This window comes from Lepidochelys olivacea (genome assembly GCF_965140295.1).
Source record: "Lepidochelys olivacea isolate rLepOli2 genome assembly, chromosome: 3".
Taxonomy (NCBI): domain Eukaryota; kingdom Metazoa; phylum Chordata; order Testudines; family Cheloniidae; genus Lepidochelys; species Lepidochelys olivacea.
The window spans coordinates 26212920-26285008 of NC_140413.1; positions in this window are offsets into that span (position 1 = coordinate 26212920).

Here is a 72089-nt window from a genome sequence, read left to right on the forward strand (position 1 = left end):
ATGTCATTAAAGACTGTATCATCATGCATACACCCAAGAAGACTGAATTAAGATTGCACAGATAATGTTACTTCTGAACTTTCCTAATTTTTGAAGTGTTTGACTTTGCAACCTTAATGTTCTTTTAATGTAACATTTTGTGTGTAATTTCCCAGATTTTTAAAAAAAGGAAACAGAAAAAACAGAAATTCCATCATGTTACAACCTATTGACACCCATGGGTCAGCAACAGGATTTGAACCTTTAGATCCACCATACAAACCTCTGCCACTTAAGTTAAAAGAGTCATTTATAATGACAGTAGTTGTAATTCTTTGCCAACGGTCCTAGAAGGGGATGGGACACTTCACCAGCAGGTTCCACAAATGTTTGCTGATAGCAGAGGAATAGTGAGACTCAGGAATCTTAAATTCCAATCCAGATTCTGGAAGGGAATATGATCTAGTGGGTACAAAGTCTTCTGTCCATGCATTCCAAGCTTGACTGCTTCTGCCCCTTTCCCTCCAACCTGTTGTTGTCCCAGTCCTTTCTCTCTCCAATCCTTGGCTCCCGATCTCATCCCATTCTCCTCACTTAATGAGATCCAGTCTCCCTCCACAGGCTTCTCACTCCAATCTCAGACTTCTTGACCAGCAAATCCTAGTCACACTCCAGACTCACTGTCCCAGTCTTACCTTCACTTCCAGTTTTATTCTTCTTGCCCTGCCATTCCTAATTCCCTTCTCCTGGTTCCTTAGCCAATCTATATCTCACCTCAACCCTGTCTTCCAGTAACTCCCACCCTCTCCTCATTCCCTGTCCCCACTTTCTACCAGTCCCACCATCCCCAAGTTCCTCATGCAATCTTAGTGATTCACCCACAGCTCCTTATCCCAGTGTCTTTACCCAGCCATTCCCACTTCTACCCATTGAAACTGGCTCCTGTCTTTTCTCCTTCTGACCCCAATGATTCTCAGTCCCAGTCTCCATGCCCAGGCATCACAGTCTCCCCTCCACCCTAATTGCTGGTGCTCCTCTCTCCCCACCAGCCTCCAGCCCTAGATTCTGCATCATCCCCCCAGACTCCCTGTCCCTATCTGCTTGCCACACCCCAAGTGGAGTTCTAGCTCTTGTCCCCTTTACATTTGAATAAGGCAGATTCCTCCTCCACACTACCTGAGCCCAGCTAAGAGAGCATCAAGAGCACAAAAAGAGACAGGCACCCTGCTCTGAGTTCTGGTGCCCAGCCCCTTCTCCAGCCCACAGAAGTCCAGCACAACAATTGCAGAGAGGGTCCTGCTCAGACCCCATTTGAGGCATGCTCCGTGCACATGGAATCACTGCTAAAATCTCTACTGAGCATGTGTGAATTGCAATTTGACAAAGGCTTATAAGTTGCCAAAATTTGGACAGATTTTCATAGGGAGGGCACAAGGCATATAAATGACAAAAAGGCCTCCCCCATCACCCTGCTGCCAAATTTTGAACATCCTGCTCCACAGTATAGGGATGCTAGCGCTGTTCAAAGAAAAGTCACCAGAATTTTTGAATGTGGGCTAAACAATGTAATTTTGCACAGCCTCAGTCTCAGAAAGTGCTGAACCATTTTGGCTGAAAATTTTCCCCAAAAAATCATCCTGAGGCAGACACCAAGCATGGAAAATGTCAATGCAAATGATTGAAGTTTGGCAAAGTTATAAACACCTGAAAAAAGGGTCTAATATTGAAAAGTGTTGTGTAGCCTTAATGATTGGCAGTCCTTCCTATAACAAACAGTTGAAATAATATATTTATGGCACAATGCAGCTAAAGTCCTCCAGGTCTGCAAATAATCCATTTAGGGCCGGATGGTGAGTCTCTTACTCATGCTGGTGAACATTCATATGAGTGGCACCATTTAATTCAATAGGCTCCTTGTGTAAGTAACTGCTCACCTCTGTGAGTAGGAGGCTCTTAGTCTGGTCTATGATGAGCAACTCTGAAGTAACTGAGTGGAGAATTTGGACACCAGTGTGTCAGTGTGTGTATCCCTCTTAATTTGACTTGTATATTGATTTCTATTTAGATTGTAAACTGTTAAGATCAAGGACGGTCTTTCTGTGTGTTTGTACAGTGCCTGGCACTTGGTTAGGCAGCTGGTTCCCTGAGACCACTGTCTCTCACAATGACCAATATTGTCTCATTGATTCCTTGTACTGCCCCATCTATCTGTATCCATCTGTTGTCTTATGCTTAGATTGTAAACTGTTTGGGACAGAGGCTGTAATTTAGTTCTGTGTTTGTTTTGGTCCTGGTCTATGACTAGAGTTCCTAGGTGCTATGCTAATTCAAATAATAAAAAATTAGAAGAATGGGTGGGGAGATCTAATTTCTACAGCTGCCTCATTTCTAAAGGGACAGGTCATCTTCAATCCTTTGTCAAATACTCCACCTCTCCAACTCACCCTTTTCTCCCAGGCTTTCACAACCAGATGTAAGAACTGTGCTATGGCAGCCTAAGGATTGCCCTAATCTTCTTGATGTAATCACTTGCTCATCCGCCTTCTCCCCATTTCTTCTTCCCTTCCAGATGTCATTGAGACACTTTAGAAAAATGCTGCTTACTAAAGTACTAGGAGGGTACATTTGCTTAGCATTATTTATTTTACTACTTACAGTGTAGCAGATAACTATACCCTGTCCTAGCAAACTGCAAATTAGAGCAGCTCAGAAGCTTTATTTTTCTGATCAACATTTCTAATTTTGGGGTGAAAAAACTGAAAACATGAAAAATGAAGAATTTTGGTTTTCAGCCAAAAATTGCTCCAAACTGAAAAATGTGGGTCCAAATCTGAACATTTTTTTTGAAATCACACTTTCCCCAAAATAAAAATGTCCATCAAAGAAAAGTTTTGATAGAATATGTTTGACCACCCCTACTTTATAGTTACTTTGTATAGGTTCAGAGCAGCAGGAGGCATCTCTTTGTGGTAGATCATGGGATGCTAACTCTCCTCTCCTGGTACTTACGAAGTTTTATTTTCAGCTTTTTAGTCAGGTCTGCTTTTCATCCCTTGACTTTCCATGTGCTGTAACTTAGTTTGTTTGTTCAGCCTATTGACTGACTGCAAAGCCTGCACTGTCTAGATTTCAATCCCAGACCATATTATATAATGAATGTAATGGATGTTATCCTAACTTGGCTTTACATTCAAAGTTTCAACTTAATTTAGTAGCCAATTGCTTGTATGCCTTGTGCCCTCAGTAAACCTGGAATGCAGATAGTACCTCCTGGGGGATTATTATTACAATTTAGCATGAAAAATTATAAAGAATGAGCTCCAAAGAACCAATGCTTAAGGTTGTAGTATTGCATGATCATGGAAATTGCTGGTCTGGTGCTTTGCACTTAGAAGACCTGAAAGAAATAGTTTGGTTTCTGGGGTTTTTGTGCCTCAAAGGTAGATTGTGAAGTACCTGATGAGGAAATTATGGTTCAAAGAAAGGTTACAAAAATAACAGTAACCATCCTAAAATTATCTAAAAGATTTATAAGAAGTCAGCTACAATGTGTGGGTTTTGACCTCCAGGAACTGTAAATTTTATTCACATTGTGCTGTGGAACAAAACACTCTTGGAGCATTAAATCAATTTCATTTCGGTGCTCCAAGGATTTGAAGCTGAGGTTTAGATTATAAGGAAACAGATGTCAAGCGTAAAGCATAATTAAGACAGTTCTGGTGCCAGAACCAGGATTTTATTTTTTTCTGTGGACCAAGGAATTTAGTTTTTCTCAGCTCTTAATAGGAGGGGGTTTAGTCTCTCTCTCTCTCTCTCTCTCTCTCTCTCTCTCTCTCTCATTTTCTTTTCTTTTCTTTTCTTTTCTTTTGTACACTCAAAATTGCAGCAGACCTGAATATGGTATGTGTGTTATATAAGCTGATAGCTTTACTTTAGTCACAGCCTGCCATGGATGTACCTGCTTTTAAGACTTGATCCATTGCCCATTGAAGTATCTGCAACAACCCCCATAGAAATAATTAAAAATTGAGCCAGTGGTGGTGCAGAGTGGTATAGTAAATAAGAACATAAGAATGTCCATACTGGGTCAGACCAAAGGTCCATCTAGCCCAGTATCCTGTCTTCCGACAGAGTCCAATGCCAGGTGCCCCAGAGGGAATGAACAGAATGGGTAATCATCAAGTGATCCATCCCGTCACTCATTCCCGGCTTCTGGCAAACAGTGGCTAGGGACACCATTCCTGCCCATCCTGGCTAACAGCCATTGGTGGACCTATCCTCCATGAATTTATCTAGCTCTTTTCAGAACCCAGTTATGGTCTTGGCCTTCACAACAGCCTCTGGCAAGAAGTTCCACAGGTTGACTGTGTGTTGTATGAAAAAATACTTCCTTTTATTTGTTTTAAACCTGCTGCCTATTAATTTTATTTGGTGACCCCCTAGTTCTTGTGTTAAGAGAAGGAGTAAACAACACTTCCTTATCTACTTTCTCTACACCAGTCATGATTTTATAGATCTCAATCATATCCCCCCTTAGTCATCTCTTCTCCAAACTGAAAAGTCCCAGTCTTATTAATCTCTCCTCATACAGCAGCCATTCCATACCCCTAATCATTTTTGTTGCCCTTTTCTGAACCTTTTCCAAATCCAATATATCTTTTTTGAGATGGAGCTACCACATGTGCACACAGTATTCAAGATGTGGGCGTACCATGGATTTATATAGAGGTAACATGATATTTTCTGTCCTATTTTCTATCCCCTTCTTCCCAACATTCCCAACATTCTGTTCGCTTTTTTGACTGCCGCTGCACATTGACTGGATATTTTCAGAGAACTATCCACAGTGACTCCAAGATCTCTTTCATGAGTGGTAACAGCTAATTTAGAACTTATCATTTTATATGTATAGTTGGGATTAGGCTTTCCAATGTGCATTACTTTGCATTTATCAACATTAAATTTCATCTGCCATTTTATTGCCCAGTAACCCAGTTTTGAGAGATCCTTTTGTAGCTCTTCAAAGTCTGCCTGGGTCTTAACTATCTTTAGTAATTTTGTATTATCTGCAAATTTTGCCACCTCACTGTTTACCCCTTTTTCCAGATCATTTATGAATATGTTGAATAGGACTGGGCCCAGATCAGACTTCTGAGGAACACCACTATTTACCTCTCTCCATTCTGAAAATTGACCATTTATACCTACCCTTTGTTTCCTATGTTTAACCAGTTACCAATCTATGAGAGCACCTTCCCCCTTATCCCATGGCAGTTTACTTTATGTAAGAGCCTTTGGTGAGGGACCTTGTCAAAGGCTTTCTGAAAATCTAAGTACACTATATCCATTGGATCCCCTTGGTCCACATGTTTGTTGACCCCCTCAGAGAATTCTAGTAGATTGGTGAGGCATGATTTCCCCTTACTAAAACCATGTTGACTCTTCCTCAACAAATTATGTTTATCTAGATGTCTGACAATATTGTTCTTTATTATATTTTCAACCAGTTTGTCCGGTACTGAAGGCAGGCTTACAGGCCTGTAATTGCCAGAATCACCTCTGAAGATCTTTTTAAAAATTGGAGTCACATTAGGTATCCTCCAGTCATCTGGTACAGAAGCTGATTTAAATGATAGGTTACAGATGACAGTTAGTAGTGCTGCAATTTCACATTTGAGTTCCTTCAGAACTCTTGAGTGAATACCATCTGGTCCTGGTGACTTATTGCTGTTTAACTTATCAATTTGTTCCAAAACCTCCTCTAATGATACCCAATGCATATTCACTTTCCCCAGGTTTCACAAAAGGGGGAAGGTTTGGGCTTGTCTACACTTCAAATGCTACAGCAGCAAAGGCTACAGCCAGCCGAGATGAAGGTGGTCTAGCCTCGTGGTTGGAGGCAGTTCAGGCCTAGAGGTCAAAGTGGGCAACAGGCCTCGTGGCTAGGGTCTGAACCATAGTCAATAGTCAGGAACCAAAGCCAAGGGTCAAGCCAAGACCAACTGTACTTATAAGACTCCATGGAAACTAGCTCCGCTGCAGGCCCTGATTACTGACAAAAGTAGATACTGAATCCCTCCCATCTGCTTAGGTAATGCACCCCCCAGGAGGCGGTATCTAGGTCGATGGGAGAATTCTTCCTTCAGCTTAGTGCTGTGTACATGGAGACGTAGGTCAGCTTAACTACACTACTCAGGGGTGTGGATATTTTATACCACTGACCAACATAGTTAAACCAACCTAATTTTCTAGTGTAGACCAGGCCTTATTTACATTTTACTACTGTCAGTTTTAAAAATAATTTTAACATAAACAAAACCTCTTGTTCACTTTTGCACAAGCCAAAATTAAGATGATGGTTATTTATTATTTGTCTTAGGGCAGTGGCTAAGAGTACCACTAACAGACCAAGACACCATTGTGCTAGGCAACATACAAATACACAACTAAATAATGGTCCCAACCTCAAAGAGTTCACAATCTAAGTATAAGAAAAGAAACAACAGATGGTTACAGACAGATGGGGAAGTACAAGGAATCAATGAGACAATACTGGTCACCATGATAGGTGGTGGTCACAGCACACCAGCTGCCTAACCAAGTGTGAATCACTATGCAAACACACACAAAGACACAGTCTTTGCCCTTTACAATCTAAATAGATAAGATAAACAACAATAGACAAGTAAAATGTAGGGTAATTATGAGCACACAGCCATCGGCTCCTTTTCTCTTCTCCCCACCAGCCATCCCTACTCTTCTTCCTTTCCTATCCTCCAGGTGCTCCATCAAACCTTCTCTGCCTCTATTGCTTCACTGTGCTCTTACCTTCTTCCTGCCCCATGCCATAGATTCAGGTACTTTCCCCCATCCACATTCATGCAAGAGAATGCAGAAATCTAGCTCTGTACTGTGCAAACCCATATTTAATTGCCTAACCGTGCAGCTTGATAATACATGACCCCGATCACTACATGAATGTCAGCTAGACTGTCACTGAAAGGAAGGATGGTCCAGTGGCTAGGATGCTAGCTTGAACCTGGGTTCAAGTCCCTTCTTCACCACAGACTTTCTATGAGTACTGGGACAAGTTATTTACTCTGTGCCTCCGTTTTCCATCTATTAAAATATGGATAATAGTTTCCTACTTCATATGGTGGGGAAACTACATTAAAGACGGAAAGGTGCTAAAATTCTATAGTAATGAGCTCTGTGTAAGTACCAGAGGTGATCTTGCAGTCCTCAGAGGAACCCACAGACAAGGAGGTATCTAGCATTGGTATCAGAAGAGTGTAGTCTACTGTAATAAATGGAAGCCTGGAGGTTATTCTTTATTTTTGATTTCTTCTAGTTAGTTTGTCTAATGTTATAATTCAGCTTCTGTTTTTTGGTGGGACAGAAGGAGTGTGGGTGACTGTGGGAGGAACTTTGTTTCCTGTAGGAACTGCAGTAGGTATGGAAAGAGACATGTAAGACAAGGAAGAACAAGTTAGAAGAGGTAATTAAAAATACATCTGTGACCCTGTCATGAATGATCTAAAATGTTTCTCTTCAAGGAGGAGATGATACGGAAAATAAAACTCAGTATATGTCACAAAAAAGAAATGTAAAATATTACCCACTCAGCTGGTTGAGATGATAGATAAGATAGTTACTATGTAAAGGTTTGATCCTGCTTCACAAAATTGCTAGTTTTGCCACTGACTTCAGAAGGAGAATGAACAGGCTTTAAGGACTTGGGAGTAGATTTACAAAGGTAATCGGTACCTAAGGATGCAGATAGGCACCTAGTGGGGATTTACAAAAGAGCCTGACTTTCAATGGGAGTTAGGTACCTAACTTGTTAAGGCATTTTTGTAAATTCCACTAGGCATCTGAATATACAGGTAAATCTGGTCCTTTATCCCACACTGTGCTGACAATCTCAGTTTGGCATGCTCAGCTGCCTGTGATATCTTTGTAGGATTGAACCTTCAGACCCCAAGTCAGCAAACTTCTAAACATATGCTTAACTGTAAGCATGTATCCAAATATAGGATCCCATCAAAACATCTAACCTTTTATGCACTGACGTACATCTACAACAAAACAATAACATCAAACTATATTTGTGATAAATTAATGAGTATTAAAACACATGCCATGAAAAATGTCTAGTATTTCGTAGACTGACAAATACAATAGAACATGACTCTGAACTGAATGGGTGGCAAGGAATTTATTTGGATAAATGGGGATTAAATGCACATCAGCATACAGAATGTAAGACTGTGTAAGGCTGCTATTGTAAATTTACTGAAAAATGTGTGTATTGGAACATGCTTTGAACCAGAAAATAAATGGATTTTCACATGGAAGTGTGAGACTTAAAAGCAGAAGTGGTATCATCTGTATATTTTTTCTGCTTTTTAAATGAACCATGTAAGGGTCTATTCCCCTTTCAATATGAACATGGGAATGCTTGTAGATTGGGTTCCTGTGTTCAGTGAGGGAAATACATATGATTTGAGTAGCTAAAGCAAGATGTGATAAAAACACAACATCCTGGTTTGAAGAAGGCCTGTAATCTGTGCCTCATTGTACTATGATCCTCACATTTCTCTAAGCAGAGAAAGATTAGGTCAGTACTTGGATGAGAGGCTTCTATAATGTGCTGAGATACCACAGTGATGAATACAGTATAAAATAGAAAAGGACAGAGGACAAAACTTTCAAGAAAGCCCGTGTGATTTAGAAGCCTAAATATCATTTTCAAAAGTGTCTGCCATTTAGTTGCCTAAGTCTCATGGACTTTGACATTACTTCCAGGACATGACTTCCAATGGGAATTAGGCACTTTTGAAAATGTTTCCCAGAATAAATTCAAGCTAGCAACTACAAGAAAGGGCATTGGTACTTTGTTGTAGCTCTTCCCTCTGAATCAGCACTGAACCTGCACAATCAACATCATGATAACTAAAGATCCCGTAGCTTTTTTTTTTTTTTTTTTTTTGGCAAGAACCTGAGTGCTATTCAATTCCATCACAAGTAATTACATTCTGCGGCCTGCAGTTTCAACTGGATGCAGTACTCTTCTTCACTTCTTTTCCTAAAATGGTTTTGTGGCGTTGCTGTGAGCTGTTAAACAATTCCCATGTTAAACCTCAGAGTTGGAGTGTTCAGTTGTGGGGTAAGTGAGCCCTCTGAAGAGTTTGTATTTCAATTTAAGTTTGTAATGTGTTTTGAAATCTTTCAGAATAAGAAGTGCTATGTAAATAATAAGGCCAAGATTTTCCAAAATGGATGGCTAGTTAGCCCATATTTAGACACTTGTGTAATGCCCATGCATAGTGTGTCCGCTCCTGAAAGTCTGGACTGAGCCTCTAGGGCAGTGATTCTCAACCTGTTTATCATTGTGGGCCGCAGGTTCAGAACCACAGTGCCTCCTTCCCCCCCAAAATCCCCACAGGCCTCTATGACCTCCCCACCCAGAAACACCCCCACACACACACACCGTGCAGGTCCAGGCAGCCGGACCTGGACCCTGGGACCCCACCGCATGGGGGTGGGTAGCCAGCAGTGGACCCAGAGCCCTGGACCATGAATCCCGCCATGCCGGGCCATGCAGCTGGCAGCAGACCCGGACCCTGGCACCCCAGACCCGAGTCCTGCTGCACTGGGCAGCTAGGACCTCCAGCGCCAGGCCAGGAGTGGAGCACCAGGCATGGGCTGGCAGCCCAGATCCAAGTCACTGGGCCAGGAGGAGAGCCCCACCTAAAACCTGGGGGTGCTGTAGCACCCCCACAAACCGCTAGTTCCCAGCACCCCACCCCCTCACTGCCCAGAACCCCCGCCCCGAACCTGCTCAGAGACCCACTCTCCTGTCACCTGCAGCACTCACTAGCCCCTTGCTGGCGGGAGCTCTCCTACAGGCTGCCTTATGCTCTTTCCCCCTCAGCCAGCCCTCACTTGCTCATTTTCACCGGATTGGGGCAGGGGCTTGGAGTGTGGAATGGGGTAAGGGCTCCAGAGAGGGGCCAGAAATGAGATATTCAGGATGTGGGAGGGAGCTCTGGCTGGGGGAGCAGGCTGTGGGGTTGGACCAGGGATGAGGGGGTTGGGATGCAGGTAGGGCTGCAAAGAATCATAGAATCATAGAATATCAGGGTTGGAAGGGACCTCAGGAGGTCATCTAGTCCAACTCCCTGCTCAAAGCAGGACCGATCCCCAATGAAATCATCCCAGCCAGGGCTTTGTCAAGCCTGATCTTAAAAACTTCTAAGGAAGGAGATTCCACCACTTCCCTAAGTAATGCATTCCAGTGTTTCACCACCCTCCTAGTGAAAAAGTTTTTCCTAATATCCATCCTAAATCTCCCCCACTGCAACTTGAGACTGTTACTCCTTGTCCTGTCATCCGCTACCACTGAGAATAGTCTAGATCCATTCTCTTTGGAACCACCTTTCAGGTAGTTGAAAGCAGCTATCAAATCTCCCCTCTTTCTTCTCTTCTGTAGACTAAACAATCCCAGTTCCCTCAGCCTCTCCTCATAAGTCATGTGTTCCAATCCCCTAATCATTTTTGTTGCCCTCCGCTGGACTCTCTCCAATTTATCCACATCCTTCTTGTAGTGTGGGGCCCAAAACTGGACACAGTACTACAGATGAGGCCTCACCAATGTCGAATAGAGGGGAACGATCATGTCCCTCGATCTGCTGGCAATGCCCCTACTTATACATCCCAAAATGCCATTGGCCTTCTTGGCTACAAGGGCACACTGTTGACTCATATCCAGCTTCTTGTCCACTGTAACCCCTAGGTCCTTTTCTGCAGAAGTGCTGCCTAGCCATTCGGTCCCTCGTCTGTAGCGGTGCATGGGATTCTTCCATCCTAAGTGCAGGACTCTGCACTTGTCCTTCTTGAACCTCATCAGATTTCTTTTGGTCCAATCCTCCAGTTTGTCTAGGTCCCTCTGTATCCTATCCCTACCCTCCAGCGTATCTACCACTCCTCCCAGTTTAGTGTCGTCTGCAAACTTGCTGAGGGTGCAATCCACACCATCCTCCAGATCATTAATGAAGATATTGAACAAAACCGGCCCCAAGACCGACCCTTGGGGCACTCCGCTTGATACTGGCTCCCAACTAGACAAGGAGCCATTGATCACTACCTGTTGAGCCTGACAATCTAGCCAATTTTCTACCCACCTTATAGTGCATTCATCCAGCCCATACTTCTTTAACTTGCTGGCAAGAATACTGTGGGAGACAGTGTCAAAAGCTTTGCTAAAGTCAAGGAACACCACGTCCACTGCTTTCCCTTCATCCACAGAACCAATTATCTCGTCATAGAAGGCAATTAGATTAGTCAGGCATGACTTGCCCTTGGTGAATCCATGCTGACTGTTCCTGATCACTTTCCTCTCCTCTAAGTGCTTCAGAATTGATTCCTTGAGGACCTGCTCCATGATTTTTCCGGGGAGTGAGGTGAGGCTGACTGGCCTGTAGTTCCCAGGATCCTTCTTCTTCCCTTTTTTAAAGATGGGCACTACATTAGCCTTTTTCCAGTCGTCCGGGACTTCCCCAGATCGCCATGAGTTTTCAAAGATAATGGCCAATGGCTCTACAATCTCATCCACCAACTCCTTTAGCACTCTCAGATGCAACGCATCCGGCCCCATGGACTTGTGCACGTCCAGCTTTTCTAAATAGTCCCGAACCACTTCTTTCTCCACAGAGGGCTGGTCACCTCCTCCCCATGCTGTGCTGCCCAGTGCAGTAGTCTGGGAGCTGACCTTGTTCATGAAGACAGAGGCAAAAAAAAGCATTGAGTATATTAGCTTTTTCCACATCCTCTGTCACTAGGTTGCCTCCCTCATTCAGTAAGGGGCCCACACTTTCCTTGACTTTCTTCTTGTTGCCAACATACCTGAAGAAACCCTTCTTGTTACTCTTAACATCTCTTGCTAACTGCAACTCCAGGTGTGATTTGGCCTTCCTGATTTCACTCCTGCATGCCCGAGCAATATTTTTATACTCATCCCTGGTCATTTGTCCAGTCTTCCACTTCTTGTAAGCTTCTTTTTTGTGTTTAAGATCAGCAAGGATTTCACTGTTAAGCCAAGCTGGCTGCCTGCCATATTTACTATTTTCTTTCTACATATCGGTATGGTTTGCCCCTGTAACATCCATAAGGATTCTTTAAAATACAGCCAGCTCTCCTGGACTCCTTTCCCCCTCATGTTATTCTCCCAGGGGATCTTGCCCATCAGTTCCCTGAGGGAGTCAAAGTCTGCTTTTCTGAAGTCCAGGGTCCGTATTCTGCGGCTTTCCTTTCCTCCTTGTGTCAGGATCCTGAACTCGACCATCTCATGGTCACTGCCTCCCAGGTTCCCATCCATTTTTGCTTCCCCTACTAATTCTTCCCGGTTTGTGAGCAGCAGGTCTAGAAGAGCTCTGCCCCTAGTTGGTTCCTCCAGCACTTGCACCAAAAAATTGTCCTCTACATTTTCCAAAAACTTCCTGGATTGTCTGTGCACTGCTGTATTGCTCTCACAGCAGATATCAGGGTGATTGAAGTCTCCCATGAGAACCAGGGCGTGCGATCTAGTAGCTTCTGCAGGTAGGAATGTCCTGGAGTCTCCAGGAATTAAAGGTTAATTTTAAGATTATGTCATTTGGTGAAACCTCCAGGAGTAAATCCAACCAAAATTGGCAACCCTAGGTACAGGAGAGGGCTCCAGATGGGGGCTGAGGGTTGGGGTGCAGGAGTTGATAAGGGATGTGGGCTCCAGGTGGCGCTCAGCTCAGGCAGCTCCCAGGAGCAGCAACATATCCCTCTGGCTCCTAGGCAGAGGAGCAGCCAGGCAGCTCTGTGCGTTTCCCCTGCTTGCAGGTGCCGCCCCCACAGCTCCCATTGGCTCTGGTTCCCGCTTGGTGCGGGGATAGTGTGCGGAGCTCCCCTCGCCTCCTCTCTGCCTAGCAACAAGATGCTGACAGCTTCCCGGGAGCCACGTGGAGCCAGGCAGGCACCCTGCCTGCCCTGCTGTGGGCAGCTAACCAGACTTCTAATGGCCCGGTCAGTGGTGCTGACCAGAGCCACCAGAGTCCCTTTTTTACCGGCCCTTCTGGTCAAAAATGGGACGCCTGGCAACCCTGTTAAGACCCTTTCCCAGCACAGAATAGAAACTGCTGCTGGGGCTAATAGGAAGTCTTCTGCTTGGGGTGATAGGGACAAGCATTTTGCTGAGCCGATGATGCACCAGTGCTTCTCAGTCTCTCAGTGGAAGAAGACAGCCTGACTCAGAGATAGAGAACAACCCCAGTTTCAGTTTTGAGCTCTGAGTTCGGGAATCCAGAGCTGAGAGAGAATCACAGCAGTTCAGAGAATCTCTGGTTAACTCCCAATCGCCAGAAAGGGAGTCCTTGAGCTGCTGTGGTTCTAGTGTATGGGTCAGGCAGTTTCAGCCCTGCAGAGACCAGAGTCCTGAGTAGCAGAGATCTGACACAACACAAGCTGCCAAGATCTCCACAGGACTCCACACCAGAGAGTCAGGCGAGGACCCTTTTTGTTCACAGCACTGCAACAGTCATCTCTGAACTCATCCCCGGTATACCATCTGCCTGGGAAGGTGCCAGTGAAGGGAACTGTGGGTCGAGAAATGCTATTAGTGTTGGGAGGTGGGAAATGTGTTGTTTTATTAATGTTTAGTATTTATTAGTTAACCCTAACCTTCGCTTTCTTCAGATATTATTTTCCTGCTCCCAGTAAAGTCCCCCTTTGTTATATAGGGGGATTTTTTTTGGAGGGAGGGTGTTGTTTCTGTGCCAAGTTTTGTGTTTATGTACTTTATTGTTTCTCATGTACTGGGTTTTATACTCCTTACTAGCAGTGGTGGCGTTGTTCATTTTCCCAAGGGACAGAACCCTTGTGTCTCGGACATAGCGAGGATTCACCCTGAGTAGAAGCACCAAGTATCACTCAGCACAGTAGGACCATACAAAAAGCTGAAGAGAGAGCTTTTGAGTCTGGTATTGGCTAAAGAGGCTTGAGGGCTGTAAGCTAAGAAAGTCTTCCTTTTGCTCTTGGTTCCTTCTGCATTCAGACACAGGACTATTTACATTCCTTGTAAATAAACAAAATTTCACCAAAGAAAATACCATATTCCATCAATTTCTACTTCAGCCGGAACAACCCCAGGTTCCCAAATGCTGTATAGCTGCTCAGGTCAAAAAGGAGCTGCAATGCCTTCAAATCAAATCACATTGTGAAAACTTCAACTCTTAATAGTGCAGGAGATGTTCAAGTCTGAGGGACAAATTCCATTCTGTTGCACAAGGAAGGTGCAGCTGAAGTCAAATGTATTACATTACATTATTATAATTTAGCACCAACTGTTCACCTATTCAGAATGCCATGCTATCTATCTGTCACCTATAGAGAGCTGATATCCATGTAACAAATTATGGAACTGGGGGGTAAATTGCAGCCATGTAAATAAATAAATTGCACCTTTGACCACATCTCTTGATACTTGCTCATTTATCTCTGTAGAACCAAAACCTTCAGGGTGGTAAAGAGAATTTTGCACCATTGCAAATGGAAGATTCCCAGCTTTCCATCAGGATACTGTACATGCTTCTAGTCCTAGGAAAACCTGTTATAATGGACTTTAAAGTTATGACATTTTATGTCTAAAAAAACAAATTTAGGTCAATTGAGGTTTTATGGCTCCTTCTGAGCCCTGCACAGAGGGATTGTTTGGAAACAAAGATACCTGGCTTTACAGGTGGAAGGATTTAAAAACAATAGTTCCCATCAAGGTTTTTTTAAAACTGTCTGAAACATTTTAACATAGTTTTTCTTAACATATGTGATATAGACCATGTATATAGTTTTGGTATAAAGGTTCACTGGGAATGAGTCTGCAATGATCTGCAAAAGGCCCTCATCCAGCAAAGTACCAAAGCACTTGCATGGTCCCTCTGAAATGGGTGTCTTTATTTATTTAATTCATAGAAAACATTGTCTGTCTCACATATGGTTGGTTCCATATTCAGTAACACAATGAAGCAATAGTCTTGGAGAAGCAGGGAGAACTTTTTATTTTCTGCTGTATCCTTATCTCCTTCGTGACAGTCTCTCCCACTCTAAACTCAGCCTTCTCTTTGCCCCACTTGGAATCACTTTTTTTCTCTGTTTAAAAATGCTGTGTGATAGTAGGGATAAGCTGCTGGGCATGACTCACCCTCATAAAAACAGTGCTGTTTCTGGTACTAGCTTTCTTCACTGCTTCTGGTCCTTCTCTGCTGACTAGTGAAATGCACTGTTTAGTCTATATGCACCATCCCTCTTCCACAGTATATTCCCTTTCCTTAACAGTTAAAGGCCAGAATCTTAGTAGTTTGGTATGCACAAATACTAGAACATTCCCAACTTTGTACATTTCTCCAAAACCAGGCATATCAATGGGCACAGTGGCCAGCTAGGCATATAAGGCATGATCCAAAGGCCATTGAGGGCAATGGAAAGGCTCCCACTGCTTTTTAATTGGCTTTAGACCAGTCCCATGATACCTGATTTGTTCATTAAAGTCTGGTGTTTGCACATATAAATTTGGCTTTCACCAGTACATGAGCAACTTGGAAAATGGGGCTCCCAAATCCTATTGCTGCTGATTATTTGAAATCCTTTCTTTTGTTTTAAAATGCCCAAATATTTTACATGTATTTTCACCCAGTGTAAGAACCCCATCCACAACAGCTAAAACATTTCTTTTTGATCTTTCTTTATCAGTTTAATTCAAAATAACCCAAAGAGGAAAATCAAAAAGCAGCAGTTTGTTTCTACCACATGCATCGTCTCCTGCAGCAGTGGAAATCTCCTGAGGTAAAATTCACGCCTGTGCAGTGGGCCATCCAAAAGCCAGCACTCCACTTAACTCCGATTTCATTCAGTTACATCTATAGTGAATCTAACATATGTGAGAAAGGACTTTGACACTGAAGTCATGTAACTGTAAAAGAGATACATCCTAGACAGTGAATCCATGTCTTTTCCAATACTGGTGTTTCCCAGTAGTAGGGCTTCACCCTGGAACTAAAGGGACCACCCCAGAGGCTGTGAGAGTAATTGGCTTTCCATGCCTATTCATTCCGTGGCCTCCTTACTGTGACTGTCACCAAGAAGAGAATCTAAGAAAAGAAATGTAAATGTTTCATTCAGAATGACAGGATCCTTGAAAGCCATTTCACCCTATGAAATGTATCTCTGAATAGTTTATCTCATTGGCAAAACAGTGCTACGTGAAATAAATCAGCATAATTACTAGCTGGCCAACAGCAACACCAATCTCACTGAAACTCCCAGAAGCTGATATTCACAGTTCCACTACAGTTCATAGTTTTGTTCTCTGATCCCTGTTGAAGTAGAAAACTGTTTATAGATTTTATTGATATATTCTGTTGTATCCCCAGGGAAAGAAGTACAGGGAGAACAGGGCTGCATTAAGGAACATTTTATGGAACAAAACCATGATTTCCTTCAGTCACTGCACATCCACAGGGAAGAGCAATTTGTGGAAACATGGAGATGAAGGGGTAATGGATTTCTCTGTCAAAATGATGAGTGAAAGAAAGAAGTAATTACCATTAATGCACCTCAATTATAGCATGACTTTTTTTAGCTGTATGTTCCCATCTACTTTTCATTTAAAACAAAACAGTTGCCAGAGACATAGAGCTAAAACCAGGAATCCCTTTCAGCTCATGGCAAATTAGCAGTAATGTTCTTATTATATAAGCAGAGGGATGATTGGCTTCTTCCAGGCAAACACAGGAAGTGCTTGTTTGTTTCAGCCCCTACTCCTTCTTCTCTGCAAACTCGCAGTTGAACTTTATTTCCGATGCTATAATCAGCTAAGCATGATAATACTTTTTTCTGGTTCCTATTTAGCTTTCAAAGCCCTCACAGGATTTCTGTCATGGATCACTGGCACCTTCCAGCAGGGAGTGAGGTCAATGGACATCCTTGGTACACAGGAAGGCATGTTCTATTAGAAAAGGGAAATGTTTTCAAATCCCTCAGATCTCGAGCTACTAAAAATAAACTAATGAGCCTTAAATTAACTTTTTTTTCACCAAGGCTTTTCAAGCTGAAAGAAAAGTATTTATTATCTGGGAGTGACACACAGGAAATTAGGCTTATAAATTGTGTTTAAATGGTTATGAGTTCCAACTTTCCTTAATGCTAATCTGTTGTGGGGTATGTGTTTTGACTGGAGTAAGTTTCTTTAATCAGTCATCATTGTACCATATGAAACACTGATGATGAAGGTGTTCCAGTGGTTCACATGTTGCCAGAGTCACACTCTCAAAGTGCTCTCTTTTTTACCTCAACAGTAGTAGGATTGGTGCCGGCGTTGACTGCTGACCGTTATTATTGTCATCAACAAAAGTTTCTCTTATGCAATTCATTTAACACTTTAAATGTTCGAGTTAAGATAATTGAACTCATAACTAGGCATACCATGTGACTAAATATTCTGTAGTAGTTCAGATGGGGATGAATTTAGTGGGCCCAATTTGTCTTTGATGTAATGAACGTCAGTGGAGTTAACACAGGAACTAATTGAGCCCAGTGTGTTTGGTGGCTTACAAAGAAGTGAATAATTTTTGATCATGCCAAAACTGTTCCTTCTGCTTTGCTTTGTCTGGTGACATGAAGGGAATTTGTCCACTGTACAAAGTGTTGAAATACTTTCAAAAGTAGTTCGTTATTTCTGGGATCTTTTCTCTTGCACAGACATACAAAAGCACACAGTTAGCCTTAGCCTCAGCTGGTGTGAATGACTTCAGTGGAGCTGCTCTGATATACAGCAGCTGAGGATCTAGCCCACTGAACCTGCTTTTCTTGCAAGTGGCAAAAAGTATGGGAGAGTTCTTAACAAGCTAACTGTATTCAGTGAGCTAGTTCAACTTGTGCTAGCACAGGAATCTCTTCTCACTAAAGAATATAAGAACTGCCATACTGGATCAGACCAATGGTCCATCTAGCCCAGGATCCATCTAGCCCAGTGTTGTCTGACAGTGGCTAGTGTCAGATGCTTCAGAGGGAATTAATGGAACCAGGGCACTTATCAAGTGATCCAGCCATTGACATGTAGTCCCATCTTCTGGCAGTTAGAGATTTAGGGATACCCAGTGCATAGGATTGCATCACTGACAATCTTGGCTAATAGTCATTGATGCACCTAACCTCCATGAACTGATCTAATTCTTTTCTGAACTCAGATCTTTTTTATATCTCTGTTGATCTGGTGCTGACTTGAAGTAGGTGCAATTCAGGATAAAGCAATGATAGGTTACACTTGTTTAATTAATCATACAAGACAGAATAATGAAGATGTTCTTGCAAAAAGAAAAGGAGTGGCACCTTAGAAATTAACCAATTTATTTGAGCATAAGCTTTCGTGAGCTACAGCTCACTTCATCGGATGCATCCGATGAAGCCAAAATATATATATATACACCCATCACTGTAGTATATAAGCATCTCACAGTCTTTAATGCATTTGTCCTCCCAAAACACCTGTGAAGTAGGGAAGTGCTATTATCTGCATTGTACAAATTAGGAACTGAGACACAGAGAGATTAAATGACGTGTCCAAGATCACACAGGAAGACTGAGGGGGAGGAGGGAATTGAAACCACATCTCTCAAATCCTAGGCCAGTGCCCTAACAAGTGGCAAAGCCTTCCTCTCTAGACATGATTGGCATAAAATGAATTACTCTGGAAATGCTACTTGTAGTATGAAGAGTAGAATTGGAGAAAGAGGGTCAGGTTTCAGAAGGGATGCAGTTTGATGTAGCAGCAGAGACTCAGGAATGCAAACTGGGCCAGGCTGCTATCAGAAAAGCACAGGTCTGTCAACATGTACCATTGGCATCTCTACGTGCTCAATAAAAATCTTAACTGTGTGTAACCCAAGATTCTAAAATCGATTAGGAACCAGGGGACCTGCTGATAGCACATTCTCCTATACAGTCTGCTTTCTTCACTCTCAACTATGAGCCCTATTTTCCTTTCTACCAGCTAGCCATTTGCACCAAACTCCTCTTCCCTACATATTTTCAGTCTAGAATGCACCACTATGATCATTTAATCCAGTGGTTCTCAAACTGTGGGGTCACCAGGGCTGTCTTAGACTTGCTGGGGCCCAGGTCTGAAGCCAAAGCCCAAGGGCTTCAGCCCTGGGCGGCAGGGCTCAAGTTATGGGTCCCATACCTAGGGCTGAAGCCCTTGGGCTTTGGCTTTGCCCCCCACTCCCTTCCACTCCCCCCACTCCCACCCTATTTTCCTTTCTACCAACTAGCCATTTGCGCCAAACTTCTCTTCCCTACATATTTTCAGTCTAGAATGCACCACTATGATCATTTAATCCAGTGGTTCTCAAACTGTGGGGTCTGAAGCCTTTGGGCTGAAGCCCTTGGGCTTTGGCTTTGCCCCCCACTCCCACCCAGGGCAGTGGGGCTTGGGCTCCCACACCCGGGACTGCGGGGCTTAGGCTGGCTCAAGCTTCAGTCCCCTCTCCTGGGGTCATGTAGTAATTTTTGTTGTCAGAATGTGGTCACGGTGCAATGAAGTTTGAGAACCCCTGATTTAATCTAACCTCCTACATAGCACAGTCCATAGCTCTTCAGACATTAAGAAGAGATCCAAGATAATCTTAGTATGATTTGGATAAAAGCAAAAGACGCTGGAGGGTAGGGAAATTGTAGAATGACTTATTTAAAAGATACTTTTGCCCATATTGCCCCTTCTTTCCCTGACCCATGCATTCAAGAAATGTCTGGTTTCTAAAGGCTGGTGAAATTTACATGAATCTACATGGAGGTCAACATGGAGCCTAGATCAATGATCTTCTGTGGCTTCCCCTGCTTCAGTATCATGCAAGGTGGTAGGTCAGTTTTGATTAAAAGAACTCAGAGTCAGCATCTTAAAAAAAAAAAAAAAAAAAAAAGCAGTGAACAAAGAGAGGTAACTGTTATGTACCAGGAACTGTACAACATGTCATCAGGAAATGTGTGAAGGCTTGTGTCAAATGTAAATGAACTGGTAGTGGTACCAAGATAAGTGTGATACAGACAAAGGAGGAAAAATGAAGGGAAAGAAACGTAACATTTTTCCCGTGGTTCATTTTTCCTAGCTCATTTTCTATTTTAGATGATTTTGCTGCAAATTTTATCACTCTTATTTAAAGATGGTGGCTGATCTAGGCTACACCAAGTGGAGGGCAGCTAAGACAAAAGAGGTTGCCAGGGAGAGGATCAGTCCCCAGAATGGGAAAGCTCCCCAGGGGCGGGCTTCTCAGGAGGGACCTGGGGAGGGGAGGCACCAGGAGAGGAAATCAAGAAAGAATGTTCCTTTGGGGGAAAGACTCCAAAAAGGAGGTGCTATGAATGCCAAGTCTCAGCAGAACCTGTCCCCCATGAAATGACTTCACCAGGTAACAGCAGAAGCCCCAGAGCGCAGGAATTATAGGCTATCCCAAGGAAGGATGATCGCAGTTTGACTTCTATGGGGACCTTGACCCAAGAGGAGAGACCCTTCCCCCAGCTGATGACAAAAAGCCATGGCTCCAGAAGAGTGTTCCAGGTCAAGAAGACCCTGCTGTAAGGGATCTGGAGATAAGTTGATAGACTTAGGTTAACTCAGCCCACTGTCCCTTCAACTAGAGATACTGGGGAAGGCCTATCTGTACAATGTTCCACCCATGGATTAAGTAAACTAGACCCCTGGGGAACTGTTCAATTTACATAGTCCCCATTAGAATCCCACTAGAGGAAACTGAGACATGGATGCAACAGCAGCACTGCACTGGGCTGTCAAGAGGTGCTTCAGGGGCCAGAGCTCCCATTACAAGGATCCTTACTGTGGATGGGGTTTGGAGGAAAGCTAATACAATTGCAGGCTGTATGATCTTTCCATCCTTCTCTGGGGATGGTAGGGGAGCAATATACATCCCATCTACCCATACACCTAGCCACTCACTGTCTGCCCCTTACTCCGCACAGATCCCTGCTTCCACACAGCACCCTCTGCAGAGGCCAGGATGAGGGGGGGCATTGCCATGAAGGCAGATGGGTCTCACTTTCACATGTACTCTACAGCTGGATGGGGCTCTTCTGCGCAGATCATGGCAGCATGATTAGGTCCAGAATTTGGGAATCAGCTAGGTGGTTTTGCGGGTGGGTGTTAAGAAACATTTGGAGCATTGGTAGTTTGAAGTTTGAAAATCATTTCAATTTGTTAAAGCAAAACTTGTTCACCAAGTTTCAAAATAATTATTAGGAGATCTGGTCCAAAACAAAAACCCTTCATTCAAATGCCCTCAAACCAAAGGAATTTTAGATCCATCTTTACAGAAAAGCATTGTAGAATGTAATACATTTTACTAAATGATATAATAGAGAATTTTATCCTGGCAATAGATTTGTATAGATGGCTTAAAAACCCATAGAAAAGTTATCTACTAAAATATTTAGCATTTTATAATAATTTCCAGAGTACCTTATTCAATTTATAGAAAACACTAATAGTTTAAAGAAAAGGAGTACTTGTGGCACCTTAGAGACTAACCAATTTATTTGTTCCCTCCAGAGCAAAGATCTCTCCCATGAAGCCACTAAACCCCTCCTGGGACTTGGCGGCAGGTGAAGACGTCATGTGTAATCCGTCTGCCTAGCTCAGCTCCTCGTGGGAACCTAGCGGTGACGGGCAAGGCCTGTTTCTGTGCGGGGAGTGGTCCAGCGGCCTGGACTCTCCACTGGCTGCAGCAGGAGTACGGCGTAGCCTGTTTCCTCTTGTTTTTTCCTACCCCCCCCCCCCAGATGTTCTGGTTTAACTTGGATTTAAACTTGAAGAGTGGTCAGTTTGGATGAGCTATTACCAGCAGGAGAGTGAATTTGTGTGTGTATGGGGGTGGGGGAGATGTGAGAAAACCTGGATTTGTGCAGGAAATAGCCCAACTTGATTGTCATGCACATTGTGTAAAGAGTTGTCACTTTGGATGGGCTATCACCAGCAGGAGAGTGAATTTGTGGGGGGGGGTGGAGGGTGAGAAAACCTGGATTTGTGCTGGAAATGGCCCACCTGATGATCACTTTAGATAAGCTATTACCAGCAGGACAGAGGGGTGGGAGGAGGTATTGTTTCATATTCTCTGTGTATATATAAAGCCTGCTGCAGTTTCCACGATATGCATCTGAGGAAGTGAGCTGTAGCTCACGAAAGCTTATGCTCTAATAAATTGGTTAGTCTCTAAGGTGCCACAAGTACTCCTTTTCTTTTTGCGAATACAGACTAACACGGCTGTTACTCTGAAACCTGTCACTAATAGTTTAGCCACTATTCAGTTTTATAGAGCTTTCTGTAAGGGCAGCCCTTGATCTGAACTTTGTGACTGATTCCCTTTCTCGGCGATAGGCTAAACCAAAACCCTGGATCCAAACAGCCCAGAACACAGTTCAAGTTAGTATCCAGATCCAGTTCTGTAACTGAACTTTGCAGCTTGGGGCCACTCTAGTGATTCGATTACAAACAGGTGATGTTTGCTATAGGAAGCCCATATGCAAGGATACTTTTAATTCCATGGAATGCAATTATTAAACTCGAAGCTTAAATGGATTATTTCATGGCCAAGTCATAGACATTATACTCTGGACAGCATGGTACATTTATAAAGTAGGAGTCTTTTTGTGTTTTGAGTGCCTGTAAACTTTTCTCACCTATTTTGTCCCACTGGCCTAACGGTAATGCACTGATACAGGAAGGTGATTTCATTATGTAAAAGGAACAATGGAAACAGAACTCATACCTCTTCTGAAAAAGCTGTGATATTATGCCCTTGTTTGGAAATAGAGCTGGTTACAAGGATTTTACCATAACATTTTTTTCGTCCGAGAACATGGCAATTAATATTTTCTGTGGGAAAATGTCAATTTCAACAACATTTTTTTCAATATTCAAATCTGAAAATCAGAACTCAAGTATTTTACTTTGAATCAACATTTCAAAAGAAGCAATATTTATCATTTAGTTTTTCCTTAAAATACCATTATCTTTTGGATTTTGGAAACCAATGTTTGGTTTTCCATTTCAGTGCTTGGATTTTCAGGGGTATTCTTTTTCTCTTCCCTTTTTTATACTTTTCCTACAGGAAAGAAAGGTGAGAGTTTGTGAAAATGTGGAAAGCACACTTGTACCAGGAAATTGTCACTCTTTCTTACCATTTTCTAATTGGAAAATCTCTTTGGAGTTCACTTTCTATAGGACACAGACTAGGTATATCTGAACGTTTCAGAACAAAAGGATATATGTGGAAGCTGCATGTTGTTTCCTCACTAAAAAGAGAATAACACTTTGCTGTGGGGTATTTTTGTTGATTATATCAATGAATACCATTATGTTCTGTCTGCTGGACACAGCTGCTATTCTAGATTCCGACATAGCCCAATACAACGGAGACACACATTGGCCCTGATTCTCAGTTACTCACTTCCTGCTCTGAGAGCAAGAATGGAAGGCATGGGGAAAAGGTGGTCTTAAACCACCTGTATGATACCTGTACCTTGGGGCAGCCAGAGGCCCGGTAAGTTACAGCCTAAGAAGCACAGAATAACAGTATCACAGGACACTCTGTCCATTCCCCCTTCCTACCCTTAATGGTGAGGATAATTAACCATTAGTAATTAACCATTGGAGCAATTTACCAAGGCTATTAGTTGGTTCTCTATCACTGGCAATTTTTAAATCAAGACTGGATGTTTTTCTAAAAGAGGTTCTCTAATTCAAATAGGAATTATCTGGAGGAAGTTCTGTGGCCTGTGCTAAACAGGAGGTCAGACTATATGATCACAATGGTCCCTTCTGCCTTGGAATACATGAATCTGTCCCCTATACCAAGAGCTAGGGGCAAAGCTAGTGTAGAGTCTTTAGCCTGCTCTAAACTAGATAGAGATTCTTTATGCAGGGGTACCCTTGGGGAGAGGGGAGGGATGTTTCTGCACCTTTTTAAGTCTGCCAGAGAGGCATATAGCATAACTGAGAAATTGGGCCCCCATTATACTCACGTATGGAGACTTGACTTCTGTTATGCCTTGCTTTGTTTTTTTTTATCTTTAATGTACAGTAAATAGTTCATGCTGAAAAATTATGATTTCTCACTGTGTGATGAAGACAGGTTTGGATGAATGAACATACTCTGCAGTTGTTTTTTGCAGGTGGGAGCTGGTTGTTTTTTGAGGAGGGGGTTTCTGAAGTGGAATGCAGAAATCTGTGGGAAAATTACTTTTTTGTCAGCACAAATCATACTGTAAATGAAAGAGATCAGTACGACCTCTTTGCATAGCCATTTCTGGCAGCATTAACACCAGCGAAAAATAATGCAAATGATTTTATCAGTATCAGAATTCACCACAATAAGCATTTATTTAAAATATCCATGGTCCTCCTTAGCAGATAGAATAGTCATACATTTAAAACTGAATCTGACTTCTCCCGCCTTAAACATTCTAATTCCACCCTGGTATGACATAAATGTTACTACCCAAAAAAAGTGGTTTGATTTGGACAGCAGCTGCCACTGGGAAACAGAAAAACTCTTCTTGAGATCCTGAATTCTGTCCAGACACTCATATCCAAGTGTTACCGCTAAGACATTAACATTATAATCACACTGATTGATGCACTGAGCCAGTGCTGTAGCTCACATCTTCATGCTCCCATACAGAGTACAAACTTCTGGCATTGCCAAAAGTTTCATACGTTTTTATTAGCTATTTTCTTGTAAAAATTCCAAGCAGACTGACTTTGTTTCTTGAACTGCCCCATAAAATAATAATAAAATGTCTAATCAATCTGTACAAATCGTATAGCCAAAGTTAGAATATGGACTTGCCAGGAAGATGTGTTGTTCGGTAACTTAACACTCTCGTTTGTAATTTTATCCAGATGTTTTCTGTAGATTGCAGCATTCAGGCTCAGAGTTGAGTCAACAGGATGTACATCTCCCTCTGTCTTATTCTCTCCTTTCTAGGAACAGGACTCCATCCTATCAAGGAAATAAATATGAACTCAGCTCTGTGACAAAACCAAAATACAGAATAGATATTTCCTGTTCTATAAGTGGGTGTTTGTAACATGTTAGATAGTGTTTGGGAGGATATAGTCCGTGTGTGCCATAAGGAAATGCTGGAGTGAAATGAGCTATTGCAATGGTTTTAACTTTCTTGTATCTAATTTTAAACTTTCTGTTCTGTATACACACAAATATCTTACTGGGTTTGCTCTTAGTACCCTAGTTTGTGCACACCAGTGTAATATTTCTATACCTTTAATTTTGCTTGAACCAAAGCGAACTGATCATTTACAAGGACAATATGGCATATAGAATTTTATTCATTGAAATTCTCTTTGGATAAAGGTCTAGGAGAGTGGAGCTCCTGACCTCTAAATAACTGCATGCATGTATTTACCCAACAGGTATGGATCTATTTTCTTACACTCTTCCATTGCTATTGTCTTTTAATAACCACCCACTGCAGTTCCTCCTTTCTTTTTCGTTTCTTGTATCCTTACTCCAAATACTAACCACTTTCTCTATTAAAAAGTGTACCTCAGTCGCTTGACCTATAGTGCCACCCATCTACCTTCTCTTCCTTTTGTCATCCTCCTGTCTAGATTGCATACATCATAGCTGACATAGCGGTTCTGAGAATCATACCAGAAGGTTTCAGTTTTGTTCAGTAGGTCATAATCCCTGTCATTCATTATCTCCTCCAATGTGCCATCTGGTTCTTGGATATCCAGTGAGTCGGTGTTTAGGAACATGGAAATAGCTAAATATTCATTTATCTGAAACAAATAGAGATATACAGTCCATCTCTGGTCATTGTAGTGATACCCAAAGGTGGATACTGTATTACTGCCCCTGACAGCTTTTCCATAGCAGATAGTGTGGTCAAAATTAAAGGATGCTGTCATTGTTAGCAGATCTGAGATTTGACCTCTGTTGAGGTTTTCTCCTCGTATGTTTCCCAAATTCACATAGCGCTTTATACGAATTTTTTCCCCAAAAACAAATCTTTCAGAGCTTCCTTTTTCTACAAAATAAAAACAAACTGTCATCATTGAACCCAGGGTCTGAGCGCCAAAATAAATAAATAAATAACAAGTTGGTGTGTGCATGTGATGGAAGAAACATTTCTTTAACACAATGTTATAAAGCCCAGTTTTTAATCCATTTAATATATGCCATGGTAATTATATATCGTTCTAGTTTTGTAATCAAAATGTTGTGCGGTACAAAGTCAAACACCTTACAGAAGTCTAAAGGGTATGTCTATACTACCCGACGGATTGGTGGGCAGCAATCAATCCAGAGGGGGTCGATTTATCACATCTAGTCTAGATGCAATAAATGGACCCCCGAGTGCTTTCCCGTCAACTCCTGTACTTCAGCGCCACGAGAGGCGCAGGCAGAGTCGACGGGGGAGCAGCAACAGTTGACTCACCACAGTGAAGACACCGCGGTGAATAGGTTTAAGTACGTCAACTTCAGCTATGTTATTCATGTAGCTGAAGTTGCATAACTTAGATCAACTCCCCTCCCCCCCCAATGTAGATCAGGCCTGAGTATATTACATTAACACTATTACTTTTATCAACCAAATTTGAAAACTCATCAAAAAAGATATGAAGTTAGTTTGACCGCATCTATATTGCAGAATCCCATGTTAATTGGCATAAATTATATTATCCTTTAATTCTATATGAATCGAGTCCCATATCAGCTGTTCCATTATTTTGCCTGGGCTTGACAAAGCCCTGGCTGGGATGATTTAATTGGGGATTGGTCCTGCTTTGAGCAGGGGGTTGGACTAGATGACCTCCTGAGGTCCCTTCCAACCCTGATATTCTATGATTCTATGATGTCAGCCTAATAGGCCTATAATTACCAAAGTCTTTCTATTTATCCTTTTTAAATATTGGCACAACATTAGCTTTCTTCCAGTCTTCTGGTACTTCCCCATAGTTCCAAGATTTACTCAGCAGTAATGGTCCAGCTTGCTCCTCAGCCAGCTTTTTTAAAACTCTTGAATGCTAGTTTTCTGAAACTGCTGATTTAAAGATGCCTAACTTTAGTAACTTCTGTTTAACATTCTCCTAAAGTGGAATGAAAAGAGTGTTATCATCATTATATGATGAGACAAAATCTGTTTTTTTTCAAATATAGAACAGAAATATTTATTGAACATTCTTCAGCCTTTTCTACATTGTTATTGACACTTCTATCAGTTCTGTCCAGTAATGGACCAATACCATTGTTGGGATTTTTGTTTTTTGTTTTTTTCGTCATAAACTTTAGAAAAATCCTCTCTCTTATTGTCCATAACTGTGCTGGCCTTAGTTTTTTCCTTGTGTTCCTTTGCTTCCCTTATCAATTTTCAACAATTCCTAGCCTCTGATTATATTCATTATTATCAACTTCCCCTTTCTTCCATTTTTTAAATTGCTATTTATTTTTTTATAGAAGCCTTCACTTCCCTTCTAAACCTCATCCATTTTTTTAAGCAATGCAGCCTTCATCCTTGATTGTGGGATTCTGGCATTTTGGGCATTTAATAAATGTTCTTAAACAATTCCCAATGATCATTTACATTTTTATGATTAAATTATTATTCCCAGATGACTTGGATCATAGTTGTTTTCAGCTTTATAAACTGACCTTTTTAAAGCACTAAATATATATTACTGATTTGAACTTTACATATTATAAATGAGATCAAGTCATGATCACCTCAGATACAATTAATTGTTAATTCTCTGATCAGTTCTTTCCTAATCTATCAAAACTGGGTCTAATATAGAATTCCCCTGCATTGGTTGCAACACTTTTTGAATTAGGAAATTGTCATCTATAATATCTAGACGTTCTAGGAATGTTTTAGTACTGGCAGCATAAGTCCTCCAGCATATCTCACTCAAAGTCTCCCATGATCACATAGCTTTTTTCCAAAATATAAGAGGTAGGTGCATAAGGAGCCAGTTATCTTGTTCCCTAATTTGATTTGGTGCTCTGTAGCAGACACCAACTAATACCTCATTTTGTGCTTTATCCGTTAGGGCAGTGTTTCCCAAACTTGGGATGCTGCTTGTTCAAGGAAAGCCCCTGGCGGGCCAGGCCAGTTTGTTTACCTGCCATGACTGCAGGTTCAACCGATCGTGGCTCCCACTGGCCACGGTTTGCCGCTGCAGGCCAATGGGGGCTGTGGGAAGCAGCGCGGGCCAAGGGACGTGCTGGCCGCTGCTTCCTGCAGCCCCCATTGGCCTGCAGCAGTGAACCGTGGCCAGTGGGAGCCGCAATTGGCTGAACCTGTGGACATGGCAGGTAAACAAACCAGCCCGGCCCGCCAGGGGCTTTCCCTGAACAAGCGGCATCCCAAGTTTGGGAAACACTGCATTAGGGCATTGATCCATAAGCATTCAGGATCATTCTTGTCCAAGTTATCAGTGACTGGGAAACAGGTAATGCTATTTTTGACACAGAATGCCACTCCCTCTCCCCTTTTGCCCACGTGATCTTTCCTAAACAGGTTATAACTAAGGCTACGATTTAGTCATGGGTATTTTTAGTAAAAGTCATGGACAGGTCACAGGCAATAAGCAAAAATTCATGTCCCGTGACCTGTCCTTGATTTATACTAAAAATACCTATGATTAAATTTTGGGGGCAGGAAAGGGGAGAGCCCTGGGCAGATAGGTGGGAGGGCACTGCTTTGGGGCTGTCCGGGGGTGCCGCTGCTGGGGAGGGGCAGCTGGGGCCAGCTGGGGACTGCAGCTGTTCTGGCCACCCTAGGACGGCTACCAGGGTCTGCTGGAGCAGCGGCTGGTGTGGCCGTTCTGTGGGCCACCTGAGCAGCTGGCCCTGGAGCCAGCTGCAAAAGTCTGTAATTTCCATGACCTCCATGACAGACACAGAGCCCTAGTTATAACCATTGATTTTTAACATTCCAATTGTGCAAAACATCCTACCAGGTTTCAGTAATACCAACTACATCAACATTTTGCTCATAAATGATCAATTCCAGTTCCTCTCGTTTGTTATCCAGGCTCCTAGCACTAGTTTATAGGCAATTAAATAATTTCTTCCCCTTTGGTTACTTGATTAATTTTGTTCTCAACATCTTGATTCTGTGCTAAATGATTGCTCATATTCCCCTTGTTTTACTGTCCCCCTTTGTTATTCATTTCATGCTCTCCTGACTGCTCCAACTAGCCTGTCTTCAGAAAGCTTGCTTACCCTTCTATTGAAGTACAGGACATCCAAACTATACCCCCTATCTCCATAGAGGTGCACCAATGTTCCATAAAACCAAAACTTTCCACCCGATACCACTTATCTAGCCAGTGGCTCACTTCCAAAATCTTCTGTCTTCTTTCATTTGTGGGACGGAAGGGTTTCAGAGAAGATCACTTGGACATTTTTCTTTTTCAGCACGCTTCTGAGTTCTCTGAAATCAACTGTTGTTTGTGAGATATCCTTCAATGCAATGTTGTTCCTGGCAAAATGAACCATCACCAGTGGATCTTTGCCTGTTGGCTTCAGAAGTCTATCCAATCTTAGAGTGACATCTCAAATCTTGGCTCCAGGAAGACAATGCACTGTCCTGCTGTCCACTTGTCCCTTGCAGAATGTTCTTTTAATTCTTCTGAGTATTGAGACAGAATACATGATTTAATGGCCCCTTCTGGCCTAAAAAACCTATGAATCATTAACCAGGAAGACCCTTATTATGAAAAATACTTCTCTGTCTGTATAGCCACAGTCATTGCAATATCATATTGACACTTCCTTAACTGTTTTGTTGTGCTTCTCTTGATTTTTTCAGTCCATTACTTTTTTTTCTTTCCATTCCATCAAAATTGAACATAGTCCTCAAGGAGCTGTTTTATAAAATGTTTGTTTAATAACCATTTTAGAGAATGTCACACTAATATTTTCTATATTATACCATAGCTACATACTGAAACACACATCATCATTTGGCTAGCCATCTGACCTTCAAAATCTGTTCCCTATCAGGATCCTACTAATTCAGAGGCCATCAGGGTAAATGAGAAGCTTCATTTACTAGTCAATATGGGTCAGATTCTGCTGTCTTGGTCATGCCAGACCCCCATTATTAATGGGAGTGTATTCACTCTTTATTAATTGTTAAATAAATGAGAGTTTGGATTGCAGGATTTTCTCCAAGGTACATTGCACTGCATTTATTTAAATTACATTACTTCTGCTGATGTGCTCTGAAATCCCTCAGATCGCTTAAATCCTGCAAAAGTATTAGTTTTGTGTCACTGATGAATTTTACCACTTGGTTGTCCACTATTTCTTCCAAATCATTAACAATTACACAAAAAAACCCTGGTCCCCATTTTGCTCCATAGGATGCCGAGGTATTCATTTTTCTCTCATATAAGAAGCAGCTACTAATTACAATGTTGGAATACTAATGCAGTCTAATGGTAATTTGACTATGTAAAAATGGTCCTCACTTTATTTGCTCTTTCCAGTCACATAATTTGTGATTGTTGCACAGTGTCTAATTTAATTTCAAGATGTCTTGACTTCAGCTACCTCAAGTGTCACAGAGTAATTAGCAAACTGTTGAAACACCAGTGTTACTTAGACCCAGTTTGTTGTATGAAGAAAAGAGTTGTATGCATTCATAAGAGTGCCTATGCCATTTAATTTGAACTATTTTCACTTTACCCACCTCTCCTCCTCTTTGCAGGGTGGAATTTTCTAAAAAAAATCAGGAAAGAATTTTCAAAAGTTTTAAAGAGTTTGTTAAACAACATTTTCAGTCATGAATACGGAAAGTGCTAAACAAGCTGTCAGTTTGCCTTAAAGATGTGCAACCCTTTATAGAAGCAGTGTATATAATCAGTGACCTAATCAATGCTAAGTAATAACATAATAACAATAATGAATAATTTAAGTCTGGGACTGTTCAGCTTGGAAAAGAGGTGATTGAAAGGGATAGGATAGAGGTCTATAAAATCATGGATGGTGTGGAGAAAGTGAATAAGAAAGTGTTATTTACCCTGTCACATAACACTCAAACCAGGAGTCACGCAACAAAATTAATAGACAGCGGGTTTAAAATAAACATAAGGAAATACTTCTTTACACAATGCACAGTCAGCCTGTGGAACCCATTGCCATGAGATGTTGCAAAGGCCAAAAGTATAACAGGGTTCAAAAAAGAATTACATAAGCTCATGGTGGATAGCTCCATCAATGGCTATTGTCAATATGATCAGGCATGCAGTCCCATACTCTGGGTGTCCCTAAACCTCTGACTGCCAGAAGCTGGGATTGGTTGGCAGGGGATGGATCACTCTATAAATTGCCCACTATTGTTCACTGCCTCTGAAGCATCTGGCACCAGCCACTGTCAGAAGACAGGATCCTGAGCTAGATGGACCATTGGTCTGACCCAGTATGGCTATTCTTATGTTCTTAATAATGCCTATCTATCTTAAGGTTTTGTACTGGTGGCCATCACTGTAATATCTAAATGCTTCTTAGGTAAATCAGATTGGTTAAAAGAGGTCCCCAGTGAACTGCATGATGTCGTCAACTTTCCTCCCTTCTCTGGTTATCAATGGTAAGCTCTGGTTGGAGTAGGCTTTTTAGGCAGGTAGGATGCAGTTATCATGAACATCGTTCTGGTTCTGATGGAGAAACTTTATGAAAGAGGAAAGTATTGCAGTGTGATCAAACACCAGATTAGTCTACTTTCCTCTAGAAGTTTATTCCACTATCAGAACCCCTTGGCTTGAAGCTGCCTCTTGAGCACTTTGTCCAAGGAGATGGAAATATGGGATGAAATCTTGGCCCTGTTAAGTCAATGACAAAACTCCCATTGCCTCAGTAGAGCCAGGATTTCACCCATACCCTTTAAGGTAGCCCAGATGTGATCAATTAACAGTTTTGAGAACCAAGACCACACATTCTAAATTACTAGACTATAATAGGTTGTGTTTCTATAGGGCCTTTTATCCCAAAGGATAGCACTGCACTCATGGCCCAAGCTTGTAATGTGATGAAGCTAAACTCCCACTGAGCTGAGTGGGAGTGCTGCTGAAGAAGGGACAATGAGACTGGGCATGTACCACTGAACTACAGATACCTCTGAGATGGATTGAAAGTGCCAGGATATCACACCAAAGATAGGGAAGTGGAATGTTATAGACTAGCTCTGTTTAATATCCAAGTTGAGTAGTCAAGTTGAGTAGTAGGCAACAAAAATGATTAGGTGTCTGGAACACATGAGTTATGAGGAGAGGCTGAGGGAACTGGGATTGTTTAGCCTGCAGAAGAGAAGAATGAGGGGGGATTTGATAGCTGCTTTCAACTACCTGAAAGGGGGTTCCAAAGAGGATGGCTCTAGACTGTTCTCAATGGTAGCAGATGACAGAACGAGGAGTAATGGTCTCAAGTTGCAGTGGGGGAGGTTTAGATTGGATATTAGGAAAAACTTTTTCACTAAGAGGGTGGTGAAACACTGGAATGCGTTACCTAGGGAGGTGGTAGAATCTCCTTCCTTAGAGGTTTTTAAGGTCAGGCTTGACAAAGCCCTGGCTGGGATGATTTAACTGGGAATTGGTCCTGCTTTGAGCAGGGGGTTAGACTAGATGACCTTCTGGGGTCCCTTCCAACCCTGATATTCTATGATTCTATGATTCTAGTCATGAACTTATTTTTAAGGGTGCCCCTTAAGACCTCACTCATATTACAATTTGCATAACTAGTTCTTTATATTGGAGCAGAGTTCTCTCAAGACCATGTCCACAATCAAATTTAAATGTTACCATGTCAAAACTTATCATGACAGTACACTGGCATGGCCAATGTAGGCAAAGTGGCTAGTATATAGTCAACCCAACATATAAAAATAATTGGGAAAACGAGGAATAGCATTCACTAGTCCTCACTTGCGAAGCATTAAGGAAAAGAATTTAAATAACTTTCACATATATCAAATACAAGGAAATGCCTTTTATTACTATAGCACATGTAATTTAAAAGCTTTTTCCTTTGATAGATACAGCTGATATAACAATATTTACAATAAAACTATTTTTCCAAAATGTGTTTCCCACAACAACTACCAATTCGCCAATACTGGGGAAAATATTTTAAATTGTGACACTCATTAATTATGCTTTTAAGCATCTAGGGTGGGATTTCAAATGCATGTAGGTTATTACTGAACAGAAGTTCTACTGACAGTCAATGGAACTGTGCTCCTAAATCACTTGGGTGCTTTTGATGACCCCATCCTTAGAGTGCTTTGCCTGAAACTTGTTCTGGGCTTATATTAATTTAAATTACCTGTTCCAAACTATCCACAAACTGTCCAGGTGAAATAGCCTCGCTGAACTGCTTCAGTAGTTGCAAGCAGCAGGTTTTGGCAAATGTTTTCAGAAAACAATATACTTAGGAAACCAAACCACATAATGATCCTTCTCAATAACAGTTTATATGTTTTTTCCATCACTCTAGTATACATGATGAATGAAAATCTGACTCCATTTTGAAGGCAATGGCAAAACTCCTATTGACACTAGCGGGGCCAGGATTTCACCCAGTTAGTTCTGCAAGTAAAGGAAAAGGAAACAGTGAGGAAAGGAGATTAGGGGAAAGTCAGAAATGTTTGTTTTATGAACTAGCTTTATCTTAATTTGAAGAGAGAGACCACTTTCCCACCCATACTTTTATGCCCTTTCTAACCACAACACCTCCATAGACATAAAGTATGTCCACATGAAAACATTTGTGAAACAGTTTTGGCCTAATAATAAAGCTGTGTATGTGGGTATGCTGAGGGATTGATCAAAAGCCCATTGAAATCAATGGAAAGACTCCCATTGATTTCAAAGGGCATTGGACTGGGCCCAAGATCATTAGAGGAGATGATTTTGAAGTGCCATCGGTATATTTTGTTTCTCCAGTGCTGTGGCTTGTCTTACGGACAGAAAAACCAAATTTGGGGATAGTGGAGTTGAATGCTATTGTGAAAAGAGATCTGATACCATTTTCCCTTCACAAATAGCTCCATACAATAGAGGTAGTTCATGAGGCTGTAGGGGCTGCACTTCAGCTTCTCTGAGATACAAATGGACTGGGGGGAGAAGTGGCCTTCCATGTGCACAATTACAATTGACCATTTAAAGCTCCAAGCTAGAGGGAAAAATAGACCTTGCCGTAAGTCAAGTGATCAAATTACAGAAAATCAACAAACCGAAGAGACGCCATATGAGAAGAGACATCTTTTTGTGTAAGTTGTTTCATGGAGAGAGATTTTAATGTGCAGGGAGGTGCTGAATACTGTGCTCAAGGCAACAGTGTGATATAGAAACTGTTTCTGTTTATATGGAGCTATTTTAGTAGCTCCAGTCCTAGAATAGTCATTCTGGGTTACTGAGGGCCACTGACCCGGAAACCTATGAAAGACATTTCTGTTTGGAGAGTCGCTTGGAGTGGTTGCTCAAATTAGTCAACATCTTTCTGAAACAAGCAGTGGCTGTGTGTGTAAGTTGGGAGAAATACCTTGCTTCAAACAACAATGCTTACTTTCTCATGGGAAAAAAATGTGTGAACAGAACAGAAATGCACTACCGCCTTTCCATCTGTGTCCAGGCAAACGAAAGCAGGCAGTCAGGTGGCTCCTTTCTTACAAAAGCAACAAGTTGAGCAAGCTAATTACTGTTTAATATTTCAAACAGGATGTTTGAAGGGGGCATTTAATTATCCTGTCAACATCTATTCAAATAAACAAAGGGGATTTAGAACATTTTTTGGATCTACAGGCTTAAAAGGGATGCCAAACATTCTAGGGCACTAAACCTCTTAGATCTCCTGTGTAATGTGGCATAGTAACATGCTTCTATTGACACTCTGCCTCGTATGTGAAGAGGTGCCTGCCCTATTGAACACCACGGTGATGTATCTTGAGGAATGGGCCTGCCTTCCCCTTCGCCCCTCAGACTGCTGCCTAAATTGTGTCTTGAAGATTTACTAAGGAGTAAAATGTTCAAAGTAGTGTATGAGGATTTTAGCTAAGCACATCCCTTTGAATTTAACGTAATGGCAGTTGCAAGCAAAATCCCATGGCACATTTTGAAAATATAGAGCGTATGTGAGACACTCTTCTACTATACTATGTTCAATAAGAATAGCCTATCCTGAGCTACGTGATGCCTTTGTGAAAGTGCCAACTGAAGATGGCTATGTTAATGGCCTGTCAGGAATGCTTGCATCTACCTTATTTATTTATATGTTTATTTAGATCTTATATTTAAAATTAAAAAGAGAAACTAAGTGATCCTGTCACTGATACCCTCATTCTCCTTCCTCCTTTCTCTTCTGTTGTTCGTTACACATACTTGTTGTGTCTTGTCTTAAATTACATTAGAAACTCTTTGGGACTCGGACAATGTCTTCCAATACGTTTGCACAGAATCCAAAACAATGACTCTCCAATCTTGATTGGAGTCTTTGTGTGCTGGGTTATGATGTTATTATTTACCAGTTGGAAGGCAAATCATTAATGTCAAAGGGCTGGATCCTGCAAACTCTTACAGGTAAAGTCTATGTGGACAACTTCTGGATTTAACCTAAGCATGTGTCTGAGTGTCTTCAGGACTGGGACCTAAATCATTAGAACTACAGCATAAAGTATGGGGAACTCTTGAATTAGAATCCAAATTTTAACAGACTACAGAGTATCGAGAGTATAAATGACCAAAGGACTCTATGGTTTGCCAGGTCTCAGAAGGTAAAGATGATTGGGCCTAGTTCCTACCTGAAAGGAAACATAAAAGCAAAACCATGGCGCTGCAGGAGTAAAGCTAAAACCTGGGAGAGGTTGGTTGATTTGTGTGGGGAAACAAGAGTCTCAGGGCATAGGCCAATGTAGCTGGGCCTACTAGTGGAAGGATCCAGGAAAAGCCATGGACTTATCTGGAGTTGAAGAAACTGGGGCTGTGAAGAACTAGGGAAGGTTCCAAGGTATGTGGGTATACAGTCTTCTGATATGAGAGAGGTTTAAAGTGCTAGGAGTCTTATGGATGTGCAGGGGAAGGGTTTATGATCTTGCAACATGGCAGAAAGTTGTGTAGCTCTGTTGCCTGTCCCTGAATCATAGAATATCAGGGTTGGAAGGGATCTTAGGAGGTCATCTAGTCCAACCCCCTGCTCAAAGCAGGACCAATCCACAACTAAATCATCCCAGCCAGGGCTTTGTCAAGACTGACCTTAAAAACCTCTAAGGAAGGAGAATCCACCACCTCCCTAGGTAACCCATTCCAATGCTTCACCACCCTCCCAGTGAAAAAGTTATTACTAATACCCAACCCAAACCTCCCCCACTGCAACTTGAAACCATTACTCTTTGTTCTGTCATCTGCTACCACTGAGAACATTCTAGAGCCATCCTCTTTGGAACCCCCTTTCAGGTAGTTGAAAGCAGCTATCAAATCCCCCCTTATTCTTCTCTTCTGCAGACTAAACAATCCCAGTTCCCTCAGCCTCTCCTCATAAGTCATGTGTTCCAATCCCCTGATAATTTTTGTTGCCCACTACTGGACTCTCTCCAATTTCTCCACATCCTTTCTGTAGTGGAGGCCCCAAAACTGGACATAATACTCCAGATGTGGCCTCACAGGTGCCAAATAGAGGGGAATAATCACTTCCCTCGAGCTACTGGCAATGCCCCTACTTATACAGCCCAAAAAGCCGTTAGCCTTCTTGGCAACAAGGGCACACTGTTGACTCATATCCAGCTTCTTGTCCACTGTAACTCTTAGGTCCTTTTCTGCAGAACTGCTGCCTAGCCGCTGAGTTCCTAGTCTGTAGCAGTACATGGGATTCTTCCATCCTAAGTGCAGGACTCTGCACTTGTCCTTCTTGAACCTCATCAGAATTCTTTTGGCCCAATCCTCTAATTTGTCTAGGGCCCTCTGTATCCTATCCCTACCCTCCAGTGTATCTACCACTCCTTCCAGTTTAGTGTCATCTGCAAACTTGCTGAGGGTGCAATCCACGCCATCCTCCAGATCATTAATGAAGATATTGAACAAAACCGGCCCCAGGACCAACCCTTGGGGCACTCCACTTGATACCGGCTGCCAACTAGACATGGAGCCATTGATCACTACCCATTTAGCCCAACGATATAGCCAGCTTTCTATCCACCTTACAGTCCGTTCTTCCAGCCCATACTTCTTTAACTTGCTGGCAAGAATACTGTGAATGACCATATCAAAAGTTTTGCTAAAGTCAAGGAATAACATGTCCACTGCTTTCCCTCATCCACAGAGCCAGTTACCTCATCATAGAAGGCCATTAGATTAGTCAGGCATGACTTGCCCTTGGTGAATGCATGCTGACTGTTCCTCAGAATTGATTCCTTGAGGACCTGCTCCATGATTTTTCCAGGGACTGAGGTGAGGCTGACTGGTCTGTTGTTCACCAGATCCTCCTTCTTCCCTTTTTTAAAGATGGTCACTACATTAGCTTTTTTCCAGTCATCTGGGACCTCCCCCAATCGCCATGAGTTTTCAAAGATAATGGCCAATGGCTCTGCAATCACATCCACCAACTCCTTTAGCACCCTCAGATGCAGCGCATCCGGCCCCATGGACTTGTGCTTGTCCAGCTTTTCTAAATGGTCCTGAACCACTTCTTTCTCCACAGAGGGCTGGTCACCTCTTCCCCACGCTGTGCTGCCCAGTGCAGCAGTCTGGGAGCTGACCTTGTTTGTGAAGACAGAGGCAAAAAAAAGCTTTGAGTACATTAGCTTTTTTCCACATCCTCTGTCACTAGGTTGCCTCCCTAATTCAGTAAGAGGCCCACACTTTCCTTGACCTTCTTCTTGTTGCTAACATAGCTGTAGAAACTCTTCTTGTTACTCTTAACATCCCTTGCTAGCTGCAACTCCAAGTGTGATTTGGTTTTCCTGATTTCACTCCTGCATGCCTGAGCAATATTTTTATACTCCTCCCTTGTCATTTGGCCAATCTTCCACTTGTAAGCTTCTTTTTTTGTGTTTAAGCTCCTAAAGACATTTTATTAAGTGCTGCACAGACACATAGATATTGTCCAAATACACAGAGAGAACATTAGGATTTTGTGGGGGTGGGGGGGGGGAAGGATTGTTGAAGGTGAGGAGGCAATGGTAGAGCTGCAGAGCCTTCTGGACACTTCCATGTCATGAGGAGCTCAGACATGAATTCAGTGTTTTAGATACTCATCGAAACAACCTCTGAATCCATTGCACCATTATTTGTGTATGTATTTTTCAAATGTTTCTGGTGATTTTCTGTGAGTTTTTGTGTATAGTTTTGCAATGGGGAAGCTGGCTCATATGTACTCGTATTGTTGATGCTGGTTTTTTACTGTAAGCTTCCATAATATATGTAGTTTTGCTCAAATATGTGAATTCAGGGAACTGTGAGCCTTTAATGTAAGGTATCTGTCTATCTACTTCTATCATTCTGTAAGAATTCCATATTATTTTATTCATTTATACAGTTCATATTTATTTCAGGAAATCTTAACTATAATGATGCTTATTATTAATAAAATGAAATATAAGTCCTTAAAAGACATGAGTTCACTAGTATGTTATCCTTGAAAAATCCCATTGTAGGCTCCAAATAGGTTAATAGGCTCCAAAATCTTGAGATCACATGCATTTTTCCATTTGAAAAGGGCATTTCCAACACCTTTTAAACTTTTTTTAAACTGAAATACCTTTTGACATTGCAAGTGGAAACACAATCTGTAACTTTTTTGTTCTTTGAAATGTGGCATGTGGTTTGAGTTTTAAAGTTTATTTCCTCTTGGTCTAATGAACCTCTGAAAGTGATTAAACAGAAGAAAGACAGGTTAAGCTAATGACATTTTATCAGAGGAAACACTATCAAATCTAATGCTAGCAAAGCTATTTTTGTAGGTTCCCAAGATTTCTCCCCAAAAATATTTATTTATTACTGTTGTAGTAATCCAGAATTCTGGGTTTTAAGTACATATCACCCAAGCTTAGACAATGTGGAAGCAGTGCTTAGAAGAAAGTACATACATAGTGTTCATAAGTAATCTTTGTAGGAATGGTGCTCCAATCTGGTGGCCTGCTTTTATTTTTATGTTGTATTATCATAAGTGAAACCTTGTCCAACCCAAACTCAGGGAAACTCTATCCAAATCAAACCTTCATCTCTTGTTTTGATGACCTTTTAAAAAGAAGTGGGTTAAGTGCATTCAAAATGCTTTATCATTATATCCTAAATCCCCAGGGTGGGCAGAAGATTAAACTAAGTTCAAAGTCCATTCACATTTTAAGAAGATGTAGAGATGTGATAGGTGGATGGTAACTGCTTGAGTTGCTCCAGTCGTGGCAATATTTTGCTGTGCCTCTCAGGTCCTGTAGGCAAGTGATATGAATTATCCTGCATTATCTAAGTTAGAGGATGCTAGAGCATACTTATTATTATTTGTATTGCAGTAGCATCCAGAGGCCTCAATCAAGTATCAGGGTCCCATTGTGTTAGGCACAGTATGCACACATGACAAAATATGGGGCCTGCTCCAAAGTGCTTACCATCTAATTATAAATCAAAAGTGGATACAACACACAGATGGTGGAAGCAGAAGGTGATATGACTGATAGGTGTACAAAGTGGTGGTCAGCTCACAATCAGCTACCCAAGTATTGTCAAGTTTTCGTAGGCATAGTGATGTGTTGCACATTAGTGTATTGACAGGAGTAGCAGTAGTAATTATATTATGGTATTACAGTCCTCCACCAAGATTGGGGCCTCTTTGTCCTGGGCACTGTACAAATGCATAATAAGAGATGGTCACAGCCATGAAGAGCTTACAGTCAAGCTGAACAAAAATGGAAGGGGAAACAAGCTATCGGGAGGGGAAGTGACACAACAGGTCATTTTGCAGTGTTGTTGTAGCTGTTTTGGTCCCAGGATATGAGAAACAAGGTAGGTTAGGTAGTATCTTTCATTGGATCAACTTCTGTTGGGGCAGGTACAAGATTTTGAGTTACACAGCTCTTCTTCAGATCTGGAGAAGAAAAACACAGTGTCTGAGCTAAATACAAATTGGGACAGATTGTTAAACTCGAAATTAACAGATTGTTAAACAGAAGGGGTAAAATTAACAATCTGACCTAATTTGTATTTAGCTCAGACACTGATTTTCTTCCCTAGACCTAAAGATCTGTGTCACTCACAAACTTGTACCTTCCATCAACAGAAGTTGGTCCAAGAAAAGATATTACTTTACCAACCTTGTCTCACAGCTGATCAGTGACATTCTCAACATTTGGTGAAACATGAAATTTTTGCGAAACAAAGTTTTTCACATATCAGCCTGTGAAATCAACTTTGAGGATGAAGAGTTGAGATCCAAAGTTTTCACTCCCACATACCTCTGCAGCACCCTCACTGTGGACTATATAGCTAACTGTAATTCTTTTTGTTTTTCTGGATACAGCACATTTACATTTCTAAGCATTCTCCCTGGCAGAAGAATTCAGTAGCTGTGTTTTTTTCAGAGTTGCTGCAGACTATAACAAAACACACACAAACAAACACACACACACACACACACTGCGCTCTCTCTAGGAGATGTTACATTTGTTCTCTTGTGTTTTTTGTTTATTTAACTCAAAATAAAAGTCATCTTATGGTGAAAGAACAGTGCATGTTTTTCTTTTATATATGGAGTGTAAACTTATCTATGTCACAATAACCAAGAAGAACCTCCCTAAAAAATCATGCTTTCCAGATTTTATAGTAGTTTCATCCACAGCACAGTCCTCAGGGGGACAACCTGTTCCTCAGTTTTTGTCCTCCCAAGGTTACTCAGTTCCTGTCTGCTTATTTATTCAAGTCAAATTAGCCATACATTCTTCTGCAGCATCTCTTCTGAGGCCGGCTGCATGCAGAATTGTTGAGAGGTGCCCAGCGATAATGAAACTCTGCTGCTGATTGTAAAACTTGCCCTCTCAAATTTATTTGTGACCTCTTGATGATATTCATGCTGCTCTTGAAGCTATAATTCTCCCTTTTGCCTGAGTGCTTCCTTTTGTCATTGATACTACCGCTACCATTCCTCTTCATTGGGTACAGATGCCTCTGCTGAAAAGAGCAGACTTCGGAGGGCAGTTGCCCTTAGGTCATGGTACACTAAATGTAATGCAGGCAAAAGAAATATGAAACCAGCCATGACTCAATAAAACTGTGTCAAGTGAATGTTTGTGGGGGGGGCTATCCTTTGGACCAGAGCACATATTCACAGATGGTGTGCTTTGTATGTGTGCTGGAAAAAAAGAACAAAGTATGTGCAAGCAAATGTCAAAGACAAGAGTCAGCTAGTTATTAAACAGGGTAATCATGGGTACGTCTCACAAACTGAATTGCTTGCATATTTTTTTAAGTATTGAAGGACAAAAAAATTAAAACTCATAGAAGGAAATACCTTATTCACACAACATACTATTAGCCTGTGTAACTCTTTGCCACAAGACACAATTGAAACCCACAGCTTAGTAAGGTTCCAAAAAGGATTGGATATGCTTGTTATCCATAAAATTGTCTAGTTATACTCTAAAGACTTTTAACAAGACAAGAGTTCTGGAAGGGTTGGAAACCCTCATGCTTCAGGGCATAAGCCAACCTCCAAGTGTTGGGCATTAGGAAGAAACTGCTTTGCAGACCAGTTATTGCATAACTGCCTACTGAAGGTTTTCTTGCCCCTTTCCGTGAAGTAGCTCACTCTGGCCATGTTGGAAGCAGGGTACTTGACAAGATAAACCACTAACTGGTCTGATCCAGGGGGACAGTTGCTAGAAACTCCATCCCTGGAAGACTGCAGGGTTTGGCCTCTGTTAGTTACTCCAGTGTGTTATTTCCAGTGTTTTGCTAATTCACTTTGAGAGGACTGTGCTTTCATGATAAGGAAACAGCAAAACTGTTCTGCAAGAAATTGGAAACTCAGGGTGAATCTCTGGCTCCATCAAAGTTAGTGGCAAAACTCCCCTTAATTTCAATGGGGCTAGGATTTCACCCTTGGTGTTCAAAATTGTTTACACCTGTTGTGGCAAATATATGAGCATAGTCCAGCAGAAATGGTTGGCTATGCTTTTTTTAAATAAAACCCTACATTTAAAATATTTGTAAAACTTCAGTGGTTGCCATTGTTTCTATCCAGAGAGAATTCTCTCAGGATACCAGCGAGGAGGGTTTTTCACCCTGGCACCCCTCCCCTGCTTGTAATACAAGACAAATTACCAGAATGTCTCCTGATCACATTCCACATACTTCTGTCATCAGGAAAAGTAGGATTTAATTGAGAGTCCGGATACTGAGGGTGGTCAAAAAAGCCACTTCCAAGATTCAGAGATGATGGAAAAGAACCCCCTGCTTGTCCTCATGGGTGACCTTTCATTTGAGCTGTCAGGTTATCACAGATCCATCTGTAAACAAAGGAATAGCAGGTTCCCTGGGTAGTGTCAGGATCACACTCAGTGTGACACTGTGTTTGGATGTTCAAAGAATCCCTCTCTCCTTGCTTTCTTTTCCAGGCTTAATAAAGGAACTGCTAAAACCCTTGTAGCCTGATAAGATGACAAGACAGTCTTTTAGTGTTATTGATTGTACACAATAGATGGAATGATGAATTATTTCCTATAGTACTTTGAGTGGGTTTCATCTTTTCAAGAGATATACTAGAAATTCTGGGTGCAAATCCAGTTCTTAAACTTTCAATAAAAAATACAGTCCTTCATTAGGCCAAAGGATTGTAGCAAGACAGTAGCTTTTGCCTGAAACAAAAGAGAGGGACTTTGAGAGTGCATGATCTGGCTGGGATCAGAAATTATAACACCTAAAATAATCTCTGGATTGCTACCAAAAAACACTGCCAACTTAAACCAAACGTGCAAAATGAGCGACTCAGAGGCCAAATGGATTCCACATGTATTAAATTCAGCCTCTGGCCACCATCTTCATATATATGAGGATAGAGGTAATTAGCTGCAGGTCTTTTTGTTGTTGTTGTTGAACTGAAAAACATGTTTTAATTAAGGTACAAAGAAACTTACAAGTGCAAGCCAATAGTTTGAATGGGTGCATACAGTTCTAATTTTAAAATAATGTAATTGAATAACCAGATGAAGTACTACAGAGACAAGGAGGGTGAGGTAATATCTTTTATTGGACCAACTTCTGTTGATGAGAGACAAGTTTTGAGCTTACACAGAGCTCTTCCGCTGGTCTGGGGAACACTCAGAGTGTCACAGCTAAATACAAGGTGGAACAGATTGTTTAGCATAAGTAGTTAACACATATTTCAAGGGACCATTCACGGTGAATTATGTTAACTACTTATGCTAAACAATCTGTTCCACCTTGTGTTTAACAGTGACTCTGAGTATGTTTCCCAGATCTGAAGAAGAGCTCTGAGTAAGTTTAAAAGCTTGTCTCTCTCACCAACAGAAGTTGGACCAATAAAAGATATAACCTCACTCACCTTATGTCTCTAATATCCTGGGCCTGACACGACTCCATGAACGCTGCATGAAACACACTAAGTACAGCCCTGTAGCAGTTCCTTGTATGGCAACATTTGGGTACCCCTGGCTTAAATTAATAACTTTGAAAGCATCAGCATTGAGTCTCACTCATTTGTATTTATTGACCATTTTCAGCGTTTCCAGTAATGGAGTTCAGCCAGACCCACGCTTAGAATAAGGCCTTTTCATGAATGTTGCCAGTATCTCAGATCCTATGAAATTTCCCTACCCTTATTTTCATCAAATCCTCTTAACTTAAATCTAAATGAAATGAGTTTTTTCCCTAGCCACTTAATTGCACTGATGATAGTATGTTATTATTATTAGATTTTTAATGCCAGAAGCATCAGACCTCCCATATAGCACAGAGCATAGAGCTTCATCCCCTTAACCCTGTATTGAGACCAATAACTTGTGTGTGACAAAAGCATACCTTCCAGACAGCATCTAGTCTTGATTTGTATTTGTATCATTTATACTGCAGTAGTGCCCAGGAGCCCCAGTCATGAACCAGGACCACACTGTGCTAGGTTCTGTACAAACAGCAAACAACATGACCCTCCCTGCCCTCACAATTTTACAATTTAAGTATAAAATGAGACCGAACAGGGAAAGACAGACAGAAGGAGCACTGGAAAACAATGACACAATACTGGTCAGCCTCTTTAGATGAGACATCATAAAGTGACTGCAAAAATGATCCCTTCCGATTCAAGATGTGGTTTCACGTCTGTATTTCAGTCATATCTCCTTACAAAACGTACTGAGAAAACCAAATGCCTGCTGCTGCTATCCCTACAATACAGAGATGGAAGAGTATGAGCTGGATTCCATCCCACTTTGTGCACCATCAGCAGAATTCTCAATGAAGGACCTTTGCTGTTCGTAATGGGAGAGAAACACAACAGGATTTTCAGATCCCAGGTTGAGTTTTGGTTGGAAGATGCCCAACACCCTCGAACACACTGCAAAGATAAATAATAGTAATATAATAATAACCCACTGCCTACCCTACTTTTCATTTAGACCATATGGCCTAGATTCACAAAGGAACTTAGGCACCTAAAACCCAGATATAGGTCCCTGAATCTAGTTTTAGGCACCTAAGTCCTAGTTTTAGGCTCTCCTGCAATTCACAGAACCCCTGCTGAATCCGGAAGGCACCTACACGCGCTTGGTGCCTACATTTTTCCAGTAAATGTAGCACTTAGGCTTCTGGGGGCATGCGCACTGCAACTTCATTCGAGGCACATGAATACCTATCTCCCACCTAAGCTCCAGAGCGATTCACAAACTGGGGCAGATAGGTGTTCAGCTTCCAACTTCGTGTGCAGGGCTCAATCCACGAGTATGCTCAGAGCACACTTACAGGAGCAGGCCCCGCACATGAGTTCACCCAGAACAACTATTGGGAGGGAGGAGGAAACCACTGTTGGAAGACAGACTACTGAGCTAGATGGAGATTTGATCTGACCCAGTATGGCTGTTCTTCTGTTCTCCCTTCTAACTTTTTGTCCAGTGATTAGGGTACTTACCTGTCATGTGGGAGATTCCCTGGTTCAAGTCCCCCCTCCACCTGCTGAGGAGACAGGATGTGAACAGATATCTGCCACCTCATAGGTGAATGCCCTAACCTCCGAACTCCCAAGAGTAATCACAGCTGAGAATCTCCAGCAGAGCTAGGTGCCTCCCTGCAGCCTGGATTTAGGCGCTTGTAGTTCTGTGAGAGGGGAGGGGCTTAACACACACAACTTCTTGTTGGCATCTCTCATTGGCTAATTTAGTTGGCTCCCAACCTAGCGTGCTGGCTTTTGTGAATTGCAAACCAGCAGCCTATCTCTCCCCATGCATTGTATAGGGAGCCTCAGTGCCTAACTCACTCAGGCTTTGTGAATCTCAATGTGTTCCTGTGATTTTCTTCCTTAAGTTCCTTTATGAATCAGGCAACACTCATGTGTTTTGTGCATCACCCCTGCACACATTTGAGCGTTAGACAATGAAAGAACAATACCAATAATTAATTAAAAAATAAACGTCTCTCTCAAAGATACCTGCAGCACTTTGAAAGTGGAGTTTTATCAGTTGTATTTTGTGTGTCTGAATTGTATTATCTGTGTTTGATTTAGGGCCAAATCCTGTCCTGTGTTGTGCACACATGCCTCAGCAAGGCAGGAGACCTCTTTAGCGCTAGCAGGTGGTCTGGCTTTTACTTCAGTCACTGACACAGGCGCCGGCTTCCTCCTTGCTTCAGGGATGATCAACCACTGCTCTAGCCCAGGCCTCACCCCCACTCCACCCCACCGCTTCCCCCAAGCCCACATCCCCACCCCACCTCTTCCCACCCCCACTTGGGCCCAGGCCCTGCCCCGCTCCACCCCCTTCTCCCAAGCCCTGACCCCTGCCCTGACTCTTCCTGCTCAGTCTCCCCCCCTCCCCACGCAGTGCCTCCCACCCATTAGAGAGCAGCTGTTCCGTGGCAAGCGGGAGGCACTGGGAGGGAAGGGGAGGAGTTGATCAGTGTCAGTGGATGGGAGGGCTGGGGGAGGAGCTGGCTTCCAGTTGGTGCTAAGCACCTACTAATTTTGTTCCGTGGCTGCTCCAGCCCTCAGGCACCCATGGAGTCATCACCTATGGCCACTGACGCTCCATGGTTCTGAGTGTCATCTGCCAGTTTGAGATGTGTGGTCAGGATGAGGGCTTGTCTGGATGTTGCCTGATTCCACAACCTTTACTCAGTTTATGTAGCATTGTTTTAAACAATCTAATAGTATGAGTTGGCTATCTAGCTAGCTATTTAATAAACTGGGATGTGCAACACGCATTAGAGGGGGGATGAATACTATTATGCATTCCTATCCCGCTCTGCACTGTTAAGAAGGCTCAGAGACCCACTGTGAGCCACTCTACTCCTTTGTGTGGTTTAGACAAGAAGGGCAGGTTTTGCCTGAGACTGTATACTTCTTGGGATAGTGACCATATCTCCTTTTATTCTTGTACAATGCAGAGTACGCTGACAGTGCTTAAACAATAATAAACTGAGCAACACTGGCAATGAAGTAATTGGGAAGGAACAAATATGCCATTTTTACAGAATCCCTTTGGATTACAATTGTGGTACAAAGCTTGTCACAGGATGTTTGTAATGTAAAATATCTAATATTATTGACCGTCACCCAATGGTGCTAAAAATGATAATCTTACAAATTCAGTTTAACTGAATGTATATGTAGCTTGACCTTGGAACGGTGATGTTTGTTTGCTATGCTTCCGTTATTTAAGAAACTTTTGCATTCTCCAATAAGTTGTGTTCATTCCCCAACCTTTCTAGTTTGATTGAAATAGTTCCTTAAGTGCAGAAAGTTTACCTAAAAACTACCTATGAAAACAAACAAGCACAAAAATTACAGTGCCCAAAACCTTGTGTTATCCATGGCTCATTGCTACAGCATTTCCTGATATTGCCACTGTAGTATTTGTTGCTAATTCCATATGTAAAACAAGTCCATATGGACTTTTGGTCAAGAACCGATAACAGACAAGGGAGTACAAGAGTGAGCTGAGGAGTTGCTAGAAGGGCTTATGGAGCAACTTGGAAAGCAGACAGCACTGGAGTGGGACAGGGGAACTTTACAGGGGGGTTCAAGTTGAGCTGAATACAAAACTGTTCAGTCTATAGCTAAACTCAAACCCTCTGGAAGACATATACTTTGAAATGCACCTGTAAAGTACTTTTTCTAGATGCTAACAAAATGGGGCCTGATTCTCATTTACACGAAGGCTTCTTTACCCCCCCCCTTATATGTAAATTTATAGCCATTTTAAGTGGTGATTTTCAGTGCTAGATGACTATAAAGAGACCTTAATGTAAATGTAAATCAGGTCTGGTGATCTTTAAATACGGAGAGACAAAGTATGGAAGTATGATCTCTCTTAAATATTTCATCTTTAGATGAATGGATGTTAATGAAAAACCTATGATAGGTTATGTTTGTTATCATTTTTAAGCAACTTTAATTATTGGCCATTCTCATCTGACTGCCAGTGAAAGCACCTTTCGTGTATTGTTCCTGTCCTTAGGTTTGAAGGATTTAGCTGGGACCTCAGGACACTTGATCAGAGCTTGTTGATGAAAGCCTGACACTGCTGTCCAAGTCTGCCTCCCCTCTGACTTTACCACCATGGTTGAAACTGTCAAGGAACATTTTGTCCCTAATGAGGTTGCTTAGAGGTTCTTTGTCAGACTTGTTTCTACTGACCCACCCCATATGAGGTAGTGTCTCCCACTTCTGGGTCAGTCTGATGCATTATATACCAGTAAATATATCATGACAGAACAAAATAAACACATGGCTGGAAAGAAGGAAGTTCTGATAACTTTCACATCACGAAAGGAAACCTAGGGTCTTTATAGTCACATCAGGCTTTGGCAGTACTGAATTAGGGGAGAATGAACTGGTAATGTGATCTAGCTACAACAGGAGTCTTTTATTCTAAGTTAAGTCTCAATCCACATTCTCCAGAATTATTTTTATATACATGCTCGTGCATTTTTCATTTTTTATTTATTTATTTGTTGCATTTTATAGTGATCTCAAAGCACATAGCTAATGAATATATCTACAGCTTTAGCCTTTGCTAAAAGTGGATCTAGGGCTAAATCATTCTAGAAAACCTTATTTTTTAATTTTTCCTCCAGTACTTTTATATTTCTTAAATTATTTTTAAATCTTATTTTTATATGGGCCAGATTGCAAAGCCTGTACCCACACTGAGTTCCATTGAACTCAATGGGACTATTCACATAGTAAAGTACTACCACATGTAAGTAAGAATATCACAATCTGTCCTATAGTGAGTGAATATTTAAGATATATTATGTATTCTGACTTACCCATATGTTCGTATACACTTCATGAACATTTAGGGCACTAGATTGTGACTTGGACTATGCATTCATCAAAGGAGAAAGAAATAGTCGGAACTCCCTTTACGCCTTTATGTTGGCTACCCAGATCTTGAGTCCATGTGCATATGAGCAGATGAGTTCCCAATCAGGGAAAGGATGAGCAGAGAGGTGTAGGGCATGGCTGGATCCTTATCTAACAGCTTTCCCAATTGCAGAGTAATTGAGTCTGAACAATGAATAGGTATAGTAATTTTTTCTTAGTTTAGGCCAGTAATACATTTCCACAAACACTCCAGGAGCAAAGAGGAGGCTGGGAAGAATTCTGACTTTCATAGAATCATAGATTCTAAGTCCAGAAGGGACCACTATGGTTATCTAGTCTGACCTCCTGCATAACACAGGCCATAGGACTTCCCTGAAATAATTCCTGTTTGAACTAGAGCATATCTTTTAGAAAAACATCCAATTTTGATTTTAAAATTGCCACTGATGGAGAATACACCATAACCTTTGGTAAATTGTTCCTAAGGTTAATTGCCCTCACTGTCAAAAATGTATGTCTTATTTCCAGTCTGAATTTGTCTAGCTTCAACTTCCAACCATTGGACTGGGTTATACCTTTCTCTACAAGACTGAAGAGCCCATTACTAAATATTTATTCCCCATGTAGATATTTATAGACTAATCAAGTCACCTCTTAACCTTCTCTTTGTTAAGCTAAATAGATTGAACTTCCTGAGTCTATTATATGACATATTTTCTAATCCTTTAATCATTCTTGTGGCTCTTCTCTGAACCTCCTCCAATTTATCAACATCCTTTTTGAATTGTGGACATCAAACCTGGACACAGTAGAGATCACATCAGTGCCAAAAACAGAAATAATATCACCTTTCTGCTCCTCTTCTAGATTCCCCTGTTTATGCTTCCAAGAATCTCATTAACCATTTTGACCCCTGCATCACACTGGAAGCTCATGTTCAACTGATTATCCACCATGATCCCCAAGTCTTTTTAAGAGTCACTTTTCTCCAGGAGAGAGTCTGCCATTCTGTAAATAAGACCTACATTCTTTGTATACATTTACATTTAGCTATATTAATGACAATTCCCTATAGATAGCCGGTTTTTAATCCATTTTATGCCTGTCATGTTTGTACTAAGTGTTCACACACTGATGTATGTCTGCCTCCCAGGGCTAAATCTTTTACTCACTAATCCTTGCTTAGGGTTGGCCTAAGTCACAAGCTAGTCATTAATTAGAAAGATTCGGGGCTAGATTGGGACAATAAGCACAACCTGGATCAAAGGGGTGATGTATACAGAAATTCTTTAGCCATGAACCCCACCAATACACTTAACAGTAGGATTCATTTCAGTCTTGAGCTTTATACACTCACAACAGTTCTTTTATGAGAAACCTCCACACATTGGATGAAGGGTCACGAGGCAGAAAGTTTGGGAGCTGATTGGCTTGCTGATCCTATATACAAGCGAGCATGGACGAAGATATGTGTATTATTCAATGAAAAAGAGGAGACAAAGTTCTGCAGGTATTTGATCCTTGATCTGTGGAGAGGAGCTTCTCCAGAGGAAAGGAAAGATGACTTTGTGCCTTTGGCACAGGGTTCAATTCCTGGCTCTACCACCACTTTCTTTTGTAATCTTGGATAAGTCACTTAAGATATCTGCACCTTATTTCCCAGTGGGATAATAGCACTTCTTTTTTCCCACCCTTTGTCTGCCTTGAGTATTTAGACTGTATCTTCAGGGCAGGGACTGTATCTTACTATGTGCATATACAGCACCTAACACAAAGGGTCGTAGATCTCAAATGGGGGTTCCTAGTAGCTTTTGTAGTACAAATAATAAAGGCGGTCTAACAGAGCAGGTAGAATTAGAAGCCCTTTGATTAAATGAAGAAAATAAACATGTAGACGGGTTATCAATTATTTTTTCTAACCCTAGGTCAATTAGAATATGCCAAGGGAAGTGGTGGAAGAAACATGATGTGGCTGTTATAAACTGGAAAAAGCACTACAAAGTATACTTTAGAGAACAGTGCTGTATAGACAAGAGGGGTACACTAGATGACCTACTAGGGCTTTTCGCTTTTCTGTCATTTGGATATGATCCTTTGTTGCACATTCCATCCCCAAAAGGAAATCATGCATAGGTGCTCTGTAATGGAGTGCACCGCTGCATTCACACCCTACACACTGTTGTAATAATCTTTGTACAAAATATGCCACGTGAAGTACCATTTGAAAAGTAATAACTTATTGGTCAATATTATATGGTAAAAAGCACGTAGCAACATTGTGTGTAAAGTTATGAAATCCCCCCTGTATAATGCTAAAGGCACATATTCAAACTCATGTAGCCCCAATTAGGTAAAACTCATCAAGCAGGTCTTAAACAAAGAGATGTGTGTTTACCTCAGTTTGCAGATAAACTGCAAACAGAGCTCCAAGACAGGGAGAGAAAGAAGGAAGAAGACAAAGAAAATATGCATCTCAGCAAACAGAGGGGAGAGAAGGAACAGCATGAAACCTCCCCTCATCAGATACTTTGTCTCTTTACTCTCAGCTAGAAAGAACTTTATGAGAGGAACTGAACTATAAAAGTGAGGGACAAACACCCCAGTGTATCTCCCTCTAGCCATCTCTCTTGAGCCTCAGACAAAAGAATCCACTTCTTTGACTTTGGGAGGAATCCTGACCTGCAGATTGGTCAGTAATGCTGTCAGGAGCATATGGTAAGAATTTTACCTTGAACCAAGTCTGGTTTGTAAAGTTTTAGTGCAAGGAAATATTTTATCTTTATTTTTCTTGTAACTATTTCTGACTTTAATGCCTTAATACTTGTACTAACTTAAAATCTGTCTCTTTGTAGTTAAATAAACTTTTTTATTCTTTAATCAAAATTAATCCAGTGTTGTGAACTGTCTGGGTAATTCCATTTAGGGTCACTCCATTTAAGGGACAACAGACCTAAAACATCAGAACTGTCCAGGAGAGGGCTGGACACTGCAGAACACACAAAGTTGCTGAACCAGAAGAATGGCCATAGACAGACATTCAAGGTGCATCCTGCATGTTGTTTGTGAGGAGCCCAGGTTGGAAGCCACAGCAGCAAAGCATTATGAGGTGCCGCAGGTTGTAGGACAGGTGGTGACACAGCCCCTCACTAGTCTGGATTGTACCTTGGAATGTCATATGCTCCCACTGGCTTGATGCCTCTGCTGTTTTACATAGACAAGGAGCCAGGCTAGAGCTGGAGCACTCATTTTTGGAGCCGAGATCGAGGTTTTAGAGGTTTCCCATGTCTCCAAGCATTAATGTCTACATTTTTCAGAAAGTCATGAGATGCTTGTAACAGCAGCATAGTAACCAGTTCATTGGGTTATATAGCAGTGAAACATATGCGTGAGCAAGAACTTATAATACTGTGAGAAGGAATGTCATGGAAAATTTGAGCATGATAGTGAAAAATGTTTTGTAAAGTTTAAATTTGTTCACACTGACATAAGAGTTTTCAGCTGAGCTTAAAAAGTTACAACATGGTTTATTTGCTTGATTACTCCAGATCAAACCCCAGGTCTGACGTTTTCCCCCCAATATGTTCATTTTAAAAATACAGCATTTCCATGGAGCTTACTGTGACTGACTTATACTCACTGTAGAGTGAACTCATTACTGTAATTGATATATTAACCAGAGAGAAGAATTTCTTCTCACTTATCAAGGAATGTAAAGCATCCTGGTAAAACACAAAAATCTCTTTAGATTGTTGTTATCCAGCTAGCTGACAGCTTGGTTTTAACTAAGTGCTTCACAGTTAAGTAAACTGAAACAAATAAATTTAAAGTCACAAATCTATAATAAAATATATGTTTAATTTTAAAATCTACAGATAAGTGCATTTTAAAACACCATTTGAAAACCAGCTCCTCCTTAATTTAGCTGCCAAACATAGTTTCCCTTTGCATCAGATGTACTGCTAACAGCTAAAACTCTGTAAGGAATATACTGTAAGTTGTATACAGGTGGTTTCACAACAGACAAAGCAGCCAAGGTTTTGCCATAGTGATGAATAAAGCTCAAAAGGTTTTTGAATTGTATTTTGCTTTGGAAAAGCACTCAGAATTTTAGATAAAAACAACAAGGAGTCTGGTGGCACCTTAAAGACTAACACATTTATTTGGGCATAAGCTTTCATGGGTAAAAAACCCACTTCTGCGCTATCTGAATCTTGCATCCGCAAGACTAAGCTGGAAACTTCATAAGACCAGCTTTTCTTGATATTTCAGAATTTGTGTTTCTGGTTGGAGCTAAGAAATGTAAAAGCTTATGAAACAGAATTTCCAAACATGTTTTATCCTCAGCAAAGCTAGTTCTAGCTCCTTTTCAATTATCTTTCCAACTCCACTCCATCTACCATCACCTCCTCTGCACAGTCCCCTGGCACCTTCCTATGGACATTGGTTTCTTCTGGCCTTGGAATCTTTGAATCTATGTGATCATTTAGTCTGACCTCCTATATAACACAGACCATAGAACTTCCCCATAAAAATTCCTAGAGCATATCTTTGAGAAAAACATCCAATCTTGATTGAAAAATTGTTACTGATGGAGACTCCAGCATGATCCTTGGTTGTGCCCATGGTTAATTACATTAATGGCTAATGATTTAAAAGAAAAAGGGTTGAGGGAGAGATCAGGTGACCCAGACTCCAGAGATTGTGGGTCTGGAGTAAATTAGGACTGAGTAGGTATGATAGACATCTACATGAAAACCTTTTGTTGTTTAAAAATCCTTTTGTTGCATTGTGCTATGCTCTTACTGTTAAGATTAAACAATACTTTATTTTAAGATGGCTGCTTTTGGTTACTATATTCTCCACTGGTTATAGACTCCCAAAGTGTTCTGGGCTACAGCATCCTATGTATTGCTTGTGCTTACCTATGAGATCTCACTGATTTGGGTATCTCCCCTGAGCTTTACTAGACTCATCTTCCCCAAGGCCCAATTGATATCCCAGTTTTTCACTTTGAAATGTATTTATCCTACACCTATATTATTTTGACTATACATGAGTGTTCTCCAGCTCTTATACAATAGGAAAGCTCCTGTAAAAATCATTGGTGGTTCCTTTTTTGTGTGGATCTTGATGAAGAGCTTTGAGCTGAGCTTTTGTGACCACATAGGCAAAGATCCTTATGAAAGTCATATTTAGCTGTTTATCTGATTTTGAGCATCTTTCTTAGTTAATCAAGAAAACCTCAGATTAATGGGTACCTGTTAATCCCTTATTCAATTCATCTGGGTTTACTGGGAAAGTATAGTATCCTAAGTAAAGGATAAGCACTGAACAAATCCATGGATTTAATTATTTTGTCTCACTCCCTGTATCTGTAAGTTGAAGACTGGTTCAATTTTCTTTCACCTGACATAGCATATGATACGGTTTGGCACAAGGGCTTTTTGGTGAAATTGTCTAGAACTACACCAAGATGATTAGTATGTGCAATGGGTGTTTTTGAGAAATCACCATTTCCATGTGCATATTGGTGATAGAACAAGTGTTTGAATGCACTAGAAGAATGGCCTCCCACAAGGATCAGAATTACCTCCAATGTTATTCAACTTATATTTGAATTACCTACCATATACTGAGTCTCACAAGTTTGTTTATGCAGACAACATATGCCTCGGCACTCAGTCACACTCTTTGACATACTTGAGAGTGTTCTGAATGTACATATGGTGGCTTTGGCCAATTCTTGTCATTAGTGGTGCCTGATACCAAGTGGAAATAAAACTGTGTTGAGTGTCTTCTAGTTACATCATGTACAAGTGGGCAGAGAGCTGACTATACTTCTCAATGATCAGTGAATAAAGCATGATTCGCACTTGGTCTATCTAAGCATCACATTGGATAGAATTCTAACATATTGTGACCATCTTACAAAGACAGCGACTAAGATCAAAAGCGCAAAAATCTGCTTGAAAAACTGTACAGAACTACATGGGGCACCAATAAGAACATAAAAACATAAGAACATAAGATGTCCATACTCAGTCAGACCAAAAGCCCATCTAGCCCAGTATCCTGTCGTCTGACAGTGGCCAATGCCAGGTGCCCCAGAGGGAATAAGCAGAACAGGTAATCATCAAGTGATCCGTCCCCAGTTGTCCATTCCCAGCTTCTGGCAAACAGAGGCTAGGGACACCATCCCTGCCTATCCTGGCTAATAGCCATTGATGGACCTATCCTCCATGAATTTATCTAGTTCTTTTTTTAACCCTTTTATAGTCTTGACCTTCACAGCGTCCTCTGGCAAGAAATTCCACAGGTTGACTGTGAATTGTGTGAAAAAATACTTCCGTTTGTTTGTTTGTTTTAAACCTGCTGCCTATTCATTTCATTTGGTGGCCCCTAGTTCTTGTGTTATGAGAAGGAGTAAATAACACTTCCTCATTTACTTTTTCCACACCAGTCATGATTTTATAGACCTCTATCATATCCTGCCTTAGTCGTCTCTTTTCCAAGCTGAAAAAGTCCCAGTCTTACTAATCACTCCTCATACAGCAGCCGTTCCATACCCCTAATAATTTTTGTTGCCCTTTTCTGAACCTTTTCCAAGTCCAATATATGTTTTTTGAGATGAGGCAACCACATGTGCACACAGTATTCAAGATGTGGGCGTACCATGAATTTATATAGAGGCAATACAATATTTCTGTCTTATTATCTATCCCTTTCTTAATGATTCCCAACATTCCGTTTGCTTTTTTGACTGCCACTGCACACTGAGTGGATGTTTTCAGAGAACTATCCACAATGACTCCAAAATCTCTTTCTTGAGTGGTAACAGCTAATTGAGACCCTATCATTTTATATGTATAATTGGGATTATGTTTTCCAATGTGCATTACTTTCCATTTATCAACATTGAATTTCATCTGCCATTTTGTTGCCCAGTCACCCAGTTTTGAAAGATCCTTTTGTAGCTCTTCGCAGTCTGCTTGGGACTTAACTATCTTGAGTAGTTTTGTATCATCTGCAAATTTTGCCACCTCACTGTTTACTCCTTTTTCCAGATCATTTATGAATATATTGAATAGGACTGGGCCCAGTACAGACCCTGGGGGTTCAGCACTATTTACCTCTCTCCATTCTGAAAACTGACCATTTATTCCCTATCTTTATTCCCTATTTGTTCCCTATCTTTTAACCAGTTAGCAATCCATGAGAGAACCTTCCCTCTTATCCCATGACTGCTTACTTCACTTAAAATCCTTAAGTGTGGGATCTTGTCAAAGGCTTTCTGAAAATCTAAATACACTATATCCACTGGATCCCTCTTGTCCACATGCTTGTTGACCCCCTCAAAGAATTCTAGTAGATTGGTGAGGGATGATTTTCCTTTACAAAAAACATGTTGACTATTCCCCAACAAATTATGTTCATCTATGAGTCTGACAATTTTTACTATAGTTTCAACCAGTTTTCCCGATACTGAAGTCAGGCTTACTGGCCTGTAATTGACGGGGTCACCTCTGGAGCCCTTTTAAAAAATGTATGTCACATTAGCTATCCTCCAGTCATTTGGTAAAGAAGCTGATTTAAATGATAGGTTAAAGATGACAGTCAGTAGTCCTGAAATTTCACATTTGAGTTCCTTCAGAACTCTTGGGCGAATACCATCTGGTCCTGGTGACTTATTACTGTTTAATTTATCAATTTGTTCCAAAACGTCCTCTAATGACACCTCCATCTGGGACAATTCCTCAGATTTGTCACCTAAAAAGAATGGCTCAGGTTTAGGAATCTCCTTCATCCTCAGCCGTGAAGGCCGATGCAAAGAATTCATTTAGTTTCTCCGCAATGGCTTTATTGTCTTTGAGTGCTCCTTTAGCATCTTGATCATCCAGTGGCCCTACTGGTTGTTTAGCAGGCTTCCTGCTTCTGATGTACTTAAAAAAAATTGCTATTACTTTTTGAGTCTTTGGCTAGCTGTTCTTCAAATTCTTTTTTGGTCTTCCTAAATATATTTTTACCCTTCATTTGCTTCAGTTTACTCCTTTCTATTTTCCTCACTAGGATTTAACTTCCACTTTTTAAAGGATGCCTTATTTTTGTTTGTTTGTTTGTTTGTTTTTGCCTCACACTGCTTCTTTTACTTTGTTGTTTAGTCACAGTGGCTCTATTTTGTTTCTCCTATGATGTTTTTTAATTTGGGGGATACATTTAAGTCGAACCTCTATTATGGTGTCTTTAAAAAGTTTCCGTGCAGTTTGCAAGGATTTTACTTCTGGTGCTATACCTTTTAATTTCTCATAGACTCATAGATATTAAGGTCAGAAGGGACCATTATGATCATCTAGTCTGACCTCCTGCACAATGCAGGCCACAGAATGTCACCCACCCACTCCTGCAATAAACCTCTCACCTATGTCTGAGCTATTGAAGTCCTCAAATCATGGTTTAAAGACTTCAAGGTGCAGAGAATCCTCCAGCAAGTGACCCATGCCCCATGCTACAGAGGAAGGCGAAAACCCCCCAGGGCCTCTTCCAATCTGCCCTGGAGGAAAATTCCTCCCTGACCTCAAATATGGCAATCAGCTGAACCCTGAGCATGTGGGCAAGATTCACCAGCCAGATATCCAGGAAAGAATTCTCTGTAGTAACTCAGATCCCACCCCATCTAACATCCCATCACAGGCCATTGGGCCTATTTACCATGAGTAGTTAAAGATCAATTAATTACCATTAGTTCTTAATTAAATAGTTCTGTTTAACTAACCTCTTCATTTTTATGCAGTTCCCCTTTCTGAAATTAAATGCTTCCGTGTTGGTCTACTATGGTGTTTTCCCGCCACAGGGATGTTACATTTAATTATATTATGGTCACTGTTACCGAGCAGGTCCAGCTATATTCACCTCTTGGACCTGATCCTGTGCTCCACTTAGGATTAAATCAAGAATTGCTTCTCCTCTTGTGGGTTCCAGGACTAGCTGCTCCAAGAAGCAGTCATTTAAGATGTCAAGAAACTTTATCTCTGCATCCCTTCCTGAGGTGATATGTACCCAGTCAATATGACGACAGTTGAAATCCCCCATTATTATTGAGGTTTTTTTATTTTAATAGTGTCTCTAACCTCCCTGAGCATTTCACTGGCACTATCAGCATCCTGGTCAGGTGGTCTGTAATATATCCCTACTGCTATATTCTTATTATTCAAGCATGGAATTACTATCCATAGAGATTCTATGATACAGTTTGGTTCATTTAAGATTTTTACTTCATTTGAGTCTACGCTTTCTTTCACATATAGTGCTACTCCCCTACCAGCATGACCTGTTCTGTCCTTCTGATATATTTTGTACCTTACTCTGTCCCGTTGATTATTCTGATTCCACCAAGTTTCCACGATGCCTATTATAGCAATATCCTCATTTAATACGAGGCACTCTAGTTTGCACATCTTATTATTTAGACTTCTAGCATTGGTATATAAGCACTTTAAAAACTTGTCTCTTTTTAGCTGTCTGCAATTACATGATGTAATTGAATGGAACTTTTTTTCTTTTGACTGTTTCTCATCATATCCTACTTGTATTTTATCATCTTCCATCCTCTCCTCATTAGGACACAGGGAATCTCCATTTATAGATCCTTCCCTAAGGGATGTCCGAACCATGTGCTCCTCCACACCCATAGGCGCCGACTTCCCCTCTTTCCCGTGGGTGCTCAACTCCCTCTCTGCCATAAGAGCATAAGAACTTAAGAATGACCATACTGGGGTCAGACCAAAGGTTCCATCCAACCCAGTATCCTGTCTGCTGACAGTGGCCAATGCCAGGTGCCCCGGAGGGAGTGAACCTAACAGGTAATGATCAAGTGATCTCTCTCCTGCCTTCCATCTCCAGCCTCTGACAAACAGAGGCTAGGGAACCATTCCTTACCCATCCCATTTGGTGGCCCCTAGTTCTTATATTATTGCAACAAGTAAATAACTTTTCCGTATTCACTTTCTCCACACCACTCATGATTTTATATACCTCTATCATATCCCCCCTTAGTCTCCTCTTTTCCAAACTGAAAAGTCCTAGTCTCTTTAATCTCTCCTCATATGGAACCCCATTCCAAACTCTGCCCCCCATTCCACACCCCCATTCCAACCTCTTCCCCAAAGTCCCCACCCCAGTTCTGCCCCCTCCCTGCCTGTATTCCAACTCCTTCAACAAATCCCCACTCTGGCCCCGCCTCTTCCCCACCTCGTCCTCTGAGCGCACCACATTCCCGCTCCTCCCAGCCCTCCTGGAGTGTGCTACTGATGCCAAACAACTGTTTGGTGGCAGCTAGGCAGGAAGTGCTGGGAGATGGGCAGAGGAGTGGGGACGCGGTGCAAACAGGGGAAGAGCAGGAGGAGGAGGTGGTGGGGTGGGGGATAAGGGGAGGTTGGCTGCCGGTGGGTGCAGAGTACCCACTAATTTTTCTCCATGGGTGCTCCAGCTCCGGAGCACCCACGGAGTTGGCATCTATGTCTGTCAGCTTTCCCCCAGCCTTTAGTTTAAAAACTGCTCTATGGCCTTTTTAATTTTAAATGCCAGCAATCTGGTTCCATTTTGGTTTAGGTGGAGCCCATCCTTCCTGTATACGCTCACCCTTTCCCAAAAGTTTTCCCAGTCCCTAATGAATCTAAACCCCTCCTCCCTACACCATCATCTCATCCATGCATTGAGACCCTGCAGTTCTGCCTGTCTAACTGGCCCTGTGCGTGAAACTGGAAGCATTTCAGAGAATGCTATCATGGAGGTCCTGGACTTCAATCTCTTACCTAGCAGCCTAAATTTGGCCTCCAGAACCTCTCTCCTATCCTTCCCTATGTCACTGGTACCTACATGTACCACAACCGCCAGCTTCTCCCCAGCATTACACATAAGCCTATCTCGATGTCTTGAGAAATCCCCAACCTTCGCACCAGGCAGGCAAGTCACCATGTGGTTCTCCTGGTCATCTCAAACCAGCTATCTATGTTTCCAATGATCAAATCGCCCATTACTAATACTGTCTCTTCCTAATAACTGGAGTTCCCACCCCCGGAGAGGTACCCTCAGTGCGAGAAGATACCACAACAACATGGAAGGAGGGTTCCAAATATGGTATTGTTTCTCTCTGCTCCAGTTGGATGTTCTCCTTCCCTGAGGCTTTCATCCTCCTCAACAGCCAAGAGGCTGTCAGACCAGGAGTGGAACCGTTCTACTGTGCCCCTGAAAGTCTCATCTATATATTTCTCTGTCTCCCTTATCTTCTCCAACTCAGCCACCCTGGTCTCCAAAGCCTGTACAAGCTCTCTGAGAGCCAGGAGCTCCTTGCACCAAACGCACACATATGCCACCTAATGCCCAAACATTATGTACTTAATCCTTGGCACTCTGTTATTCAGCACCGGAGTAGTGCGCTCCAGTATGGGCTCATTCATCTTATACAAAGATGATTGATGTACAACTTAATTTCACCAGGTGTATTATTTCAGGCACATTTAAATCTACTCCTCTACCATGGTTACCAGTTCTCTGCAATATTGCTCCACCCAGTGTTTGCAGAGAGGAAACTGTAGCAAAGCATGTGATGAAATTGTGTGATATGCCACATCTGCCATTAATTAAAAACTTGTTTAATCTACCAGTTGGTCACCTGCCCTCAGAGTGCTCATTGTGGATAGAGGATGCATGGCAAGCTTCATGGTCCTCAGAGAAAATGAGAAATAATTATCTTGTCTTGGACCTCACACAGTGCAAACCTGGGTTTCGTTTACCACAAAGTCAGTGGAGACTGCTGAACTGGTTTTGTACCAGACATGGAATTTGTGCAGCAGCAGAATTTCAGTGGCATTTTAGAGACAATCCACTATGTCAGTGCCTCTCAATCTTTCCAGACTATGGTACCCCTTTCAGGAGTCTGATTTGTCTTCTGTATAAGTTTCACTTCATTTAAAAACTACTTGCTTACAAAATCAGATGTAAAAATACAAAAGTGTCACAGCACACTATTACTGAAAATTGCTTGCTTTCTAATTTTTACCATATAATTATAAAATAAATCAATTGGAATATAAACATTGTACTTATATGTCAGTGTATAGCATATAGAGCAGTATAAACAAGTCACTGTATGACATTTTAGTTTGTACTGACTTCGCTGGTACTTATTATGTAGCTTGTTGTAAAACTAGGCAAATATCTAGATGAGTTCATGTACCCCCTGGACTACTTCTGTGTACCTCTAGGGGTACACGTACCCCTAGTTGAGAACCACTGCACTCTGTTAATGTGGGCAGCCAGAAACTATGACATATATTGTTGAGAACTGCAAAACTGGTTAGGCAGCAGTTCTGCGGAAAAGGACCTAGGGGTGACAGTGGATGAGAAGCTGGATATGAGTCAGCAGTGTGCCCTTGTTGCCAAGAAGGCCAATGGCATTTTGGGATGTATAAGTAGGGGCATTGCCAGCAGATTGAGGGACATGATCGTTCCCCTCTATTCGACATTGGTGAGGCCTCATCTGGAGTACTGTGTCCAGTTTTGGGCCCCACACTACAAGAAGGATGTGGATAAATTGGAGAGAGTCCAGCGAAGGGCAACAAAAATGATTAGGGGTCTGGAACACATGACTTATGAGGAGAGGCTGAGGGAGCTGGGATTGTTTAGTCTGCAGAAGAGAAGAATGAGGGGGGATTTGATAGCTGCTTTCAACTACCTGAAAGGGGGTTCCAAAGAGGATGGCTCTAGACTGTTCTCAATGGTAGCAGATGACAGAATGAGACAAGTTGCAGTGGGGGAGGTTTAGATTGGATATTAGGAAAAACTTTTTCACTATGAGGGTGGTGAAACACTGAAATGCGTTACCTAGGGAGGTGGTAGAATCTCCTTCCTTAGAGGTTTTTAAGGTCAGGCTTGACAAAGCCCTGGCTGGGATGATTTAACTGGGAATTGGTCCTGCTTTGAGCAGGGGGTTGGACTAGATGACCTTCTGGGGTCCCTTCCAACCCTGATATTCTATGATTCTATGATTCTAAAAAATGACACAGCTTCCTGGAGATCTTTGTGCCTTGAACATCATTGATAAGAATGCTGTGGCTTGACCAGATTGCATAAACCAAATGAATAAACTACATGTATCACTTTGACTCTAGGCAAGATTTCCTGGAATGAAGGTCAGTGAGTCAGCTGTTCAGACTGGAAGTAGGGACAATGAGTCAGCGGTTGGCTCAGAGTACTGTGCTGACCAAAAGGACTCATAGACCAGATTTCTCTTTTTGCTGCCAAGTCAGAAGCATTTGGACACAGAGAGAGACTGCTGTTGTTATTCCAACTCTGCATAGACAATTGAGGAGTTTCAGTGATACACTACATTTTAGGAAACACACAGTAGACAGGTTTCAGAGTAGCAGCCGTGTTAGTCTGTATTCGCAAAAAGAAAAGGAGGACTTGTGGCACCTTAGAGACTAACCAATTTATTAGAGCATAAGCTTTATGTAGACAGTAGACAGGAAACTGTCCCTGAAGATGATCAGAAGGATGTGTAAATGTGAATGTGCTGAATTAAATGAGGGTGGGTGTTATGCAAAGAGCCCTAAGCTGTGACAAAGAAATTAGAAATCATATTTTATCCCATCGGTACATGTGCTTGGGCAGCAGGAAAAGACTCTGTAGAAAGATAATACACTGATACTTTAACTACCCGTGGGCCAGATCCCATACGACCAAATTTGTTTCTTTTAACTAGACTCTAGCCACTAGAGCATGTTTTTAAGGCACATCCCATAGGAAGATGTGGTAAGGAGCTGTACTGCTATAGGGAGAACACAAGGAGGCATGTGCCTCAGGGAGGCTTCCATGGTATGTGTCCTATAGTTCTCTGGTATACAGAAGGAGTATGCACGCTTTCATTCCTCTTTATAGGGAGCAGCTTATTTCCCCTGACTCTCTTATTGTTTGCTTGATAATCTGTTTGGTTGCATGCAGCGTTTCTGTACCCATATCATTCCCAGGATATTAGAGATAAAATGTGGGTGAGTAATATCTTTTATTGGACCAACTTCTGTTGGTGAGAGAAACAAGCTCTGGGTCTGGGAAAGGAACTTATGCTAAACTATCTGTTCAATCTTGTATTCAGCTGTGACACTCTTTTTTTCCTACTCTTTTTTGATAGATGTGCAAGAAAGCAGTCATCCTGTTCTCTAATGTGATTTAGTGGTCTGTAGCAGACACTAATACACCATCCTGTGCTTTATCTGTTATGACATTTATCCATAAACATTCAAGATCATTGTCTTCCGAGTTATCGGTGACTGGGAAATAGGTAATGCCATTTTGACATTGAGTGCCACTCTCCCTCCCCTTTTGCCCACTCGATCTTCCTGAATAGGTTATAACCATTGATTTTTAACATTCCAATCATGTGAATTACCCCACCAGGTTTCAGTCATATCACCTAGATCAAATTTATTCTCATAAATGAGCAATTCAAATTCTCCTTGTTTGTTACCCAGGCTCCTAACATTGGTGTATAGGCAGTTCAATAATTTTTTCTCTTTGTGTCTTTGCTTGCTTGATTAATTTTGTTCTCAACATCTCCATTTTGTGCTGAGTGCTCATATCTTCCCCTTTTTTTTAACCCTCTCTTTTGGTGTTAGTTTAATGCTTCCCTGACTACTCTAACCAGCCCGTCTCCAAAGAGCTTGCTTCCCCTTCTACTGAGGTGAAGGCCATTCAAACTATACAGCCCCCTATCTCTATAGAAAGTGGACCAATGTTGCACAAAACCAAAACCATACACCACTTACCTAGCCAGTGGTTTACTTCTAGAAACTTCTGCCTCTGTCTTCATTCATGGGAAAGGAAGGTTCTCAGAGAAGATCACTTGGACATTCTTCTTCTTCAATATGCTTTCAAGTTCCCTGAAATCATCTACTGTCTGCTAGATATCTTACAACACAGTGTCATTAGTGCCAATATGAACCATCACGAAAGGATCTGTTACTTGCTCTCTTGGGTCAGATTAGAAATGCTTGATCTCTTGTGACAAAGTCAGCCCTGATAGATATAAGAGAGAAGTGGAGGGCAGATATAGCAGCCCTAGAATGGTGAAGGCCCTGTTCCCTATGAGCTGAAAAAGGTTTACCTCAGGTTAATTAGAGACACCTGTGGCCACTTAAGGGCTACCAATGACCTTTAAAAAACCCTTTTCTGGTGAGAGAGAGGAGAGATGGGTGATAAGCTGCAGCAGGGCTAGTGACAGTAGGGGAAAAGGCTTCTCCTAAATAGAAGTCTGTTCTCCTTCCTACAGGGGAAGCAACCTCACTAATGGACTGTTTGGGGAAAAGGCTGATACCAGAGGCCAGCATAATAAGGCTACACCTCAGAGAGGGGGTCAGGAAAGATATTCCCCTCTTTATGTTATGAACTTAGTACCCTTGGGCCTACCCTGAGGCGCACCTTGTAAATATGGAAGAATAAAAACACGAGTCAGACTGATTTACCCCAGGCTCCCACCAGCAGAGGAGGAAACTCTGTGCCTGGCAAAGCCATGGAGGCTCCATGCCACATACTCATCATATGAAACCTTTTTCCATTTTCCCTACAGATGTGACTCTGGAAGTGCAGAGGGGTGAAAAGGCATCGAGGGTAAAATCCTGGCTCAATTGATGTAAATCATAAAATTCCCATTGGCTTCAATGGAACCAGGATTTCACCCAAAATATTTTTGACATACAAAAGGGCTTGGATCATATGCATTTCAAGAGACAAGCAGAAACCAAGGTGCGTGCCCATTTACCATCTATAGTTACACTAAGCCTTTTGAGAAAAAAGAAAGTAATTTTACCTTCTAGGAGTTTATGATAGAGACCATTATAAAAGCCTTTGCATTTGCACAAGTTTTTGGACCAGTCCAGAGTGCAAAGAGGACAGTGGCAATGAGAACAACCTCAGTAGCAGCTGCCCAGAAACTAGTGGTGTGCATAGAACTGGGCTGGAATTGTTGTGATGTAGCCTTTGATTTTTAGATTCAGAGGCCACGTTCCAAAGTTTGTACCCCCGTGTACATGGTACTGATGCTAAGCTGTAGATAGCTGCAGAACATCAACCTGCCTTTCCACACTCTTTTGTTTTTTCTGAAGTTTTAATGGAGGGTACTTTGGATACTTATGTGAGATGTCAAGAAAGAAGTTTCTGTTTAATGATAAAACCCAGTTATATACATGTAACTGTATGTGCAACTCTGTGCAGTCACATTGGATGGAAGCTTGGTAATTAAATTATCCAAGGGGGTCAGGTAGAGTGGCTACTACCACCACTGTGCTTCTGTCCACAGAAACCTTTACAGCTATTCTGAGGGAAAATGGGCCCTTTTCCCATGGAAATGGTCTATAAGGGACTGCTGCAGGCAGCAGGCAGAGAGAGAATCTGATCAAAATTATTTGACTTTTGGGTAATGTAATCAAAATCACTAAAGGATGGAAGGGGTTTCTATTGGAACTTAACTTGGCTGCCCCTGGTTGTGTCTAGTTGTACAAGATGGAAGTGTAATCGGGGTACAGTTGTGTAAAAAGAGTAATCACAGTGCAAGGGATGTTAGGCAAAAGAGAATTTTGTGTGTGTGTGCACAGGTAAAAGAAAAGGAAAAGGGGAGGAATGATGGGAACACTGAGCCTTGGGATGGCTCTGGGGGATTAGATTGTTGCTTTGGTGGGTGTGCATGAAAACTCTGTAGGCATGGGGGAGGCAGTTACACCTTGTGTAAAATTAATATGGCTAATATGATGTTATGGAGGTTAAACTATACGGAAGGAATGTGCATTTTCCCAGGACATGTGCAGTGTATATTGGAGAAGGAGTAAAAGAAATGCAAATAAAACATGGTACTTAATTAAAATCCTAATAGGGCTCCAAAAGGAGCCACAATAGGTTGTGCTTTCTTTTTCAGATCTCTGTGTGTTTTGGAGCAGGAGATGAAAGTAATCAGAACTCTGGTGGAAGTAAAATGCTTCCCTTTTAAGACAGTGTCTGAGCTGCTAACAGCTTTGGATCCAGAAGCAAGCTAGTAAGCCTCTGTGTGTAAATGCAAATTATCTAGCTGATGGGCATAAAGGAGCTGCAAATAATGAATACATCTGGTCAGCAAACAAGCTACTAGAAGACTCAGATTATGGCCCTCCAGTAAAGGGAGGTGAAAAAAACAAGTCAAGCCTGAAAATAAGGGGGACAGGTTAACCTTAAGGGGTATGTGTGTGTGTGTGTGTGTGTGTACAGTGCTAAAATCTGAAGCTATGTCTCAGCTATTACCTGAGAATAAACTTAAAGCTTGGTACAGCAGAGAAACTATTGGTCTGTTGTACAAGAGGGGAAACTGAGGTACACCATCTCATGAATTTCATAAATGAGCAGTGAGTGAGGTAATTCACTAGCCTGACTATAGAACAAAATAAGGACAGCCTGGAGGTAATTCTTCTGTTTTTCCTGCAATTAGCAAGGAAATTTGTAAAAGAAAGTGGTATTATTATTAAGCAATAATCTGTCCCCACCAGGGGGGTGGAAATTGTTTCTTTTGTTTTTCAGACACTCTACAAGCAAGCTGGCGCCAGCGGAAGAATAACTCAATACCATGGATCTATGTTTTGTGTTGTTTGTCTGTGGTGTTTGTCTTGTTGTTAGCATTGTTGTGTTTTAATGAACAGAAAACCTCATGGTGTGAGTAGGAGGGGGTGGGTGTGTGGGTGGGTGAGGGAAATGGGAACAGGGAATGGGGGTAAGAAAACTGGAATCATGTTTTGCTAAAGAGGGAGATGGGAACAGGGAATGGGGGTAAGAAAATTGGAATCATGTTTTGCTAAAGGGGGAAATGGGAACAGGGAATGGGAGTAAGGAAGTTGGAATCATGTTTGGCTAAGGGTAGGAATGGGAACAGGGACACAGGTGTAAGGCTCTGTGGTGTCAGAGCTGGGAAGGAGGATACTAAGGAAGGAAACTGGAATCATGCTTGCTGGAAGTTCACCCCAATAAACATCGAATTGTTTGCACCTTTGGACTTCAGGTATTGTTGCTCTCTGTTCATGCGAGAAGGACCAGGGAAGTAAGTGGGTGAAGGAATAAGCCCCCTAACATTACAGAACATATTTCATGCTAATTACTTCATTGAGAAAGGATTGGGTTGCCTGGGTGAGAGAGATGCACAGCACAATTAAGAACAACAATGTTTTTTTTTAACTCATCTGCTTTTATGTCCCTGTGATTCTCAGAGCATTCTAGCCCATGAAAGCTTACGCCCAAATAAATTTGTTAGTCTCTAAGGTGCCACAATGACTCCTCGTTTTTTTTGCTGATACAGACTAACACGGCTACCACTGAAAACAGAGCATTTTTTGACCTCCTACAATAACAATAATCTGTAATGCATGGATGAATCAATATTTGGGCAGTACAGTCAATGCATGTTGACTGGTGGTGGGAAATTTAGCAGATCATAGTTCAGTGGGTGTAGAAAAGTAGTTATAATGCTGGAAGACAAGAAAATAATAAGGATTCCAGTTATAAATACAGTATTTGCATGGCTTGTATATAACTTTTCCTCTACTGTATTAATAATCCTTACACTCAGAATGAAATATCAGAAAGTGATTGTCTGATTTATGTATTCTGTTTTCTGCAGAATTGAATAGCACCTAGACTTTTTTGGAAATGAATGTTTTGATTTGTTGACTACTTAAGTTCTCTCAGGTTTCTTGTTTCAATCTGCAAAACAAATGTATGCCCCAATAGCCGATCCACATATGGAAATCTATATATATCTCCCATATGTTTATCTATATAAACACAGTCATTAATTTCACAAAATGTACAGATTGGTCTAAATAGATTCATCAACGTTAATAAAATGCTATTGTTTTTGCTTTAAAAATATGCAGTCCATTTTATAAAGTAAAAGTCAAGTTGAACCCCTAACTGCAGAACTCAGGGACCACCTTGAGCATCCAGATTTGAAATGGGGCCCGCCAAATATGTTTCAGATTGCAATATAGCTAAGAAATATATTTTACTTAAGACAACAGATAAGAAAAATCTGAATGATTAATAAAATAATGATAGTACTCACCCAGCATCCTAGAAGAGCACTGTTGACATGGCCATATAAACAGACCTTCTGTGGAATTTAGGTGTCTGAGTCACTTATGCACTTCTGAAAATTTTACTCTTCATCACAGTCCTCTACTCTAGGCACTAATACTTAATACATAGACATTCTCTTTATAGCCCTGCTGCGCAGTCTTTGCAGAAAAAAATATACTCACCACTTGTGTTCAAGAATCATGGTTTATTTTAAGTTCCCAGAAATGGTAAGCCAAATAACTGTTTCTACAACTTTTGAGCAAGAAGCATTTATTTGAAACCAGACACAAAATGACCGCTATAAACATGCAGCAAACAACCTTGCTCAAAAACCCCCTCCTGTGCTTTTCTTCTAGTGATCGAAGACTGAACTGAAGAACAAGTTTTAAAGTGGGAAGGAGTATGTATTAGTGCCTAGAATAGAGGACTGAGATGAAGAGTAAAATTTTCAGAAGGGCATAAGTGATTCAGACACCTAAATTCCATTGAAGGTCAATGTGATTTAGACCCTTAAGTCATTTAGGGTCTTTTGGAAATTTTTAAATAACAAATTGGTGATTCTTTTTCTCTGCCATATAGGGTTTGAGCCTGTTGGGGTCACATTCCTCTACCACAGACTCATTCTCATTGAAAGTCACCCCCATGCAAAGAACCAACATAAGGTCAATATACCACTTATACCCCCTCTAAGTCCTAGTGACTTTAGTGGGATGGAAGCACTGCATAAGCATTGTGCTAGGCCTCTGCATGGGGGTTCATTTTATTCTCTGTAGCCTTCATCATCTCATGTAAGTTCCAAGTTGTTCAGTTTCCCCATCTGTAAAATGGGGGAAATAATGCCAAGTCACCTATGTAAAGGTGCTCCGCTTATGTCAATGAAGGGTCTGTGTGAGCAACAAATGCAGGTAAGATACTTCGCTTATCTGTAGCTGTCTTATTGTTTCCTGAAGATCATGAAGTCAGAAAAAAGCGTTGACCACTCAGAGAATGATTCAAAGCCTGCTGAAGATAACAGGATCTTTTGTCTTTCAGCAAACAAATTTCTTCTGGTTATTATTCCGATTGCAAGAAAAGCTGCATGAAGCTCCCTTTCTTGCTCTGGTCAGGCTCGGGTATTCTGTTTAGGCAGGCAGTGGTTTAGTTTCCAGGTCTTCATCAGTAACAGTCAAACTGCAAAAGAAAATGGGTCAGGAAATAGCATATCCTCATAGACGCATAGATTTTGAGGCCAGAAGGGACCATCATGATCATCTAGTCTGACCTTCTACACAATGCAGGACACAGAATCTTGCCTACTCACTCCTGTAATAAACCCCTAACCTCTGGCTGAGTTACTGAAGTCCTCAGAGCATGATTTAAAGACTTCAAGTTACAGAGAATCCACTATTTACACTAGTTTAAACTCGCAAGTCACCCATGCCCCATGTGCAGAGGAAGGCAAAAAACCCCAGAGTCTCTGCCAAACTGACCCAGGGCAAAATTCCTTCCTGACCCCAAATATGGCAATCAGTTTGACCCTGAGCATATGGGTAAGACCCACCAGACAGACACTTGGGAAAGAATTCTGTGTGGTAATTCAGAGCCTTCCCCATATAGTGTTCCATCATAAGTCATTGGAGATATTTGCTGGTAGCAGTTGCAGATCAGCTGATGCATCTGAAGAAGTGGGTTTTCACCCATGAAAGCTTATGCTCCAATACATCTGTTAGTTTATAAGGTGCCACAGGACTCTTTGCCGCTTTTACAGATCCAGACTAACACAGCTATCCCTCTGATACAGATCAGCTATATGTTATTGTAGGCAGTCCCTTCATACCATCTCCTCCATAAACTTGTCAAGTTCAGTCATGAAACCAGTTAGGTTTTTTTTCCCCCACTACTCGCCTTGGGAGGCTGTTTCAGAACTTCACTCCTGTGATGGTTAGAAACCTTCATCTAATTTCTACCCTAACCTTATTGATGGCCAGTTTATATCCATTTGTTCTTGTGTCAACATTGGCACTTAACTTGCTCCTGCTCCTGAATGCTATGCTATCATGAATTCTCTCCCATTTTGGGTTTATTGCACAAATCCTTTGAGACCATGGCTTTAGATATGATCAACATTTAGTCATAACTATACTTAGAGAGAGCTTCTTGCCTCTCAAGGGCAGAAAAAAGCAAATATTGTCAAAATATTTTCCTGGGGTGGTAATAACTGGGCTCCCTTAGACATATTTATCACTCAGCTCTGCAAAATTTGACTCTGGGATACATTTTTCCTTACACCTAGATTTTTTTTTCATTGATGCCTCTGCATTATTTCTGAAGGTTTGTATTTTTAATTTCAAGTGCCTGATTGAATCTCATTCCTAACACCTAGTACAGTCATGCTAGGTCTCCTTTCGTCTTCTCCAGAATAATTTTTGGAGTGGGAATGCATGTATTTGTTTTTCCTGATGTGTTGATTTATGTGTTACTTTGTTCTTTATCTGTTTGCACCTCGTCAGTAAAATAACATCATGCTATCGTTTCCAGGGTTCACAGGACCCTGTCAACACTTACCAGTCAAAGGTCAGCCAACCTAAGAACTCATGGTTAAACTGGAGAAAGAAACACACACATTATTAATCCCAAGATGTAAAATGAAGAAAAGTTTTACTGGTATATCTAATAAAATAGCATTCACATATAGCATTTCATTGTCACTATAGTATGCTGGCAATGCTGACTGTAGCATTGGATGACAAATTTTTGGAGTGGAGAATGCAGTTATTTGTTTTCTAGATGGCCACTGATTTATGTGTTGCTTTGTTCTTTATCTGTCTATAGGTATCCAGGAGAGCCATCCCATATATCTACACATTGCTATCTTTCTTTCATCTTCTAAGTTGTCTTTGACCAGTTCATCTTTCCTTGACATTATCTCTCTGCCCGGTAAGCCTTTCAGTTTATATTTATTACAGTCATTTACAGGTTCACAGGACTCTGGCAACACTTAGTAGTCAAGGGGCAACAATCCTTCCTTAGCTGCAATCAAATAAATAAATCCACCTGTTATCCCCTAGTGACTACACCAGTTTCTGTATAACTGTATAGCTAACGTAGTGGGTGAAATCCTGGCCCCCGGGAGTCAGAAGGAGTTTTGCCATATGAGTTCAATGAAGCCAGGATTTCACCCAAAATGTCTGTGGTATGTTAATAAAATATTTTAGCAATGAAGGGACCAATCTCATCAAAGTCATTGGCAAAATTCCCCAGTTCAGGATCCAGCCCCAAGTTACTGCAACAATATGCCTCACAAGTGGAATTAATGTAGTATTGTATTGTATTGTTTCATTACATATAGTAGTGTGAGATAGTTGAGAGGACTGAGCATCTCATAGAACTGACCCCATGTTACATGGTATATTGTGGGCCCAATACTACAAAGAAATACATAAGTCTGGAACCTTTTGCTCCCATGGAGTCTCATGACTTCAGTAAGACATAAGGGTGAGGGTATGCATGTCCTTTTGCAGAATCAGAGCCTTAATTAGTAGAGTAGAATATTCAATAGACATCTGCTATTCATGGCTCATGAAATGACATCTCAAAATGTAATTTATATTCTTTGTTAAAACAGAAATTATAAAAAAAAATTGCTGAAAGATTTCCACCTTTTATTTTAAGTTATATATAATATAGAGAGATTTATAGCATAAGATTTTTTTCTGAAGCTATTTAACTTAATGTATTTATTTAAATCAAATACCAGCACTTGATTTATCTAGTATTCTGATTACCAAGGATTTCAAAACAAATACTTCCATCTTTCTATGGCCAAGTCAAAATTTAGTAGTGTGTATCTAGTCACATAGATGTTTTCAGCGTAACTGCTACTGCTCATGCATACTTAGGGGCATGAGCAGGAATTTAAATTTGATGGCTTTTGAAGGGGCACGTTCTGTGCCCCTGCCACAGCCCCAGGGCCAGAGGAGCTGTCAGCTCCATCTGTGTCCCTAGGGCCAGAGGAACTCACTCTCTCCACCGCGGCCCTGGGGCTCGAGGAGTTCTGTGCCCCTGCTGATTAATGGGGGGCCCGTGCTTGCCCCCCTTATGCACATCCCTGCTTAACATATTCCTTGGAGTAGCCCAAAATATCTTCCAACCAGATGTCATTTATCCAAAAAGTTATTTCAAATATAAAATAAATGTCTTAATATTAACTTTAGATAAATTTTTTAAATTATTTTGGCATGTTTTAGGGATTATTTATGAAATGCTGAATTATCAGATACAGCATTATCCAGTGGTTAGAGAAGAGGACTGAGAATCAGGAGTCCAGGGTTCTGTTCC